The sequence below is a fragment of the Mixophyes fleayi genome, chromosome 9 (genome assembly GCF_038048845.1).
Source record: "Mixophyes fleayi isolate aMixFle1 chromosome 9, aMixFle1.hap1, whole genome shotgun sequence".
NCBI lineage: Eukaryota > Metazoa > Chordata > Amphibia > Anura > Limnodynastidae > Mixophyes > Mixophyes fleayi.
This window is the reverse complement of record NC_134410.1, coordinates 1,647,045-1,719,133: the sequence shown is the minus strand read 5'-3', so window position 1 is coordinate 1,719,133 and position 72,089 is coordinate 1,647,045. Positions and strand designations below refer to the sequence as shown.

Sequence of the window (72,089 nt, the reverse complement as noted above, 5' to 3'; positions counted from 1 at the left end):
GCCGAGGAAAAGGTTACATATAAAATTAAGACATTTTTATTAAATTATTTTTTTCAATTTCTTTAACAAAAATCCCAGATGTATAGATGGCGGGTGCTGATTGGCTCTTTGCCTGTCTCCTAATCCAGCCAGATTAAAATAAAAGCAACGAGGGGATTACTTGCAAAACCACCAATTCCAGTGTCCCTGATCATGTGGACTTGTGATCTGATAGATACATTAGAAGATCACAGAGACCACTCGGAACTACGGTGGTAAATCAGATGGATAACATAAAAATGAACAAACTCTCACAGAACTTGGACAAACACTTGAAGAACCACCATGACCACAGACCACTGTCCAGGCTGGAGAACAAGTAGATCTACGGATTGAAGACGCTAAACCACAAGACTGAACAACTCCATGGGCTAGATTTACTACGCTGCGGGTTTGAAAAAGTGGGGATGTTGCCTATAGCAACCAATCAGATTCTAGCTTTCATTTATTTAGTACCTTCTACAAAATGACAGCTAGAATCTGATTGGTTGCTATAGGCAACATCCCCACTTTTTCAAACCCGCAGTTTAGTAAATCTACCCCCATGACTTCAACTCTACCAGACCCGGTGTCCGACAGTCACATATTCTACCCTATAGAGCTTTATTAATCACATTCCGAAGGGCGCATGGTAAATATTTATACATCATTTAGTTCATTTTGTTGCAACAGGAAGTAACGTTAGTTTTGTCATTCAGTCCACAGGTAAAAGTAAACTACTACCCATCATATTAATACAACGCACATTTCTCTGCTTACCAGAGTCTTAAAAATATGAGAGTTAATATCAAAATAATTATGTTATATCGTTTTATTTACTAACCCTTGTGTCTTCACAACATCCCCGTGATCATAAAAGTAATTTGCATATAAACTAATAGTACAGATTGCAAATAATAATAATTGTAATCATGTCTCCTAGATATATGACCTGAGCTTCATTAAACCTCATTAAGAATGAATTCATTTCGAAATAATTAAAGGAAAAAAAATTAATATTTTTCCACAAACAACACTTTATTTATAACATTTCCGTCTTCATAACATTTGCATGATCATAAAAGCAATTTGCATATAGAGTAATATTGTTACGAATGACAATGTGCCATTTTTTTCAATTAGTTAAAATCTCGCAGAACGAGTTCCTAATATGTTTTCTCTTGAGGTCACCGCAGATAAAAGTATGGTTTATAGTCCTAGTGTATAACATTATACTACAATATATAACGTTTCCTTTATAACATGGCCCCAATAACGTGTAACAATTGGTTTAATCGGTTCAGTGCAGATTATGTAAATGGATCTCTGGTTACTATTGGTTTAAGTGCAATCTAACCTCTGTAATTGTCTTTGTTTAATTATGTTTAGTACCGGGGAATACACAGCGGAGTAAAAAGAAAGTTTTGTGTTCCTGCTCCGCTAAGCCTCATTCCCACTGAGAAGGGAACGACCAAGAAACAGAAATGTAATAAGAGTTACGTATAATACAGAGCGCGCAAGAGACATAATACTATGCAATAAAGCCATAAAATAAATAGTTCTACTTTAATCTTCTGATGATCCCCGAGGGAATGTTAATCCACACGCCAGTACTAAGGCCCCAAATCTCTGCATGAGCCCAAAATTACCAGCAATGACGATTCACACCTGTCTGTAAGCGTCGCAGGATCCGGTCTAACCGCTGGTTGGTGCCGTAGGCCCTTCCAATTATTTGGGCTCCATAGGATCCAGTCATTCGCACCGACCACCGACTGACTGCCCAGTTTGGTTGCACACAATCAGATTGGACACAGATCTGGTTGTGTGAAGTCTACTGTACCACAAAGCTATCCGTGTTTTAGTGACAATAATAAAAGTCCTTTAAGCCCGACTGAGGGAAAGGAGAAGACTGATAACAGAAAAAGGAAATCAATAAAAACTTGTTTTATTCATTCTTTCAATTGCGAACACTTCATAAATGTTTTTAATACTTTTCCAGCATGTGGAACTGAAACCTGAGCTTACAGCTCCACGTGTGTGGTCCAACTGGCTGGGTCACGTTCCGCATATTCTTCCAGAGAGGATAAAACTTACCCATACTTGGCTACTCTCCTGGAATTCCCAGGAGGCTCACGGAAGAGTAGGCAAACCTCCTGGATTCGCCAAAATTCAAGGCATTGAATGGCGGAGGCGGGGCTTAATCGCATCATTAAGCCTCACCCCCGCTATTCAATACCGTGAATTTCGGCATTCTATAGTGGGGGCGGGGATATAATGATGGAACAACGTCGCCACGCCCCCTCCTTCCCTCCTGTCACATGACTTCTCCCACGGTATGACCTTACCCCTCCGGGACAGTATCTCCCAGCGGCCGGGGCAAGAGCTGATTCTCTATTTCCTCTATAACCAGAGAGCATTGCATATTAATAGACCCCTCAGAGGTAGATAGTGGACGCAGCGGAGAGCAGTGTTCATACTGGGAGAACTGTGGTATCAAATTTACCTCTATATGAAACAAGGTTTATACTGACGTGACCTACGGCGCAGTACAGTGTCATGTGATATGCAGGGCGGGGTCATGTTGGGAGTGTAGTTCATCATGGCTCATCTCTGCCATGGAAGACTATCTCAGAGGGCTCTTGGTGGCTTCTCACACAGAGTTCATCATCATCGTGATCCTCAGCAGCTATTTATATAGTGCCACTAGAGTTATGGAGGATAACACGTTCTAGACAGATATAAAGTTACGATATATTCTCTCTATTTCCTTATGAATGACTTCAGTGCTCCAGGGGTTTATAAAAGTGTCAGAAACATTCTTATAGCCTTCCCCAGATTTTCACGTTTTCTCAGAATTATCTTTGAATGTTGTTTGATCTTCATGATGAAGCTGTAATTTGGAAATACACTGACCAACTGTGGGACCTCTTACAAGCAGAAACATTTATTTTTTTCAATTGAAACATTGACATTTTACCCAAGTGGTCTTCAATTAATTAATGCTGTTTGAAACTTCACGATGAAGCACTTTATAGCTAAATTTCTTTTTACATCAATTGAAACCCTTTAAATGTACCCAGGTAGACATCAATCAATTAATTACGGGACCTCTGAAGACAACTGATTGCAGTAAGGTTTATCTTAGCACAGGGAGTGAATACTTTATAGAGCTGAAGAGGATGTTGGACCATGATGCATATAATAGAACAATATGGTGTATATTGGACATACAGGTGAGATAAAGCTTCACTATGGCTACACAACGCCTCACACTATGACCTGCAATCTGCATTTGTGTTCAAACTCTACTTCTTCAGCACGTTACATATTTTATAAGTGTTGCACTGAAACCGTAAGAATCTCTCATCCGAACAATGAGACCAAAATTGCAGGAGAGCGTTAAAGTACTTGTGGTCCATTGTATGAACCTGAAGACTTATTAACAATGATTTTAAACGACCCAGAGACATAATTAGTGCGCTGGTTCCTCAACCTTTAAGACGGATTCCACCTGACAGGATGTGTTGACCTGAGGGTCAGCGCTTTGTGCCGACTGACGTTTAGAATGTTGGTGTTTGTGCAGCAATCAGCTGGCATTGTGTGCCACATCCATCGCTGGGCTCTCCAGCTATTTGCCAATCAGTGCTCTGCCACTTACTTCAAGTGTTAATCAGAGGAAGAAGAGATATTTTCTCCTGTATTTGTCTTAAAAAGAAATTTGTACTTTCTTAAATGTCATTTTTTTGTTAGAGGCCCATCCTAAGAATCAAGTATCGGCAATTTTCTAATCATCTCGGGAGCAGCAAGAAGACTGCGGGAATTTAACCACAGCGATATATTTTAGAGCGTGTTACATTGATTTGTTTATTAAGGAATATATCAACTTTTAAAGCCATAAATATTATTCAATATAAATGTGAGCTGTGTTATGTTCTCTCCTGGCTGCGCTGGATCAGGGCTTTGCTCCATAGCGGAGGAAATATCATTGTTTCCAGGAGTATTTGGTGATATTCTAACGTGTTATCTGTCCCTTCCTTGTGGATAGAAATAAATATACAACTGGAATATAGAGACAAGAGATGTATGTAAGTAACATGTGAGGATATATGTATGACTGCTTCATGGTATTACTGGAGAACATAGGAGACAACTTTTTTAAATGACCCCCCCCCAACCCCCCCCCCCCCTTCCATTTCTATGCAAAATGCCATTTATAGTCAGGGATAGTGACAACAGCAGCACAAATATATCGTGTGCGCTCACTCATTGCGTCACTGCATTGTGGGGGCCAAAATGACTCCATTCGCTATGTCATGACCCCTCCATTCTTGTACTTTTCCCCTCCAGAATTTTCTGGGTTTTTTCTTAATTTAAATGAGAGAAAATATTTTTTTCAAATTTTTTTTCTATTTTTTCTTTATGTTTTAATATTCATCGAAAGTGTATCTGGAAACGTCCGGGCGTCCAGTTCCACAGCTCAAGCCTAGATAAGCAGAGATCAATTTTCATAAATAGATTGTGGGGCAGCACGGTGACTCAGTGGTTAGCACTTCTGTCTCACAGCACTGGGGTCATGAGTTTGATTCCCGACCATGGTCTTACCTGTGTGGCGTTTGTATGTTCTCCCCGTGTAGTGTATAATGCATGAAATCGCTCTGTGCATCCAGAAAGTGGGTGCACACGTATGCTCCTATGCAGATTAGCGTGACTCTGCCACTTATGGTAACATTTGCTGAGCATAGTAAAGACGTGTTCACACATATGTGGCTCATACAGACCTGCAGAAACACCCGTGTAAGCCTGTTATGATGATGTATGTGTTTTGCATCTGCTATAAGGCGGGTACAAGAACACACAGATGATGACTTATCGTAAACAGGCGCATTTGCTGCCGCTGTGGGCGTGCTATGAGATGCATACAGCGCTGCATGCGGGCGGATATACTTTTTTTTCTAGGCTTTATTTAAGAGCCATTTTCTCCCAGTTTGCAACCAACTCTACATCAGCCCTAATATGTCTTCATTTTAGTATCAAATTTATTTCTTTGTATAATTTGTAACACAAGACTTTTTAGTTGTATATATGTCAGCTTGACCAGCAGCCGTGCTGGCTGAACGGACAGAATCATTTTCAACTAAACTCTGGAATCTGGCTCACTGTAGATCGGTCTATTGCGATGCACAGATACAAGTTCTACAGGTTTGCAGTCTCACACCCAGTATTATCTATTAGAACGTTATATGAACAAGAGAGAGTTATGTTTAGCCTGAATTTGTCATGTTTTGTAAGAAGTTATGTGTCACGTACACTGTGGGTCTGCAATTCATGTCTAGACACAAATGACGGCTGCCTGCGACGGAACGGGGGAGGAGCGGACGCACGTAGACAATGTACAGGACGTGCTCGCAGAGCTCTACCACACACACATTCACCCGATCCAAACTCTGGACATCTCCCAGGTAGGTGATTTATAACTGTATCACTTGCACCAGCTACAGGTCAGCTGTAAGTGCCGACTGATAGTGATGACGGACACATATACATGCCACAACATGTGTTTGAGTGTAAGAGAAGCCATAAAAATTCATGGTATGTACAGTATGCATTAGGGACATCCTGATTTATGTCTTTCATGTAAAAAAAATATTTTTTTATAACATGTTTTTATTAATGATTATAGTACTTATAGTTGTTAATTAACTGTATATAATGTTTCTTCCATGCGTTCTGATAGGACTATATATTGCACATATACATTGTGTGTATCCTGAGCTGTGTTCTGTCTGCCTACATTCAGCACGTAACTTATCCCCTGATTCTAATGGATACGTTGACATCCGCGTGTCTTTGAATACGGGACGGACGTGTGCAAGTTATGTCTGACTTTTCTAAACGCAAGTTACGTTGCAAGATGATTCTGACCCTGTATGTTACCCCATGAGGTGGCTGAATTACCGGATGTGTAAAGTTCAGCAATATTGAAACTGTACAAATACAATGGTGCATGGTCTACATCACAAAACTTACCCGGAAAGACTCAAAGATCTTAATATGTATAGATTGTAGCAGAGAAGGGAAAGGGGGGACATGATAGAAACTTTCATATATATCCAGGGTTATAACAAGGTGCAGGAGGGAAACATTCTACAAAGGAAGAGAAGTATTAGAACACGAGGACATGTACTGACACTGGAGGGGAAGAGAAGTATTAGAACACGAGGACATGTACTGACACTGGGGGAAGAGAAGTATTAGAACACGAGGACATGTACTGACACTGGGGGGAAGAGAAGTATTAGAACATGAGGACATGTACTGACACTGGGGGGAAGAGAAGTATTAGAACACGAGGACATGTACTGACACTGGGGGGAAGAGAAGTATTAGAACACGAGGACATGTACTGACACTGGGGGGAAGAGAAGTATTAGAACACGAGGACATGTACTGACACTGGAGGGAAGAGAAGTATTAGAACATGAGGACATGTACTGACACTGGGGGGAAGAGAAGTATTAGAACACGAGGACATGTACTGACACTGGGGGGAAGAGAAGTATTATAACACGAGGACATGTACTGACACTGGGGGGAAGAGAAGTATTATAACACGAGGACATGTACTGACACTGGGGGGAAGAGAAGTATTAGAACACGAGGACATGTACTGACACTGGAGGGAAGAGAAGTATTAGAACATGAGGACATGTACTGACACTGGGGGGAAGAGAAGTATTAGAACACGAGGACATGTACTGACACTGGGGGGAAGAGAAGTATTATAACACGAGGACATGTACTGACACTGGGGGGAAGAGAAGTATTATAACACGAGGACATGTACTGACACTGGGGGGAAGAGAAGTATTAGAACATGAGGACATGTACTGACACTGGGGGGAAGAGAAGTATTAGAACACGAGGACATGTACTGACACTGGAGGGAAGAGAAGTATTAGAACATGAGGACATGTACTGACACTGGGGGGAAGAGAAGTATTAGAACACGAGGACATGTACTGACACTGGGGGGAAGAGAAGTATTATAACACGAGGACATGTACTGACACTGGGGGGAAGAGAAGTATTAGAACACGAGGACATGCACTGACACTGGGGGGAAGAGAAGTATTAGGACACGAGGACATGCACTGACACTGGGGGGAAGAGAAGTATTAGAACACGAGGACATGTACTGACACTGGGGGGAAGAGAAGTATTAGAACATGAGGACATGTACTGACACTGGAGGGAAGAGAAGTATTAGAACACGAGGACATGTACTGACACTGGGGGGAAGAGAAGTATTAGAACACGAGGACATGTACTGACACTGGGGGGGACGTAGGTTCAGAGGAAGTGTGAGGATAAACTACTTCACAGAAAGGGTAGTGGATACGTGGAATAGCCTCCATCAGAGGTGGTAGACGTTGATAGAGTAGAGCAGTGTAAACATGCTTGGGATAGACATAAGGATATCCTTACAAAGAAATAAGGATCAAATAGGGTTTGAGGTTACCATGGGTTTAATAATGAGCAGACTAGATGGGCCAAGTGGTTCTTATCTACCGTCAAATTCTGTTTCTATGTTTTGTTTTTTGCAGAAAAAGATTTAATTATCAAAGTTTTCCGCCTAAAATGAACTCACATGATGCTTATATAACAGAAAAACATACAGTTTACCAACAAGCAATATATTTATTTTTAAAAGCTGACTTTCCTAAGCATTTTCCAGTATAATAATGCAATTTCTTTAGGTATAAATAGGAGTTTAGAGGACTGTTTCAGTGAGTTGATCTCTGTAATTTCATGCTGCACGATGTGTTAATTATCCTCAGTGTGAGGTTGTCTATCACCCAGTAATCATGTCACAAAGCTACTAACGACGTGATAAGATAACGGCAGAACGCATCGTGGCGCAGGACAGGAGAACACTAGACTCAGGGCCGGGGAGCAGGCGATAATGACTCTCGCTGCCATAACTTTCTTTGCTACCTTAGGTTTCAGCATGGGGCTAATTATGATTAATTATACCGAGTTCCTGACTTAATACAGTGACCATCACGCAGAATGTTCTTTACAAAAGCCTGAACTATCACCTGCTCCTGATACGGTGTAAAACGATGACTCAACTAGGAGAAGACCTCCGCGTCTGGCTTGTAAATGACTCGTCCTTTGTTCTCAACGTGCACAATCCAACATAAGAGATAAATGAATATGTTACATGTAGAGAGGAGCGAAGTTTGAGTTTTTTTCTTCACAATTCTCAGAATGTCGCCGTCCTGTAAGTTCCGCATCTCGCGGGATGACGATGGGCGAATCATTCTGCTCTGCGCTGAGGTTGGTGTTGGAAAAGTAATTTCTGGTGGAACTAAAATGATCCAGAGAATTCCACCTGGAACACTTAAGGCCAAATACTTTTTTTTATATGTGAACTAAATTTGAAATATATTTCGTTTTAGGAACCCATCGACGTACCTACGGAATGCTTATGGGACCACTTTTAAATGAGTTTCAGCGCACAATTTTAAAAGTTTGTCCACTATTGTTGTCCCCTCTCCCCTGTATTTTCATAGTGCTACGGTTTACAGATTAGAGGTCTTGGTCACAGGACAAGGTGCAGTAATGTTACTAATTCCATCCTAGCAATACAGCCTGGGACTGTGGGCAGATGTAGTCCAGTGACATCATCTGCAGCTTCATAAACTGCCTAATACCAATGTACCCATAGAGGTCTATGGGGATCATGGTAAGTACTGGTGAATAGGGTATGACCGGAGAAATCTCTGGTGTTAAATAGGCTTATATTTGGTCTCTTCACAGCTAGTTAAACAGACCCGATAAATGAGGTTGTTCCTCTCTAGACTCAGTTTAGTGAGACAAAAACTATTTCCAGACGATGATAAAACACTTGATCCAAGTAGATATTTTACTGTAATTAAAGTGACGGATACTGAAGATATCAGTGGTTGCAGATTATTAAATGTATTTCTGAGTCAACCTGTGGATTGCCACAATGTGTCCGAGTAAGTAAATGCTGTAATTCACACTCTATAATTTGTCTAGGAAACGCGTTTCACCTCCATCTAAGGTCTTAATCTAAGGACAGTAATGAAGGATGAAGGATAAATAAACGGACCACGGTCACCACGGTTCCAGCCCGTGAACCAGAGCAGTTGTGAATAGGTGATGGGGTCATAGGGCAAACAAACATTGGGAAATCGGTAACAATTAGCGGACCAATCAGGTAACTGCATGAGAATGTTGGGGATGCGCCAATGGCCTTCAGCAAATATACCAATAGTATCAGTGTTGTTTGGGCCCCCCCAGGGCAACAGAGCCAGCTCCATTTTGCTCCCTTAGAAGCATTGGATAATTGGTAGCTTTACAACCCTGGGAAACTCACATCGTTTCATATGTACTTTTATTTATTTTTAATATCTGTAATTAATTTAATTAACCTATAAAACAGGTTTAGATCAAAATGCTGATGTGCATGGTAAATATTCTCTGTACAATGCTGCGTTATATGGTGGTGCTATATAACTAAACAGCAATAATAACCTGTAGCCCGTCAGAGCATTATAACATTCACAGAACTAGAACCTGATATTTGAAAGTTTCTATCATGTCCCCCCTTTCCCTTCTCTGCTACAAACTATACATAGTAAGATCTTTTAGTCTTTCCGGGTAAGTTTTGTGCTGTAGACCATGCACCATTTTAGTTGTCCTTCTTTGTACAGTCTGTAATGTATTTATATCCTTCTGGAGATACGGCCTCCAGAACTGAACACAGTATTCTAGATGAGTCTGTACCAATGACCTATACAGTGGTATTATTACTACTTTCTTTCTGCTAATGATTCCTCTCCCTATACAACCAAGCATGTGACTTACCTTCCTCATTGCTGTGTTACATTACTTACCTGCCTGTAAGTCCCCTCAAATAGTGACTCCTAGATCCCTTTCCTCCTCAGTAGTTCCCATTATAGTACCATTAATACTGTATTTAGTCTTTGGGTTTTTGAAACCCAACTGTATGATTTTGCATTAAACTGTAGTTACCACTCTCTTGACCATTCCTCTAGTCCACCTAGATCATCAATCATTTGTTTTACCCCTCCTGGTGCATCTACCCTGCTGCATATCTTTGTATCATCTGCAGTAAGACATACTTTCCCTTTAATACCATTTACAGTGTCTCCAATAAAGATATTAAAAAGCACCAAGTACGGATCCCTGGGGTTCTCCACTTCCGTCCCCCTCTCACCTCTTGAGGCTAATAAGTCATAAGTGGCAAAAAGTCGCAGGTCTGTAAAGCCGCAGTTGTGTATGTTCACTTTCTGAGCATAAGAAATCTCCTAGACACACAACACACACACACACACACACGCACACACACACACACACACACACACACACACACACACACACACACACACGTGTCTGTCTCACTCTGAATCAGGTCTAATATGTAAAACAGAAAATGTATCCTAATGTGATATGACAGAGAAAGTTACTGTTAGCGCCCACTCGTTACTTTGCTTTCTTAGCAATCTGTTCATACAAACGACTGGTCCTCAGTATAATCCTCCATTCCTCGGGCACAGAACTGTCTGTGGGTGAATAATGGCTGCACGTTGTGTGGAATCATCGTCTCCTCTAGATTGTCTGAGGGTAAAGAAAGAGAAACATTGTATCTCCAGACTGTCAGATCAGAGTCCTAGTTACTGTTTGTTTTACTTTCGCTTCCTCCAGGTTTATACCGCGCTGCGCAGGGAGGAAGCGCCAGCGAGCATCAGGCCCATTAGTTAAGAGACCGACTCTTTTACTTTGACAGTTCACGATAATAGAATTTAATTGTGAAAAAAAGAGCTGAGAACAATTCCGGCTGAATGTCACTCGGTTCGTTCACACTGGGAATCGGGGACATTTCTAACAAAGGTTTTCAAACTTCTTTTGAAATCCGGAGGCTGCTGCCGGCAGATAAGGGGGAAGGTTTGAGGATTCGCTATCAGAAATTTCAAGGTTTTTTTCTTCCCCTCCATCTGCTTTTTCACATTAACTGGTAATTATCCAGAAAGGGATATAATAGTGCAGAAATGACAGAAGTTGACAAAGGTTTGCCTGAGATATGTAAATTGTCAGTGATAGGCCAGGTGCGCGCAGCCCTTCTACACAACTAGTATTTATGCCACTTTCATCGGGCTTCTAGGTGGCTGTGGTCGCGTTCTTCACACGCCGCTGCCGCTTATCATATACGCTGCACATTAGCTCCACGATCACCGGCTCAGCCAGGCTGGAAGATTCTGTCGTTATAGCATCGATTCCGAGGTTCTTTCCTTCTCATTTTATTACTGATTTTCTTTTCTTTGATAAAATACAAGGAAATAGTGTACTGGCAAGTTCTGTACGGTATATAGAGGATCCGTAGATACAAGAATGTCCAATCCGCAGCCTACCGGTCCTGTAAGAATGATCATCATCATCTATTTATATAGCGCCACTGATTCCGCAGCGCTGTACAGAGAACTCACTCACATCAGTCCCTGCCCCATTGGAGCTTACAGTCTAAATTCCCTAATATACACACACACACAGACAGACTAGGGTCAATTTGATAGCAGCCAATTAACCTACTAGTAAGTTTTTGGAATGTGGGAGGAAACCGGAGCACCCAGAGGAAACCCACGCAAACAATGGGAGAATATACAAACTCCACACACATAAGGCCATGGTCAGGTTTTGAACTCATGACCCCAGCACTGTGAGGCAGAAGTGCTAACCACTGAGCCACCTGATAGCAGAACTATCATCATCATCACCATTTATTATATAGCGCCACTAATTCCGCAGCGTTGTACAGAGAACTCATTCACATCAGTCCCTGCCCCGTTGGAGCTTACAGTCTAAATTCCCTAACGTACTCACACACACACACAGACAGAGAGAGACACACAGCCTAGGGTCAATTTGATAGCAGCCAATTCACCTACTAGTATGTTTTTGGAGTATGGGAGGAAACTGGAGCACCCGGAGGAAACCCACAGAACTATATAGCTATATTGTGATCTCTCCTGAGCTGTATGTAACACAGGTCTATATGTGACAGGACAGCATAGAGGAGCCCAGCACTATCACATATAGCACATTACTTTGTATTAGAGGGAGGAGAACACGGGTCTATAATACTAAATACTACTATACTTTTATTAGTTTTTCATCTCCATCCAAAGCAAACTTTGTAGTTTTGGGTGGAGTTATACATTAAAGTCAAGAGACATTTTAGGCTTATATTGGGCACTATCAGATGGACACATATGTCATATGTCATAGAGAACAGGGCTACAGATGAGGTCACCTATGACTGTATTACATTGATTGATGTTTCTATGTTTCATGACATTATGTTTAGGATACTTTGTGGTTCTCGCCATCTGTTGTCACATAAATGTATTATAACCTCTGGTTTACGAATGATTTTACGTTCTGCCTAAATTTCAGTAAAAGTCTTGTGTTTTCTCCGCAGGAAATGATTTGTTTCCTCCCAGTACATTGTGTCAGTTCTGGCTGCTGTAACATTACATATAGTTTTATATTCCTCATCAGATCATATATGATGTATTTGTATCAAGTTTCATCAGTCATAATATTTTACTGCAGAATTATTTGATTCACTAAGTGGTGACACGGATCCATAAAAGATGTATGTGACTTGATAGGGGAAATAACAGGTTTAATTAGCAGTTATTAGGTGATATATTACATCTAGAATGTGACACATCAGGTAGAGTTTCGCTCTGTGTTACACAGTGACAGATGCACAGTTTGCACAGTATACAATTTCCGCTGGTAATAAGATTGCAGAAGGCGGAGAATTATTGCTGGAAATAAGTAGAAATAGTTCTATATGTTTAACCCAATAGTTTCCTCTGTGTGACTATGGACATAAGAAATATTTATGGAGGTCTTACAGATAAAGGATCCAACTAGGCATCACCTGTTACTAGGTTATAGCCGTCTTTTGGGACGGTTGGTAACTCTACTGTATTCTCTAGAGCCTAGGGCAGTGTTGGCTAACCTGTGACACTCCAGGTGTTGTGAAACTACAAGTCCCAGCATACCCTTCCAGCAATAAGCTGCTATATATTGGCAAAGCATGCTGGGACTTGTAGTTTCACAACACCTGGAGTGTCACAGGTTAGCCAACACTGTACTAGGTTATCCCCCATGTGGTAAGATTACCCCAAGATAGAGGCAGAACTACCGTTATTATAGGGGGTGCAGCCTCTCCAAGGTGAGGGGGGCTGGGAATAAGGGATCCACCTCTCCAGGCACCTGTCCTGCTCCTTTGTGCCAGTACGCACACCTATCGGGGGGAGACTGGACCGACTGTGCCGGACCCTCCACCAGATGTGGCTAAGGCATACTTACCAACTCTCCCGGAATGCCCGTGAGACTCCCGAAATTCGGGTCGGTCTCACAGACAAACCTCCCGCATCCCGCTAATGGCACCCCAAAATGACGCGAAACGAGGTGAAACACATCATTTTGCCCCCCGCGACAAACTGGCATTTCCGTCGCGGGGGCGGGGCCAAATGCAGCATTGGCCGCACTACGACCCCTCCCACCCTCCAGTCAAGCCCCTCTCCCGGAAAGAGCTATGAGAAAGTAGGCAAGTATGGGCTAAGGGGTACTGTGGTACCATGTTCTGCACTTGCCCCCTGGGTAACTATTCGAAATAATACAATATATACAAAACTAATCAGCAGGTTTATTGTATGTAGAGTGCAAAAATAGTCCAAATGCGCTCAATACTGTATAGACAGTACTGCACTCTACGTATTGAGGGGATTGGTTTACCCCGTCCATATTGCAGCTCATACTTATTACACTGTCAGGTGCATCCTCCCACCACCACTGTATCAGGTTTATTGTATGGGTTGGTTTGAATAAAATCTTTGCGTTTCCTTATAACAATTCCTAAACATATTAATTCTGCAGAGAGTAACTGTCTTATAAAATCTAAATCTTCATGGTCACTATAAAACTAATTAGTTGGTGGGATGTGATGGGCCTATTTTGTGACTGGGACCTGGTGTATAAGATCACCCTTCACAGCCCGCCCCTGGTAACCGCTGTGCGTCTACAAGGAATGGCCGTTACTGCAGGACATGGGAGTGACACTCACGGCGCTGGAGTCCTGAAGCTTCTGGGACGTCGCCCAACACTCACCAGTCAGTTGTTTTATTATTTAACATTTTATTATAATAGCGGAGCAGGTCTGACAGCCAAGAATATATCACAGAACCTGCTCTGCCGTGGAAAACATTAGAGATCTGCAGCTCGGAATCTGGTGTTATTTATCCCTCCGATTCGACGCTCTATCCTACCGGGAGTTACTTTATGTTGTCTCCCTCTAACTCTTAATCAGCTTCTCACAGTTGGCTGCTTATGAATATAGACATAAAAATGTTCTTTTTCTGTGAATTACTTTGTGCCCGCGTCTACAACAAGGAATCTTCCATCGTGAAGTTATTTATTTCCCTTCTACATGAATGCTCCGGCTGATACAGAGGAACAGCAGGCCGGAGAGCAGCACCAAGGGGGTCCCGGCCGCGGCGAACAGGAAGGACCATCCGTAATACACGTGCAGGTGGGCGTCCGGCAGGCACTTCTGGCTTCTTTCCAGCAAGATGTATTTCTCAAGGTCAGCGGCAAACTCCTTCCAGAGGGCGAAGAGGGCGATGAGAAGGGCGAGCAAGACTCCTGAAACCAGATGAGGATTACGTCACTGAGTGCGCTACACAATCATTCACACTAGCGGCGGAGCCGCAATGTCTAAACCTGACCCTGGGCCCCTAACCTCGGGCCCCTGACCCCAGGCCCCTTACCTGCTTCCACACATATGTCTCAATGTAACGCCCTAAACTCGACACCTAATATAATGCATAACTGTCCGCCCTTACACCTCGGACCGCTACAGCCATCACAAAAATAGATAAAAAATTGTTTAAAAATAGTTTAAAAACATTGCACCCAGAAATAGTGTTAATTAAAAGAATAAAGCAATTTTTTAAATAATTTTCACCTGTTATGGCGATCCGGGTACGACAGTAACGGAGCAGGTATTGTGCTGATGGACGTTACATAGGATTCCCCACACAGCGCTATCGCTGACGGGAACCCTTATAATGAGCGAACAGAATCCTGGTCACCAGCAGTAGGACGTGTCACAGTGTGATATAAATCCTGCAGTATACAGTGTATTTGCTGTGTCCCTCTGTGGGGGCATTATCTATGGGAAATGTTCAATTCCCGAGTCCAACTACACTATATGCCGTACTCTCATCAGGACCAGCTCCGGTAAAGCTGAAAATAAGTTGTGTATATATAAGATGTATATACGGGATGTATATAGAAGATGTATATAAGAGATGTGTATATAAGATGTATATATAAGTCGGATATAACAAACATATTTTAAAGTGGTTTTAAAAAACATTTTTTCCACAGCAAACACTAGCCTGACAGGGTGTGTCTGCAATCAAACAGAGCACCTGCAAAGAACTCCCTTTTAAAGGCAAGGTGGGGGTGTCATCTGTCTGTCAAGTTAGGACTGTGGGAGGAGTGTAAACTCTTTAAACCTGTCAGTTTCATTGCTCAGTGGAGACTGATGCCAGATAGTGGCCGGTGTCTAGGGAGTTGGTCTCTGCCTATCTAGCGGTAAGGTCAGAAGGGAGAGTGTGGAACTCTATGCTGTCTATTTACTTTATCATCTTGACAATAAAAGCAAAGTAAAAAAGCAAGAAGGTGTTCGTGTCTTCATCACCTGACGTGTGCCCGTGTCACAATGTATTCTAAGATGTATATATAATATGTGTATATAAGATGTATATATAATATGTATATATATAAGATGTATATAACAAGTATATATAACATGAATATAAGCATGTAAGCTGCCACCAGATACAATGTAGCACAATTGTTCCACTTGACAGCTGAGTTGAGCAGTTGGCATCTAGAGAGTGGTACATTCCCGTCTGTCTCCCGGGCACAGAGGCACAGGTCATCATCAACATTTATTTATATAGCACCAGCATATTCCATAGCGCTTTACAATTGGGGACAAACACAGTAATAAACAATAGTGGGTTGATGAAGAGTATATAAATAATCTATTTTATCTTTCATTTAATTATATATGAGCAGATGTTGGTCTGAACAAAACTTTCCTCCCCTCACTAGAAACAGAAGGTTTGTGTTGTCTGTTGAGTAGTTGGTCAGAATTAACATATAACAGGCTGTGATCTGTCTCCTGTGGAAAGGTAACTCCACCTATCTCATGTAACAAGAGGAAGTGAAGCTCTTTGTTGGCTGATTGAACCTGGATCGGACATGTAGAGATGGCTCCCGGCTGTTGGGAACTAAGTTTAATGGAACGGTGGTCTGTGTATGGGGCCCGGGAAGGACCTGGCTAGCAGGAAAAATGTTATAATGGAGTTTTGAATGGAAGGTGGTCGAATCTGGACGCATATGTGGTAGAGTAAGTGAGAATTATAGAATATAGCTGAGATATGGAACATGCTATACAGATGGTAAATGTGAATGGAATTGTCTGTCTTCAGATAAAATGATGTTAGTACAAGAGTAATTTGGGGCTTGTGTTGGTTTCAAAAGTTAGGCTTTGGTGTGGTCTAATAAGAACTGGGCCCTGTTGCTATGAATTTTGCATTGGCCGTAAATTAGTCCATTACAATCACATGTGATTAAGATGGCTGACAATGTGCTGACTTTTGTGTAAAATAGATATTTGTGGTGGATTTATAAGTATATTATTAGAGGTTTAAGAACTGGGTCCTGCTCATTGATAGTGTTGTTCAGGAAGTGGTCAGATTGTTAAATGGTAGTTTGTAATGGAAAACTTTGAAATAATGCGATTTATTGCTGAAGAAATTGAAATAGTAAATATGGTGATATGGAGGAGATCTAGAAGCTACAATATGAAGGGAATATGGATAGTGAATAATGGCTGTTGGATTTAAATAAGTGAAATAAAATAATAGGATAATAAATGGTAACTGTATATATGGGAGATGAATGGAGTTTATAGTGTGAGAAGATTTAGTTGCGGAATGTTTGATAAGTAGGTTTTAGAAGGGAGTCCAGGTCGTGGATCTCCCCCCCCCCCACCCCCCTTCCTTTACTTCCCCCTACACAAAAATACACACACATACACGCACAATGCATTCACACACCTGGAACAATAGGTAAAGCTTGACTCACACACACGCACTTACACAGACACAATGACTTATATATTTATACAACAGGCAATTGACTGCAGTGTATCGTACGAAACAAAGTCTGTTGAGTTTGTATAAATTCACTGTTTACTGTTTTATAATATATGCATACATTTTATAATTAGAATGTTAATTAAAAAATACAACTCATTTTAAATGAAGCTATATCTTGTCCGTAGTTTTTCTTGAAGATATGAGCATAAGTTATTATATGAATATTGGTCCTGAGGATTTAAGGGAAAATAAGAATTATATTTATTGGGTTAAACCAGAATTACTTTTGCGAGGAGTTGGTTGACGGTAATAGTCATAAGGAACGTTATTAAATGGTCATCCATACATTTGTCAGACTAAGGAGAGTAGAACCCCATACACCCCATAACCCTTTTACATGGGTAATACAGACAAAGAGTAAAGACCCAGAACCACCCCTAACATTGCTGGGGCAGCCAGGATCACTGGACTGATATAAGTTATAATGAGTAATGTGACTGTTGGGCTCTAGGCTGAGGATCTTGACTCTTGCGGCCAATATTGTGGGCACACGGGAGATGAACCCGGCGTTACCACATAACCGCGAGTTTCATCTTCAACCTAAATCGTAAGAAACGTATTTATTAAAATGTCTTTAATGTTTGTCTACATACTTTTATTTATTTTTTTAATTTTAGTGTATACATTTTATTCACGTTATACAAATGCTACTCGTCTATTATCTACCATAGCGTGAAGTCTGCCAGGAAGTGAGCTGGATGCTGCAGATTCTGTTAAAGTATCGGAACGACCATCAATTATCAGGATTCATTAACGCCTTCACCGCTGAGCATAATGCAGCAACTAAGGGGTCACAGACCTGCGATTGGCATCACTTTGGCCCCGCCCTCCAAAATTCACCAAGAATTGCGCTATGAAAGCCCCTGTCCCTCCCTCATCACTAGATAGTGGGCGGGATGCGGGAGGATGAGCTACTCTCCGGGAGTGTGGGAGACCTCACCTACCCTAAATGCAGGAGACTACCAGATATTCTAGGACAGCCCTGATAATATCCTGGACTCTCTACATATATATTTATCAAGGCGGATGTTTTATATAAACCAATACAAACCTTAAACCTCTAAGAGATTTGCAGCAACAACAACAAATAGATAAAGAATATATAATGTCTTGCTGTTTATAAAGTATATAAATATTATAATATAAAGTTTACTACATCTCATGACCTCTCCTGACTCAGTCAGCCCTTGTACTCACACTGAAACGAGCCGTCTAACGGCTGAATATCCCTCGTCCTTTTATTGTAAACAAACGTATTGTCTGCTGAGCGGAAAATTAGCAAAGTGATCTCCTCTGGCGTCAGTCCAGCAGGACGCTGCCAAATAAAATAATCCCCTTCTGCGTTAAGGTGCCTTTAATTCATTAGGACACTGAGCACTTGACGGTTCTCCAATATCAGGAAAAGGTTCTTCGCGGACAAGGACACCTGGGAAGATTGTATATTGTCCCCTCCGATATCTGTGTCCAATCCATTAAAGGCACAAACTCATGATATGTATTCTGTGTATAGAGCCCTGTACAGCAGTCACTGTCACCTGGTGATATCTCTTCCTCTATACACTGAGTTATCCTGGATCACACTACCTACACTATATACATTACTATCAGATAATTAGTATAATACAACCACCTATTGTGTCTCTACAAGAGCCCTGTACAGCAGTCACTGTCACCCAGTGATATCTCTTCCTCTATACACTGAGTTATCCTGGATCACACTACCTACACTATATACATTACTATCAGATAATTAGTATAATACAACCACCTATTGTGTCTCTACAAGAGCCCTGTACAGCAGTCACTGTCACCCAGTGATATCTCTTCCTCTATACACTCAGTTATCCTGGATCACACTACCTAGACTATAGACATTACTATCAGATAATTAGTATAATATTATACAACCACCTATTGTGTCTCTACAAGAGCCCTGTACAGCAGTCACTGTCACCTGGTGATATCTCTTCCTCTATACACTCAGTTATCCTGGATCACACTACCTACACTATATACATTACTATCAGATAATTAGTATAATACAACCACCTATTGTGTCTCTACAAGAGCCCTGTACAGCAGTCACTGTCACCCAGTGATATCTCTTCCTCTATACACTCAGTTATCCTGGATCACACTACCTAGACTATAGACATTACTATCAGATAATTAGTATAATACAGCCACCTCAGCTATACTCAACACTATAAGTTAATTAATTATTATAAATCTATAGTTTTAAATCACCCAAATCCCTAGTATACAATTATGTACGACATTTAATAATTAACATGTGCTAATTCACATTACTTTGTGCACCGTTAGACACACTCCTAATAGTACACAAACTCCCCCCTTATCGGGGGAGGTGTAGCCTTGATCTGATTCAGGAATTGTACATTTTGGGAGGTATGTTGTTGGACTATTCTGGCTATATCACCTTAGTGTTCTGTGTACAATTTGCCCACACACATAGCAGCCACCTTGGACACGACGCGGACATTCTCTGCATCGCCTGATCTCCTTTAAGATAGAGGGTCACCCTTATGATTCCCTGTGTGCACAACCCTCAAATTGGACAGATTATATCTCCCCCATGAGGCTTAATAGATGTGGGTCCTCGGGAAGTTATCAGATAGATTGGGGGGAGCAGGGAGCCTGATCAGTGCATTGGGAGGGGGGGGGGGGCAGGTTGTGGTTGTTGTTGATTTTGTCCTGATTTGTAGCTGGAATGTTGGGAGTTATGATTGTGTAGAACGGGGCAGATGATCTGATTCTCTCCACGAGGAGCGGGATAGAAGAGAAGGGGGTCTGGGACGGAGAGAGGAGAAAGCTCACAGATACTTAGTGTCTATTTTATGCCACCAGACATTATGACTTTCCTGATATATTTCCGCGTTGGATGCTGAGGAGCGTCCTGATAACGTCCCCTTATAAGTGCAACAGAAAAAATACAGAAAAATAAATATCAGAACAGCCACATAAATAAAACAGCAATTTCTGGAAGTGAAGCTATAAATCAGGTTTGTTCTTGCAATGATCTTTCCCTTCAGACACAAGAGTTGGCATCATGGCATCAGTGTATCTAATTACTGAGCCTGGCATCTTACCAGCAGTGATGAGGAATCCGCCTCCTACTCTATATAGCTGGGCGGCTGCAAAGGGGACAGCACAGACCACCAGGAGCCCCCCCACGAGACTGGAAGCCACAGCCAGGATGATGAACGCCGTCCAGAAGCCTCTGTACACTGTACAAATAAAACAAATAGTGTTATGTTGTTTAATGACTGTAATCCCTGGATTGTGCTGAGCCCCAGTGTGTGTCTAATGTATTGGGAGACTTGTCCAGCATCCAGGAGGGAGCAGCTGCGATATTGTACATTCTGCTGCAGAGAAATGTTCACTACAACTATCACTGCAGCTATCACTGCAACTATCACTGCAGCCCTCACTGTAGATCTCACTGCAGCTATCTCTGTAACTCACACTGCAGTTCTCATTGCAATGCAAAATATTCTTATTATACAGAGATATTTGTATTTTATAGAGATGTTGTTACAGGGTTATCACAATAGACCTTATTAACACATATTCAGGGAAAGAGATACACAGTATATGTTTCTGTATATTTCTGACTGTTTCTTCAATAAGATTATTAATAATAATAATGATAATTTTGTTCTGCAATAACATGAACAATGTATCTCAGAAGAATGATGATTAGTTCCTTCTATAAAACACATATTTAGTAAGTGATTTAGGGAATGTCCAGTTTACTGCTGATATCTCTGTCCTGCAGCTAAATAATCCCTTCCTGAATATCACCTGTGTGTAGTTGTCAATCTACTTCCTCCTATTGTGATTGGCTGTCCCAGCACACGGAGCAGTGGGGGAGGGGCATGCTAAGAATCGAACTAAGGAGTTGGTTGTCCAAGGACAGCTTAGCGTAAAGGCAGAAAAATAAATAATAGTGGTAATGTCCTTGTAACACAGGATATTGTGATTTTACTCATCAAGGGTATCACATTATTATTATTATTATTATTATTATTATTATTATTATTATTATTATTACTGTTGTCAAATACAGAAAAAAATAAAACCATCATATATCAGACACATCTTTTGAAACTTAAAACTAAATCTTTATTTTCACTGTATTTTCTTCACATGTTTATGAAGCGAATGGGATCTGCGACTTCTGCTGGACCAACACTGTAACAATTGCGTGGGAATGACCCAGCGCATGGGTTGGTATGATACCATCTCCTGATTGGACAAAGACTATAGCCAATCAGAATCACTTGGTATTTCTATTTTGGTAAATTCTTTGACTCTCCAAATGCAATACAGCATTTGGCCAGCAGAGGTCGCCAGACACACAAGAATACGGCTACACTGTATTATGCAAATGGTGAGATTCCCGGGAATCCAGTGATTTAGTAGTGTGGGGTGATCCTTTAATGTTCACTGTACTATTAATTAATTTCTTAATTATCCTATCATAAGAACCCTGCTTTTCTGCAGTCATTCACAAACAAACTACAACAGTTTACAGTGGATCTTTCATCCAGAACACTCCGTACTCTACTAAAACACATTTTCCAACTGCCCATTATATTCCCCTCCACTTTATAGAAGTGCTCCTCACAGTGACTGCAGTAAGATGCACTCAGCCATTAGGTCTTTGTGTTTCACAAAACAGCAGCAATAATTAACATTTTTAAAGTTCTGGTTCCGGAACACTCCGGATAAAAGATTCCACAACTGAATTTATATATCCTCCTGTTTATAAGATGATCGCTGTGTTCGATTTATATTCAGCTCAGCACAAACTGCATTAGTGACTTAAATACAGTACATTCAATGTATGCAAAAACAAGCTCAAAATGTTTACGGACTTTGTTCTACACCTATTGCATCCCAAAATAGCCGAATAGTCACCTCCAGGTCCTGCAGAATAATATATTTAATAGGCTCATTAGGAAATGATGCTGATGCAAATCTAGTTATTATCAATAAGTGATTGAAAGGGTCGGACAGTGTCACCAACGCGGTTAATACCAGGTCAGCGGGGAGCAGGTGGCAGGAATGTGCAGCGTTCTCTAACACTCAAAGTGTCGGGATAGAATACTAAGTATCAGGGTAAATATAAAACATTAAATGTAGGGTGATAAAGAGTTACAATGTGTCTTCAGAAGGGCGTACACTTATCATTAATGTATTAATTAGGTCCTCCCACCGTGCAGGTCCCAGGAATCTCACCACTACCTCTACCAGGGGCAGGCTGGGGGTCAGGGGGGCATCTGCTCCCCGTGTCTGTCCCATAATGAGCTACATTGGGCTGGTCACTGGGCTACCAGCATTTATTTCCCTTTAAAATGTTCCTAATAGACAACTGAGTCGAGCCTTGTCCCCCGGGCTAAAATGTGCCAGCCCTCCCCTGACCTCTACGGTGAAGGAGTCACCATCATTATTTACAGCAACATCCAACCAACGGCAGCCAATAGCTGTACAGCGCTCTTGTGAGTGCTGGGTCCAGGTACTGAGGGCGTTGGACCCAGACTCGCTCAGTGACAATTCCATCTTTCTTGTCAGATTTAAAACTTTGTTGCTGATTGTCCTCAATCTGGTGGTTCTCAGTTATCCTCAGTTATCCTCAGTTATCCTCAGTTATCCTCAGTTACTCTCAGTTACTCTCAGTTATCCTGAGTGATCCTGCGTTATCCTCAGTTATCCTCATCCACAGTGAGATCTATTCTGACATTTTAGTTGTTTCCAACCAAACTGAGCCGACATCGCACCATGTGGGGACCCGGAAATAAATCTTCTCCCAGGACAAACCCTAATCAGGATCAGTCAGATATCTGTCAGTCTGGCTGAAAGATCTGGACGACCAATGACGGAATTATGTGTGTATACAAGTGTCCCTTGTACTCAGGTCCATGTGTCTGTACCATGGAAATAGATCCAGTCATTTGGCAATAAGGCTGACGATCGGATTGCACCATGTGTGACCCCTTTAACTTGCACAATTTGCATGTTTTACATCTATGCCCACCCACCTCAAACGTGAGAATCACCTACCTGCTGTGGGGTCATAAGCCGGATGTGGGACTGGCCATGGGGCAATCGGCATGGGGAACAGATACCCCTGGAGGCAGTGTTTGGGGTGCCCCTGGCTCACTGAAAAGAGAAGTATCATAAAGCAGATGATTAGCTGAGACCGTTGCTGGATACAGAGGTAACTCGCTGTATTTACACATATAATAAGTTCTAGAACTGGAACATGAAGCTGAAACATCCCAGGGCCGGATCTCCCAGCTCCTCCCTGTAACGGGTGTGGTCATGTGACTGTGATACACAACTTATATAGAGAATACGTTTATACACTGATACACTGTGACATCAGCAGCTTCTCTTAGAAGGGAGTAAAGCAGGACCCACGGTACGGTCATTGGAGAGGAGCAAAGCTTTCAAAATTGTTCCAGAAAATATTCCCCTCACTCCTCATCTCCCAGAATACTTTGCCTGTTTCCATGATATGATTTGGCCTCAGTATCTCTACAGCAGGATGAGCGGATCATTGTCACAGATTAGGAATTCTGTAAAATGTGAATTTACAAATACAGGGCCTGATTCATTAAGGATCTTAACTTAAGAAACTTCTTATTTCAGTCTCCCTGACAAAACCATGTTACAATGCAAGGGGTGCAAATTAATATTCTGTTTTGCACATCAGTTAAATACTGACTGTTTTTTCATGTAATACACAAATACTTGATAACTTATTTGTACACTGATATTTAAAGTTGATATTTGTGTGCTACATGAAAAAACAGTCAGTATTTAACTTATGTGCAAAACAGAAAACTAATTTGCACCCCTTCATTGTACCATGGTTTTGTCCAGGAGACTGAAATAAGAAGTTTCTTAAGTTAAGATCCTTAATGAATCAGGCCCACAGAGAGGATCGGGGAAGAAAAGGTGAAACGTGAAGATCACAGGAGCTCTGACAATCTTCCAACCTCATCCCTGCGCCTCACTACAAAGCAATGTGTAGAAATAATAATATATTCATATATTTGTACTTACTGAACCAGAAGTTCCAGATTGTCTCCTGGAATTCCTCCCCGTTGAACCAACATCTCCAGAAAAATCCCTCATGGTGGAAGTAGAGAGGAGCTGCCCCAGAATCTGTTCCGTTCTCCAGGAAGAAGATGGATGTTTATGGTCAGTGACTACTCAGATAATGTAAAGGTCTCTACGGGGATTGTGGGAAGTCGCAGGAAAGTGTCTTATGGTACAATCATTGTTTGTGTACATTGTGAATGTTGTGTCCGACTTGTCCTATATTGAGCCGTTTAATCGCATTTTCATCGTCGCTAGAAAATGAAAGTGATTACATCCTCTAGGAGACTATCACCGGGCGTTTCCTTGAGCTCCTTCCTTACAGTGTGATTTATATACTGTGCAGGAATCATCTATAATGTCTGTTATATATAGTGCAGATTGTACAAGCATTGTCCTATAGATTGTAAGCTTGTGAGCAGCGCCCTCCTACCACTTTGTCTGTCTGCAGTACCCAGTCTCGCTGTAGTACTGTGTTTCTTCCCAATTGTAAAGCACAATGTTGATAAAATGTATAATAGTTATAGACTATACATGTATACCTCAAATATAATTTTTGGGGTGAGAGGCGAAGTTAGAAGCCCCCCAGTCAAACCCTCGCTCTTGCCCCTGATAAGTATAGACCTAGTATAGCGTCAGGAGGCTTCTAAGCTGAAAAGTGACAAATCTATAGAATCTATTCAACATTTCTATAAATAAAAGAGAAAAACTTTTCAAATAGAAATATATTTGTCCCTATTCCTGCCCTGAAGCCAGAACCACCAATCAGCAACCAGTTTGTATCTCTCAGGTGCAGGTGAGACAATGAGAGATTATGTCTGATTGGCCACTATGGTTATTTATTAGTTTAGGTCGTGGGATTCCACCAATGAGCCCTGCCGTGGTGATTATCAGCGGCAGGGCATATGCACGACACGTACTGTCGCCCACTATCCACCAATGTTACATAGAGCTCTAAATCTGAGATAAAATGCTGATGGGGGGGATGATATTTTCCTACACGCAGCCAACTTCCTCTTGAATAACACAACAGTCCCTTTTGCCCAAACTTTATCCAGAAGCTGCCTGATAACAGAATACACTAGCTTGTGTGAGAGAAAAGAGATGATTGTTACATAGTTATCAGGTTATTTCACTTTTAGGGGTAAATGTATCAAATCTTGTGAAAAGGACAAATGAAGGCGTTTCCCACAGCGACCAATCAGATCCTATCTATCATTTATCTTGTACATTCTAGGGACTGATAGCTGGTATCTGTTTGGTTGCCATGGGAAACGGCTCCACCTAGATAAATCTACTCCTTAATGTGTTAGTTACATTACTGTTCCGGCCCTACCAGTATAACAGACAACGTTCTGTTTATTTATTGGAATATCTGCATTGTATTTCTCCCGTGTTTACACTGATGCTGGACGATAGCGCCCCCTACACTGATCGTTCTCAGTCACCCATTGTACAGACATGTTCTGTGTACGTTTGGAAGGACACTTTGTGTCACATAAACAATTGCAAACTATCTCGTCCTCAGGTAAAATATCCCCCATTAAACCCAATGAGTACAAGCTCCCGTGTTGTTTGTTGTTGATCCAAAAAGAAAACAAAACTTCAGTTAAGGTTTTTCCAGTTTTCTCCAAATGAGGAAAAATGTCTTTTGTGAAGACAAAAACAGAATCAAACTCCAAACGTCAAAATGTTTTAATTGAAGAGCGGGGAGCGAAGTTCCCCTACACCACATGCACTGACTCTACAACTACCTGGGGCTAGCTGGGGGGCAGGCGGCATCTGCTCCCCAGAGCTGGTCCCATAGAGGACTACCTGGGGCTGGGCCACCTGCATTTCTTTTCCTTTAAAATGTTCCCCATAGGCTGCTGAGCCGAGTCCCCCCCCTTTCACCCCCCCCCCCCCTCATCCCCGGTATAACATTTTCCAGCCCTCCCCTATATTGGATTATTATTTCACGTTTACACTGAGGTTGTGTCCTATCCTACAAGAAGGTGCCCAGTCTGGGTCATGTCGTTACCTCAGGAGGGGACGAGAGTCCACCGACACCCCCACAGTTCTCGGTCGCCAGCAGCCAGTAGTCCGTACCAAAGGCAACGAGGAACAAAAGCACCCCGACTCCTCCAATCAGACCAGCAATCAGAGCAGCGATTCCAACTTTCATGGTGACGGATTCTACAGCTACTGAGAGACGAGACTCCGATGCCCAGAACTCAGGGCGAGGGCGGTGGGAGAACACGCTGCTATTTTAGGATGAGCTCTTTCTGTTAATGAGTGGTGTGGGTTTCGCAGAGGAGGGGTAGAAGAACTATTATAAGCAGATGACCTTATTCCTCTGAACAGTTGTGGTGTAGAACCAGCTCGCAGCCGCTGCAGGAATGTCAGGGAACACATGACAACTATTTTGGCTTTGAGAGAGGATTGTTGGGTTCGGTTTTTGTTATTGTGTTCACGGAACAGAGAAATTAAAGATTCTGCGTATTTGTGACACATTTATATTTCTTTGTCGTCTTGAAATAATTGTTACAAAACCTTTGAAATTTTAGGACTTGTATCAGAGATGAGCTGAGGGCTCGTGTCAAACTCTCTACAGTCTGTGCCTGTCCAGGGAGTGCGCAGATACGGACTACGCAGATTTGTGTTATTCCAGTACTTGTACCCCCTACACCTGGAGAGGCCGGGGGGGGGGGGGGGGGGAGGGTAGGGGGGGGGGAGGGCGCTATAACGTAGGTAGAGTACAGTAATGACCTTTACAAGTAGACTTGAAGAAACACAGATATATACGCTGCAGATTGATAAATATTCCTGTGTGTTACAAAACATTGTTGTCAGAGATGAAGAATTAAGGAACATGTTATCAAACGTGACATAGGAAGGAGATTGTGGTGTCTGACTTACACACCGAGGGTCTGATTCATTAACAAACCCAAAACCAATATAATGTGTGTTTTTAAAAAAACTCACATACAACGGGAACACGCACATCCGTATTCAACAAGGAGCGGATGTGAGGATACGTCAGGTGATGAATACAGGTCTAGATCCGCTCTGATCTAACATACAATACACTGCAGGATACGTCCACTACATATGTGGGATATAAAGTCACGAAAGAACGCACAGGAAAAAAAAAAATTAATGTCACCTGTTAAATAATATAGTCAACCAAACATTTAAAAACTATAAAAAGGTTTTTTATATTTATTTTTTTCACATAAAATACATTTATTAGGATGTAATTAATGTCTACTGTACATAAAATACATTTTACAGTTGCTCCTGATACAAACACATGTTCTAGCTGTATACACAGCCGTCATCACTAGTAATCAGCACTTACACCTGACCTGTAGCTGGTACAAGTGATACGACACAATAACATGTACCTGAGAGATGCCCAAAGCTTGAATCGGACGCTCCTGCATGTGCTCCAGCTGAGCACATCCTTACTGTACACTGACTACAGGCATACGCCCTCACTGTACACTGACTACAGGCATACGCCCTCACTGTACACTGACTACATGCATACGCCCTCACTGTACACTGACTACGGGCATACGCCCTCACTGTACACTGACTACGGGCATACGCCCTCACTGTACACTGACTACAGGCATACGCCCTCACTGTACACTGACTACAGGCATACGCCCTCACTGTACACTGACTACAGGCATACGCCCTCACTGTACACTGACTACAGGCATACGCCCTCACTGTACACTGACTACAGGCATACGCCCTCACTGTACACTGACTACAGGCATACGCCCTCACTGTACACTGACTACAGGTATACGCCCTCACTGTACACTGACTACAGGCATACGTCCTTACTGTACAGTGACTACAGGTATACGCCCTCACTGTACACTGACTACAGGCATACGCCCTCACTGTACACTGACTACAGGCATACGCCCTCACTGTACACTGACTACAGGCATACGCCCTCACTGTACACTGACTACAGGCATACGTCCTCACTGTACACTGACTACAGGCATACGCCCTCACTGTACACTGACTACAGGTATACGCCCTCACTGTACACTGACTACATGTATACGCCCTCACTGTACACTGACTACAGGTATACGTCCTCACTGTACACTGACTACATGTATACGCCCTCACTGTACACTGACTACAGGCATACGTCCTCACTGTACACTGACTACAGGCATACGCCCTCACTGTACACTGACTACAGGCATACGCCCTCACTGTACACTGACTACAGGCATACGCCCTCACTGTACACTGACTACAGGCATACGCCCTCACTGTACACTGACTACATGTATACGCCCTCACTGTACACTGACTACAGGCATACGCCCTCACTGTACACTGACTACAGGCATACGCCCTCACTGTACACTGACTACAGGCATACGCCCTTACTGTACACTGACTACAGGTATACGCCCTCACTGTACACTGACTACAGGCATACGCCCTCACTGTACACTGACTACAGGCATACGCCCTCACTGTACACTGACTACAGGCATACGCCCTTACTGCACACTGACTACGGGCATACGCCCTCACTGTACACTGACTACAGGTATACGCCCTCACTGTACACTGACTACAGGCATACGCCCTCACTGTACACTGACTACAGGCATACGTCCTCACTGTACACTGACTACAGGCATACGCCCTCACTGTACAGTGACTACAGGCATACGCCCTCACTGTACACTGACTACAGGTATACGTCCCCACTGTACACTGACTACGGGCATACACCCTCACTGTACACTGACTACAGGCATACGCCCTCACTGTACACTGACTACGGGCATACGCCCTCACTGTACACTGACTACAGGCATACGCCCTCACTGTACACTGACTACAGGCATACGTCCTCACTGTACACTGACTACAGGCATACGCCCTCACTGTACACTGACTACAGGCATACGCCCTCACTGTACACTGACTACAGGCATACGCCCTCACTGTACACTGACTACAGGCATACGCCCTCACTGTACTCTGACTACAGGCATACGCCCTCACTGTACACTGACTACAGGTATACGCCCTCACTGTACACTGACTACAGGCATACGTCCTCACTGTACACTGACTACAGGCATACGCCCTCACTGTACTCTGACTACAGGCATACGTCCTCACTGTACACTGACTACAGGCATACGCCCTCACTGTACACTGACTACGGGCATACGCCCTCACTGTACACTGACTACAGGCATACGTCCTCACTGTACACTGACTACGGGCATACACCCTCACTGTACACTGACTACAGGCATACGCCCTCACTGTACACTGACTACGGGCATACGTCCTCACTGTACACTGACTACGGGCATACGCCCTCACTGTACACTGACTACAGGCATACGCCCTCACTGTACACTGACTACAGGCATATGTCCCCACTGTACACTGACTACAGGCATACGCCCTCACTGTACACTGACTACAGGCATACGTCCCCACTGTACAGTGACTACAGGCATACGCCCCGTCCCCTCCCAGTTCCGCCCGTGAAATCATAGGCTGTAGTAGGGTCCTCTGCGGTCATAGTTAAATTGGACGTTGCTGCGCTCTCTGGCGTATAGTTCGGTTCTGGGCATTACAGAGTATTTGTGGTCACAATAAGCAACGTGTCACCATTTATGAATCAGACCCTGAGATGTTACAGCCATCGCTGCTGCGGATGGAAAACAGGGATTTCTAACTTCCCTTCTTCATCTGCGAGGATGAATATTTATATATATAATATATACTGTGCAACTCCATAACTCATCCCTCTCTCTGGGCAGTCTTCCCTGTTTGTAGCCCTCGTCTGGCCCCGTTTTATTGCCCCATCCATTCTTATTTTTATCGCTTTCAATTTTTTATATATATTTTTGTGAGCGTGATGCCGGTGCCCCGAGGTCTCGGGTGGAAGGCGGCAGTAAAAATACAGCAAATAAATAACCTTGCGGAGGACCGGTAGGGGCCGTTGTATTAAACAAAGGAGCGTAACTAGTCGTTAATTGGGCCCCCGGTGGATTGTGTTCGGAGTCCTCTCACTGTGAGTAATATCCTCGTAAAATCCTAGCTCGGATGTTGGTTTAAGTCGCCGTCATTCTCTGGCGCTGACTCAACGTAGAACAGAAATATTTGTCCCGGATAAGTGAAACCTCGGTGTATTTACTGCAGAAGGGTTATACGGTTACACCCGGCCATCCGGACGCAGAATGAGCGCACTGTGGGTGTAACTATAGGAACGTTATACAAAATATAAAAATATTTTTATTTATTTTTGTCCATGACTAGAGAATGGAGATCAGGGGCGCAACTCAAATTGTGCAAATATTGTAATGGGGTCGTCTATGCTCCATCCAAACATCTGATCCACCGCAACGGCCCAACCGCAGACAGTATCCAACAGGGCAGAGGACTAACTGCATCAGTAACAGTCCGGTACCGCTGTCATCTATGTGTATAAAGCCACCAGATTCTGCAGCGTTTACTACATAATATTATTGGACAGATCAGAGTGGTTCATGCTGAACGAAGAGTAAAGTAACTGATGGCGACACCCAGAGATGCCGTATGATTATGTGCGGTGGTTCCCGGTGCGGCAGAGAACGACTGACACATGGAAATGTATAAATGTCAGAGATATAAAGACTGTAACGTCCCTCGTGGATTCATTAAGACATAAATTCAGGGGCTCAGGGTACGGTGAATGCAAATAATGTTGTTGGTGTAAAATTTGCTTTTCTACAACTGATCATACGCACAAAGCGCTTGCTTCGGGATTAGCACTTTGTGAGCTTACGCAGAAGTAATAAAACATATTATAAACCAACAGCGGAATTAGAGCCCCTCAGTGAGCAGTATTTCAGCAGCAAAATGTTGTGCACAGAATCTGTGCGGACAAACATCAAACAGCAGGACGGGGTGTGGACGGGGTGTGGACGGGGTGTGGACGGGGTGTGGACGGGGTGTGGACGGGGGACTCAAACTGTAATAATATATAATAATAAATAGTTCTGTGTCAAAAACTAAATAACAGCACATACAATAGTTAAAAACAATATACAACGATCAGCCACAAGATTACAACCAGTGACAGGGAAGTGAATAACACTGATTATATAGTTACAATGGGACCTGTCATTGGTGGGATATATTAGGCAGCAACTGAACAGTCAGTTCTTGAAGTTGATGTGTTGGAAGAGGGAAAAATGGGCAACGTAAGGATCTGAGCGACTTTGACAAGGGCCAAATTGTGATGGTTAGATGACTGGGTCAGAGCATGTCCATAACGGCATTTTCTTTTACATCATGTGGACGGTCGGGTGCGTGTGCGTCATTTACCTGGGGAAGAGATGGCACCAGGATGCCCTATGGGAAGAAGGCAGCCGGCGGAGGCAGTGTGATGCTCTGGGCAATGTTCTGCTGGGAGACCTTGGGTCCTGGCATTCATGTGGATGTTACTATGACACGTACCACCTACCTGTACATTGCTGCAGACCAGGTACATCCCTTCATGGCAGCGGTATTCCCTGATGGCAGAGGCCTCTTTCAGCAGGATAATGCCCCTGTCACACTGCAGGAATTGTTCAGGAATGGTTTGAGGAACACGACATAAAGTTCAAGGTGTTAACATAGGCTCCAAATTCCCCAGATCTCAATCTGATGGAGCATCTGTGGGATCTGCTGGAGACACAAGTCCGAGCCATGGAGGCCCCACCTCACACCTTACAGGACTTAAAGGATCTGCTGCTAACGTCTTGGTGTCAGATACCACAGGACACCTCCAGGGGTCTTGTGGAGTCCAGAGCTCGATGGGTCAGAGCTGTTTTGGTGGCACGAGAGGGAGCTACACCATATTAGACAGGTGGTTTTCATGTTGTGGCCGATCAGTATATATCTGTCAGTCACAGCCGCACAGGTATCTATTTGAATGGTTTCGTGATTATCCCTCCCCCTCCCCCCCAACTGCTATAGACTTTTAAGTTAAAGTTTTTCTAAGTTTCTTTTATCAGTACTGATGTCACAATGTTGTACTTGACAATCTAGGGAGGTAAAGGATTTGTTTGGACAATGGGTGTTAGTTTTTAATATTGGCTGTTTTGTATTTATTAGAGAATTACGGCTGCTCCATCGTACTTATTTTTTATCAATAAGTATTGACAGTGGCCTATAGGACGCTACATCTGGCGCCTGTCCCTCAGGAGCCACGCCCACTGCGCAGGACGCATCTACAATCACCAGCGCTCACACAACTTTTTTGTAATAATACAATTATGTTTCCAAACAATGAACTATTTTCATGTTTGTAGTAATTACTGATAATGAAAAGTGAGTTTTTATTAATACATTCAGACACTGAGAGAGCTGCCTGTTGGAGGTTTCATGTCCATTATAACAAATATTACCTGTTATTAATCTATTGCAGAAGAATCTAAGTTATCAGATCACAGGAAGTTCATGTAATGACGATTCAGCAAAAGTCCAAATTTCTCATAGAAAATGTTTAGCAGAATATCTACAAAAATGCAACATACAAGTACACTGAGAAACCACCGCGGCTTCATCCGAAGCTGTAATTATCTGTACAGGGAACCCAGACGAGTGGATGGCAGCACATTAAACAGTCTGCAGAGGGGCACAGGCGAGGGGGGGCACAGGCGAGGGGGGGCACAGGCGAGGGGGGGCACAGACGAGGGGGGGAGCACATATACTGGGACACTGACTGTCGTTCCAAAGTTGTCAGAGAGTCACCTTCTAAACACTGCAGGGAAAAATCACTTGTTTTATTCAGATCTTATTACTCTTCATTTTCCTATGAAGGATCAATGTACCTTGTATATTCCATATTCTATATATTAATACTGGGATTAGGGCTTGTACTTATATTGTGTGATCACATAACGCTCAGGGCAAGTTCACATGAAGTATTTGGCTGCTGCTTGGATAACGGCCAGCGCATGAACAGCGAAACCCATGTTGTAGCATGGGCCGACCTCCTTGCATCATCATCATCATCATCATCACCATTTATTTATATAGCATCACAGATTCCACAGCGCTCTACAGAGAACTCACTCACATCAGTCCCTGCACCATTGGAGCTTACAGTCTAAATTCCCTAACATACACACACACACACACACACACACACACAGACAGGGAGGGAGAGACTAGGATCAATTTTGATAGCAACCAATTAACCTACTAGTATGTTTTTTGGAGTGTGGGAGGAAACCGGAGCACCCAGAGGAAACCCACGCAAACACGGGGAGAACATACAAACTCCACACAGAAAAGGCCATGGTCGGGAATTGAACTCTTGACCCCAGCGCTGTGAGGTAGAAGAGCTAACCACCGAGCCACCATAGCCCAGAAGTGTAGATGGATCATCCCTTGGGGAACCTAGGCCCCCATCCAGGGCCCAGTGGGCTGTGATGGGTCCGAATTACCCTAAACCCTTTTTATGTTTTGGGCTTTTTTTCACAGACGTGGCGGGAAGGAGGTCCGAGTATGCTGCCCATGGCCCCATGAGGTCTTAATCCAGTTCTGCTCAGAAGAACATATTTAGGACCTTGGGTGGGGGGTGGCCAGATATCAACACTCGTCCCCCAAATATTGCAATAGGGCACAGCAATGAAGTGTTCCACCCCTGGATCTTACCTGAGGCTGCCGATGGGGTTCTAGGACGTGCACTCAAAACTCCCCTCTTCCTCAAAGCCTACCAACCATCTACTTAACCCCCATCTCCTCCCTTTGCTCATCCTCCCTTCTCTCCTCTTGCCTCAACTGGCTCCTCTTGTGCCTGGTCTGTTTACCCTCCCTTAGGATGTAAGCTCGTATGAGCAGGGCCCCCTCCCCTCCTGTCTCCATAGCTGTTCTTCCGCTCCGTCTTTACTGCATATGACTGGCCGGAGTTTCTGAAGTATTGGTACTTTTTGTTCATTGTTCTGTATGGTTTCACCCTGTATAGTCTACTGTTAGTACTGTGTGCGTCGCTGCGGATACCTTGTGGCGCCTAACAAATAAATGATAATAATAATAATAGGACCCAACTGATATAAAGGTTGTATGGAATTTGCTGGTGCTACATTAATAAATGTTGATGATGATGATGATGATGATGATGATGAACGTTTTGGCCACTTCTCTGATCTCTGCCGCACAGATGTATTTCATCAACGGTGGGAAAAAAATTAAAAACTCCCCAATGAAAAATAGAATTTTACACTTCGGGTTTTGCCATTTAAAGTTCTGAAACAAAACGTCCCCCACTTCCCCGTCTGATTAGCTTCCTCGCTTCCCCTGTCTCTGCCAACAAAATGTAGGAGGTGCACGTGGGGACACATCCTGATCCAATTCTAACATCATTGGAGACAGGAGAAACTCACATTCTTCAAATACTTCTCCTACAAGTACAAACCTATTTCACTCATTTATTCCCGCTGAATCCGCTCGGCCATCGACGCCAAAGATGTCAGGAAGGCTCAGTAAAACGATTGCTGGCAAGAAAGTTATAATGAAATTAGAAAAATATAACGAATAAATGGCTCAAACATTTCAACCGAATGGAAAATCCAGATGAAAGGATCGAGCAATGTTTTTCTGGTTAATGTCTGGTCCGTGGACGGTGGACTTGTCAGCGCGGCGTTGTCATGCAGAAGTCATTAATGCCGGTATTTATATATTTATTTACTAGGCATTGTTGTTAGACTTGAAAGGAAGAACAAAATATGGATAACATCAACGTAGAAATCTACCAGTCTTGTAGTCTTGTTTATATATAGAACAATGCTGATTACAAAGGAAGTATCTCTTACAATGTGGAACAATGTCCATCCCTGAATAGAGTAAAACGTGTCGGACAGTGTTTGGAGACGACTCCAATGTGTCGCATAGTTGCAGTTTAGTTGCAGGTAGTGGATCTCTGAGTGGCTCTTTCCATCTCCTTCCCGCAACCTCCTGGATTAGTTGGAGATCTGGTGACTGAAGAGGACACTGCTTTAGGATGAATTCCCGACTATGTTTCTGGAACAGATCCAGAATGTTTTATTTTGCAGGTAAATCCCCCAGATACGTTGTAGCCTTGGAGTCCTGACTAACAATTGTGTTCAGATACCCTGTGATGTAGCAATTGACACAATATTTTGTTTCCCTGAAATATATCTAGATCACACATCCCGTTGTTATGTATAACACAATATTTTACTACCGTAGCTCCGGATACAGAAGCAAGTAACACATAGATGAGGTGATACACGTAACACAGATGGGTGTGAGTAATGCTACAGGGACTCACACACTGCAGCAAAAGGCGTGACAGGACAGATGAGGGAGTCAGACAGAGGACAGACGTGGGACAATAGGTAGAGAGGACCCTGCCCCCAAGAGCTTACATTCTAGAGGGAGGGGTGGTGAGAGACAGTAGGACCAACTGGGAGAAGATGCAGATGGCAGGGGAGGAAGAGGAGGGGATGGATAAGATGGTCAGGAGGTGGTAGGATAGACGAGCTTGTAAAGGTGAGTTTTGAGTGAGCATTTGAAGGACTGAAGGTTGAGGGAGAGTGGAGTCAGACACGGTAGGGAGTTCTAAAGAATGGGGTCAGCACGGCAGAAGTCTTGGAGGTGAACATGGGAGGAGGTAATGAGAGGTGAGTTGAGGTGAAGGTCAAAGTTATAATAATATATAAAATAATAAAGTACATATTACAAAGTATTCCCAGGTACTTACTGCCTTATATACCAGTATCGTAAGACAACATAATATTGTGTAATGCTGAATTAAACATACTGGAAATGATAAATTATCTCAAAAAACAAAACGTAACGGATGAGAGAGAAAAAAAAACATCACTATTGTGTAAATATTCTACAAAACACAGTATTGGCCCAAAACTGATTCAGTATCAAAACCGTCATTGGCCCTGCTGGTGGTAAGTTATTACGCTGATTTATCCAGAACGATTCTCTTTTAGACAACAGTAATTCCCTGTTTCCTCCTCTATCATCTAAAGGGACGTGGTCAATACTTACATTTATAAGTATCCAGATTAGTGTTATGTTTATGGGTGAAATGTCTTAGAACACTGAGCAGTAAATACATTTTTGATGTGTTCCTAGATTTCTCTTAATTGTACCTACAGATGTCAGATATCACCCACAATGATTTTTCTATCTATAAATTGACACATTGTTATGTATATTACAGTGGGAGGAGGGGAGGGATCCTTTTTCGGACACTTGTCGTAGACAATTAGTTGTGGCGTTAGTCTCTGGGGACTAATAAAGATTGAAGATCGGCAGCTTGTTGGGTCTTTTTGTACCATCCCCCAGTGACGTCGCAGAATTGATTATATCTTATTCCGATAACAAAAAATTCTGGAAATAAAGGAACGTGCATGATTTACGTAAATTATTACTATATTCGTTGTAAACTGAAACATAATCTTTGCTATATAGTAAATGTTCTCATCTATTTATATTGTTGGCTTTCGTTTCTACAGGATGAATTCGTTTTGTAGAATAACCTCTAACGATAAATTATTTTACCAGATATTTTGCTGTTCATAAATTTATCTGGTTGCATCTCAAACTCACAAACTGTGAACATGTCACATTATCCTTCTAGTTTTGGATATAATATAAAACTATTTGTGTCAACTGTCTTAATAAAATGTAATTATCATACTTCTCTAATAGTAAATCTAACAAAAAATAATAAAAAAAAATTTGAAATGTAAATATAAATTTCCTATTGTGATCAATACATTATCTGTAAAATGTAATATTATCTAAAAAATTGACCTCTTGTAAATAAATTCAGATTCCCAGCACCCCATAAACGAGTTTGCAAAGCTAGGAGCAAACATTGTGCCCATAGCTGTGCCTCTGGTCTTTATAAAGTACTGAATATCAAAAAGAAAATAAAAATGTGCAAGTATTAAAGTTATAGAAATTTTAATGAATTCCTGTATAGTTGTAGTGATATAAACATCATCTGTTAGATGTGAATCAATAGCAGAAACTCCATTATCACATGGTATAGATGTATATAATCCCAGCTCAGGTCACCAAATGAATTTAAAATGATTGTGGATTCTTTCATATTAGATTCAAGTTTGGTTTCAAAAAAATTGTAATTGAATGTTTATAATAATGTGATAAATTGGTCGTGAGGGAGTTGATGCCTGAAATAATGAGCCTTGTGGGAGATCTATGGATTTTGGGTATATGATAAAAATTGTATTAAATAAGTACTCAAATTCATCTTCAGAGATGATGGTAAATATACTGGCGTTATTTACATTACACACGATTCTTGATCAAAGGGATGGGGTTTGTGTATATAAACATGTATTGTGCATACACGCATGGTGACCAGTGCCAGATAGTGGCCGGTGTCTAGGCAGGAAGACTATGTCTAGTCAGTGTTAGGTCTCCTGGTGTCATCCTGACGGAAGTTTATGCTGATTTATTGTGATGGAACAATGAAAAATACCGTTTATACAGCAAGACGTTGCCCGTGTATACATCACCAAAACAGTGCCCGTGTCACAATAATATTTTGCACAGTGTTGTTTAAAGAAAATAAAATAGAATACAGCATCAAATTAAAAAAATAACTTCATCTGGCCACTTACATCCAGATCTATGACAAGTCTGAATTCTGAAACAGTCATTTCGGAGATTTCTGGTCATTGTGGGACAAATCACTAGGAACCAGTGACATCACAGAGGGAGGAAACGTATGGGCACTGATTGAAACCTCAGCTACCCCTGTGGGCCTGTGATGAAGACGTCAAAAAGTATTTAGAAAGTTATGATGCAGTGTAACGTCATGATGGGGACATCCTCACAAAAAGTTTGTAAATAAATAAATAAAGATAACACAGGCGTGTGGATGACTCGGAAGTCTAACATATGAACTCCATTCATTTTCCAGAATTCATTTCATAGTATTATTCATCCTTCCACACATGTACGGTGTCAGGCAGCCCCTTCACGTCTCCATAAAAGGTATATTTGGTAAATTTGCTCAATGTAAATTTTGGGCATTTGTTATGATGGAGAAATATTCCAACACCTGGGGGTATATTTACTAAACTGCGGGTTTGAAAAAGTGGAGATGTTGCCGATAGCAACCAATCATCATCATCATTATCATCATTTATTTATATAGCGCCAGCAAATTCCGTAGCGCTTTACAATTTGGAACAAACATTAATAAGACAATACTGGGTAATACATACAGACAGAGAGGTAAGAGAACCCTGCTCACAAGCTTACAATCTATAGGACAATGGGAGTTAGAAACACAAGGGCATGTGCTACATCATATTGCACACTGGACCAGCTAGAACGCAAAGGTAAAAGTACTGACTGGGCTGTGTGTGTGGCAATGTTGGTCAGAGGTTTGTTGCCAGGCGCCGTCCCCGCACCTTCACTCGGTGCCGTGGACAGGCGTCTGATTCCGACTCTTCGCGTCCTGGGCAACGGGATGAATGACGCACTTCCGCCCGGCCGCCGGGCACATGCCTAGCAACGGGACGCTATTCTGTTCACCTGACCCACGATCTCCAATCCGGGTCCAGCGCTCCCTTTCAGGAAGTCTCTGGCACCATTAGGGTGCCAAAGTATCGTGTATGGTTCCCCTGCTCCAGCGTCTCACAGGTCCCAGCTGTTTACTGATTGACTCTTTGGCTCCCAACCCGGCTTGTCTGACACTCCCTGCGGATCTCCCTTGGGCATTATCCTCTCCTTTGGCTTTGACTCCGGACCCTCTGACCACACTTTTGTTCACCTCCTCTGTACTGCGCTGCCAGCCCGGCTTGACCTCGGATCGCCTAACTACGCCTCTGCCTGACCCTAAAACCTTCCAACCTCTGGTCTGTACAGAGTCTCCTACCAGCACCACCTCACTGGTGGCTAGCCCGGAGGGCCGCGACCTGCGTACTCCTGCAGCAAATTCCAAACTTCCTTGCGGGGGTCCCTGGTGAAAACCAGGAGTACGTTTAGACTCTGCGCCTCCAGGTTAGCAGTGTCAATACCAGTAAGTGGCCTCTGCGTTTGACAGTTGTTGTTTTGTGTTTGCTGTGTAGAGGGTGGTAATAGGGTAACCTAGGGAGATTAAGATGGTGGTTGAGGAATATTATAAGCTTCTCTGAAGAGGTGGGTTTTCAGAGAACACTTGAAGGTTTGAAGACCAGAGGAAAGTCTTACTGTGCGTGGGAGGGAATTCCACAAAGTGGGTGCAGCCCGAAAAAAAGTCCTGTAACCGGGATTGGGAGGATGTGATGAGAGTGGAAGAGAGACGTAGATCTTGTGCAGAACGGAGGTGTCGAGTTGGGAGATATTTTGAGACAAGTGAGGACATGTATGTAGGTGCAATTTTGTTGACGGCCTTGTATGTTAGTAGAAGAATTTTATATTGGATTCGTTGAAATACAGGCAACCAATGTAGAGACTGACAGAGTGGCTCCAATCAGATTCTAGTTATTTATTTAGTACATTCTACAAAATGACAGCTAGAATCTGATTGGTTGCTATAGGCAACATCACCACTTTTTCAAACCTGCAGTTTAGTTAATATATCCTTGTGAGCATCTCTCAATAAATGACAATGTAAAATGAGGGTTTATCAGACGCGTCCTCGTCCAAGTAGAATTTGGGCACCTAACATTCTGGATTTAAAAAATGCGCATATAGGTTTACATATGCAAATCAACAATCACCTGAACCTATTATATAGGGATTAGGCTAAATCCATATTTTTCTTGGACGTCTGAATGAGCCCAGAGTAACCGCAATGCGTTATAATAATATAAACTACATCGTACACACAATGCGCTGAATCAGCATCTTTTTACGGATCACCTGACGCATCGTATCTGGGGAATTAAGAGCATGTTTTGTGGGTAATTTCAGGTTATAAATCTTTTCCTGGGATCTTTCATCTCCGACAGCACCTCAGTAGTTACGTACCCTGGTTCTCGTTCGGCTCCCATCTTAGTGCTGTATTTTTAGAATCGTATTGTATATTATTTGGAAAATGTTCTATTCATGGGGAAACAAAACTACATGCGCAGTACATAATGTAAGACCATTGTAGGACTGTTAGACTTTAGTTGTACTATTAATATAAATATATAATCAGCTGCAATATGATTGTTTTGGTTGAACATTTTTTACAAATTCCAATCAGATTATCATCCAATTTTACCACCTACATTCAATTATATGGGATCTATTTTCATCCACACACATTGATTCTTTAGCAATTCAGTAAGAAACAATGAGATTGAATGATTGGATTGTAATATAATACAGAATGCAGATGATTTCTCTCTTCTATATTTAGAGGTTTTGGTAAGAATCAGCTTCTTATTATTTTATTAGGAAATGTTTATCTGTGTTCAGCCCCTGTGCACAGTACTGTGGGACATGCGATGTCCTGTTAGAGAAGTGATTATGATCATCATCATCATTTATTTATATAACGCCACTAATTCCGCAGCGCTGTACAGAGAACACATTCACATCAGTCCCTGCCCCATTGGAGCTTACAGTCTAAATTCCCTAACACACACACACACACACAGACAGACAGAGAGGGAGAGACTAGGGTCAATTTTGATAGCAGCCAATTAACCTACCAGTATGTTTTTGGAGTGTGGGAGGAAACTGGAGCACCCGGAGGAAACCCACGCAAACACAGGGAGAACATACAAACTCCACACAGATAAGGACATGGTTGGGAATCGAACTCATGACCCCAGTGCTGTGAGGCAGAAATGCTACCACTAGGCCACTGTGCTGCCCAATGGTGGTGGGTGTTGTGTGTATCACATACTTGACAACGGCGTCCGGGAGCTGCGTGGGGAGGTGGGCGTTTCGGGGCGGGGCTATGCAGATCACGCTATTTTGGCCCTGCCCCCGTGAGGTAATGACACAAGTAGCTAGTGAGTAGACAGATGCGGGAGGCTGCCATACTTTCCTGGGAGTCCGGGAGACCTACCCGGAATCTGGGAGTCTCCCGGACATTCCGGGAGATCAATCTTAGACCAGTATGTTATGTGGTGGGGAAAATGAGTTAGTGATGACATTTCAGATGTATAAACAAAGATAAAAGCACATGAAATATAGCAACTAATAAACCACAGTGACAGATCCATCAATATTTCTCGCCCGTTACTAATCCTGCCCAAAAATCTGCAATCTCTAGTTGGCAATTGCATGATATGCACCTATGTCACCTGTAATCCGGTGTATTTATGCACTTAGGTCCATAGAACTCTGCTAGATAATCTTATTCCCTGTGGTTGTCTATAATGCATGTGATATACATGGCAGCTAACATGACAGGATAATGTAAGATTAACACTCTCTTTCTCTCCCAGTAACAGCTCAGATTAGTGCATAGAACACATGTATGTGCGTCTGTACCAAACACACTTTACACAATACTGTAGAGTTAGTTTGTGTGTGAGTTTAAACAAGAACAACTATTGTCACATTTTGCAGAATGTGCTGTTGTAGCACCATCTAGTGGCCAGGAAACATTATGATCCTCAAAAAACAAATCTGAACCCACCCTGTGTGAGATGGATATAGATAGTGCACTTTATCTACCATTAAAATAACAAATGTCCTAGTTTTACAATAGTAATATTGTCCACATGAATTAACCTCTTTACTACATAAATTACTAGCACGCACTATGTACTAGGGCCCGATTCATCGTTTATAGCAACTTACATTAAAATAAAAAACAGGCGCAACTCCCGTATTCATATACTAGCGCATCTGAAGATACGTTTCCATTTGCATCTGGGTATAAGTATATAGCTGTATGTTAGGTGCCGTATGCAGATCAGACTGCAGGATACACACAATCCATCTGTGCAATATGAAGTATCTGAACGCATGCACAAAAATAGATTTTATAAAATTAATTTTCAACTATTACTACTATAATCAGTAATAAAAATGTTAATTTTTCTTTTACATGAAATACATAAATCAGGATTTGCGCTCAGACATGAATGTAACTGCGTTCACTGGCGTAAATCCCTCTACATTCGAGGTGAATCAGCCCCAGAATGAGCAGATTGTTTTGCTCTGTAAATCACGTAAGTTCTTTGTGACTCTGATATTGTTTATTTGTATCTTCTTCCAATTTATCTCAACAAACAAGTAGCAATATATTATACACTGTTTAGGGTCCGCTCCTCGCCCCAACCCCCCCCCCCCCTCCAAGTCACTGACTTGGATCAGTCAAAACACTTAGCAGCAGCATATGCTGGAGACGGCTCCTATAGAATTCACAGTCTCATTCACATTATCAGTACGGGGGAATGGGGGAGGGAAAGAACAGGAAACGCGTATGGCGAGCACAGTAACGACGTGTTTACATACATGAGAGTGAGGTGGACCTGCCCTGCACGCTGACACATACACGATTGCCGTATCTTTGCGGGTGCTGAAGGTCTGATGCTACGAGACATACTTTTGTATTTTAATCTTTAATAAATAGTATTTGTATAAATGGTGAGTAGTTATATTATTATTAGAGGACAATAATGGGACCATTTAAGTATGGACTAGGAATAATAATGTATTATTGGAATATAATAACCAAGCTGACATCACATGATCTCTGGATCGGTGCTATATCTTCAAGGATCTTCAAGCTGCAGATGTGCAGTGGAGTAAAAAGAAAAAAATCATTAAAATGTGGAAATATCTGAGCCCTCCACGGATTTTAATGATAAATAGACCCCTACAGGGGCAAACGCAAGATTTGTAGAGGGGGGTTTCCACACCACGCCACCAGTGGGCGTGACCAGCATACATGGGGGCGTGGCTATATTATTAGACAGTGCTTGGCTGCTCTCCAACTCTTCCTATCCCCATAATATACATGGGCAATGCTGCGTGCACTACTGTTAGGTGCACAAAGCTCTCTTTTTTCAATTAGAGCTGTGCGAAGCGGGGGCAGGGTCCAATACAGTGCCCTAGGCTTGGAGGGAAGTTTCTAGGCACTAGAAACCCCCCCCTCGGTTTGCCTATGCCCTAAGAGGCAGATTCAGTTCTCTGCAAAACGCTGGACTACCCCACGGTGTCTGACCATGCGCACTCCCGGTTAAAGCGGTACTAGAATCTTTGCTTAATTTTGCTTTTGCGAAGATTTCAAGCCAGACATCGGCGCAGACTCTCTATCAGACCATTCCACCACCTGCCCCTATGCACTTATTAACCCACTAATAGATCTGCAGAATATTGTGTTTTATGTTCCCCATGCAAGGAATAGATCTTTTCTGCAGTGCTTATAAACATGATATATTCTACAGAATGATTAGGAACTAGAAATCTTTGAATATCTGCAGCTCAGTGAATATTCTTCCTGACAATATCTCCTTAATCTTCCAAGAACTGAATATCCTCCGTCACTTCTACCTCTGGAGTTACTGCGCTATATAAACGCTCTGAGAGTCTCCCTTATTACAATGAGCATATATATCACTGTGATTAAAATCTGTCTGCCGCTAATTCACTGTTGTACGTCATAAACGTTCTGCTTTAATGAATCATTATGACCTATTTATATTAATATATTTTCATCATTACAGGATACCTGAAACTGCGATACTCTGGTTAATAATAGAATTAATCATTTCTATTTCTTATATTAATGAGTCCAATGTGTTTTACTTCATCAAAGTCAGGATATTCGGATGAAGAGATTTATGTAAACATTATTACTCTGCGTCTGTAGGGGTCGTGTACGATGCCGGACGCGGAGACAGATTAAGACCGATTGTGGGTCTTGTATTGCGTTTTATGTACTGAAAGTGTTGGGCGCAAAGTGGTCGGAGGGCGGACTTTTCACATTTATACTTTTGCGCAGATCGGCTCTTGCGACTTGTCAGCCTCTCCGCATCAGGGCGTTCCTCTAAGGTGTGGAGGCATCGCCCTGAGCGCGGAGCAGGCGTGCGCCAAGACACGTCTAAGCTGTATAAACCATCGACAATAATAATATAATAAATGCTGATCGTAATCCATCCTAATATTACTCACAACTGATGAATCCGTGTCTCTGTTTGGTCCTTGGCACAAAAAATCTAGTTAGATAAATGTTTGTATCGGGAATATTTACACATATTAATTAGGTCACAAATAGTTTTCTAACCTCTCTTAATAATGTAACGATTCTATTCCCATTATTAATGAAGTTTCCGACCTCTGATCCATCTTGAGTTCCCCTATATTCTTATAGTCAGGTGCCCAAAACTGTCCCCATATTCAGTGTGTGGTGTAACTAGAGCTTTATATAACGGTGATATTATGTTTCCATTCCATGCATTTATCCCTCTTTTTACATATCCCTGTATTGTATTCCCCCTTTGCAGCTGCTGACTGACACTGTGCAGCCACTCAGCTCAGAGTATAACGTGGACAATTACATTTGTGTTTTGTTTGCAATATGTTACAATAATAATGCATAAAATGCCCTATTTCACCAACAATTTTGTGCTACAAGTAACTCCAAATACTGTGATTAAAGCCCAAATCCTCTCGTACAAAATCCTATTTCCATGAATATTTTTCCTTTCATGGTTAATGAAACAGATCTCTGTACAGAAAACTCCGCAGGTTTCAGAAGTGTCTGTAAGTTTAGTGTATTGTGGTGTTTGTGGACGAGCTTTGTAGATTGTATCTTATTATTATATAAGGTCAATGTAATTATAATGTACAGTTTTCAGAGAGTGATATTTATTATAAGGGATCTAATTAAGCAGACACAGAGCGTATCTGTATCATACATAATGTAACATGTATGTAACTAATTGTTCCTAAATATATCTAAATACTGATGTCATTTCATAAAGACATTAAAATGCAAATAAATATATATATATATACATACATATACGTGTAACTGTTACTGAGTGATTGTTTTAACCTTTTCTATATTACGAACGTGACAAACTGATTGATCCACTTAATGTCAGAGATAATAAATAAAGTTCCAATTACATTTAAGTTGTGGGTCAGCGATTTAATAGCGGAGATTTCATTGCACAAAGGAAATGAGTCGGATTTAATTCAGTCGCATGGAGAGAGACGGATGATTTCTGCTCCGTGATGTGAGGGATCCGGCTCCCTCCAGGATACAGGATGATATTCCCAGGTCACCCGGGAGGGGAATCTGTCTCACGCCCCAAACGGAGATATCGGGACAGGATTCTGGAAATAATCCTGATCAGTCTCAGATGTGGTTGGATTGGGCAACAAATGGTCCGATCAAGTTGTATTAATTGCGAATTATTAGATGGGAAACTGATGTATTTTCACCCCCTCTCCCTGTTCAGCTGGATGTTCCTCCTCTTTATAATGTGATATTATTATCATTATGGTTTATAACGCCATCATATAATGCACCGGACAGTCCCGGCCCCTTTGGTGCTTACAGTATATATTTGGATTTACCCCGGAACAAAACGCTAGTAGAAAATAATTCCCATTTAATAAAACCAGCTGTTGTCTCTGTTATCTGTTCTCGCCCCACCAACCAATCACAATACAGCAGAGAAGTGGGTTTGGTGGCAGACGGTTCCCTCTATATACAGAAATGTCTTTATAGGAAGAGACAATGTTTTCACCTGTGCATTCCTGCACTTTACACAGATAGAGAGAAGCTTTATGTCACAAAACATGTTTGATACATAGAAAGCACACATATGTACCATGTAATACACACATATATAGTATATAAGTATTGCCACACACATTAATCAGGGGCACCTTCCAGGGGGTGGGTTTCTAGTGCCTGGAAACCCCCCTCCCAGACTGGGGCACTGTATGCTAGCGGTGGCTGGGCCCCACCTCTGGGTAGGAGAGTGCAGGACAGTCTGACAACTGTCCTGATTCTGGTGGGTCTGTGAGTTTGGGGACTGACCCACTCAGTCAGGACTTTGTCTGGACTATAGAGACAGCTGGGAGGTATGTCCCCGCTTCACACGGCTATGCTTGAATAGTGCATGCAGCATTGCCCATGTATATTATGGGGATAGGAAATACTATTGGTATATTTCTCTACTTATAAATGTTGTCCAATAACTTTAGATGTGAGACTGACCTTTATATAAATATGGTAGCAAGCAGTAACCTACTCCTGTATGATGTTTCAAGAGCTAAAGAAAAGACTAACAAATATATAACTTCTCTAACACCCATCAAAGCATCTTGGGGGTTTATCTTCTCTGCAATGCTTTTGCAGGAGGCAAAATGTCCCTGGGCCTGATTCATTAAGGAAAGTAAGGCAAAAAAAAGGAGTAAATGTTCTCTGGGACAAAACATGTTACAATGTCAGGGGTGCAAATTAGTTTATTATTTTGCACATAAGGTAAATACCGGCTGTTTTTTCATGTAGGACACAAATATTTGATAGCTCTATCTGTACACTGAAATTTAAAGTTGATATAGAACATGCCCTACCCCAGCTATAAATCTGCCATCACATTTTAAATTTACCTCCCCCTCCAGTGCAACATGGATTTGCCCAGGTGCAGAGTTACTGCTTTTATTTGCTTTACTTTCCTTAATAAATCAGGCTCCCTATATCCACGCTTAAATAGATGGACATTGCACAGAAACATACAGCTTCATATATCTGAGTCATTGATTTGCAGTGTTCTCCTCCGTAATGATTGGTGGCTTCAAACACATTGGTGTGATCTCTGATGTCAGTGTTTGTTATCTTTGCTGTTTCAGCTTTTTGCTTATTTACTGAAGGAGTAATAATACCAGGACTATTTAATAACACTTCTGTACTCCAAAGTCTGGATATCGCAGAGAGTTACATCTTTATTATCTACGCCATAGATTAAGAAAAAACACTTCAGCTCCTCTGCAATTAGTAGATTAATAATATTACAGCAAAACTTGAGAACTTGTGAATATTATTCCCAATTCTTCTGTTTCTCCCTCGAGAAGTAAATAAAACGTTCTGTGCACATAAAACAGATATAAAAAGAAGTCTAGAGAATGAAATAACAACTGGTCTCTGTAATCTTCAGCCTCAAACCAGGAGCTGCTGGGGAATAAGTTTCTAAAGGGCGACTACATTCCGTCTCTACATTATACAGTTCCCACAACCACATCGGGCTCCACAGCGGCTTTTACTGAACGCTTCTTATTTAACAGATGTATATGGGAGAGGCGCCCGCAGCAACGTTCCTTTATCTACAGAGATGACATCAGCAGCTGCACAAAGGGCCTGACACAGCCTGGTAAATGCCCTTTATGAAGCTGGCGCAGGAGGCGGGCACTCAGGCCCAGCATCTTTTGTGGTCACATTCACACCTGTCACTGGATTATTCCTCACCCCAATTCCCCTTATTTCCCAGAAGTTTCCCCAATGCAGAGATCACTGTCCAGCAGCGGATTATTACACCAGGAAGAAAAGGATTCATTATTTATTGTGTCCTCTGATATCTTTCTTACTGCCGATTATTCTATCCACTATTTTATTCATTTTGCTTATAGTGCATAATAAGCTTGTTCTCATCTCACAAACATTACATTTATATTACATTATTATTATCTACATATAACTCACCAAGTAGTAATACGATAAGGCTGAAGGCCGTGCATAGTGTTATATACTGCTGGACATACTGTGCTGGACATAGTGTTATATACTGCTGGACATAGTGTTATATACTGCTGGACATACTGTGATGGACAAAGTGTTACATACTGCTGGACATACTGTGCTGGACATAGTGTTATATACTGCTGGACATACTGTGCTGGACATAGTGTTATATACTGCTGGACATACTGTGCTGGACATAGTGTTATATACTGCTGGACATACTGTGCTGGACATAGTGTTATATACTGCTGGACATACTGTGCTGGACATACTGTGCTGGGCATAGTGTTATATACTGCTGGACATAGTGTTATATACTGCTGGACATACTGTGCTGGACATAGTGTTATATACTGCTGGACATACTGTGCTGGACAAAGTGTTATATACTGCTGGACATACTGTGCTGGACATAGTGTTATATACTGCTGGACATTTGTGCTGGACATAGTGTTATATAGTGCTGGACATACTGTGCTGGACATAGTGTTATATACTGCTGGACATACTGTGCTGGACATAGTGTTATATACTGCTGGACATAATGTACTGGACATACTGTGCTGGACATAGTGTTATATACTGCTGGACATACTGTGCTGGACATAGTGTTATATACTGCTGGACATACTGTACTGAACATACTGTGCTGGACATAGTGTTATATACTGCTGGACATACTGTGCTGGACATAGTGTTATATACTGCTGGACATACTGTGCTGGACATAGTGTTATATACTGCTGGACATACTGTACTGAACATACTGTGCTGGACATAGTGTTATATACTACTGGACATACTGTACTGAACATACTGTGCTGGACATAATGTTATATACTGCTGGACATAATGTACTGGACATAGTGTTATATACTGCTGGACATACTGTACTGGGCATAGTGTTATATACTGCTGGACATACTGTGCTGGACATAGTGTTATATACTGCTGGACATACTGTGCTGGACATAGTGTTATATACTGCTGGAGATACTGTGCTGGACATAGTGTTATATACTGCTGGACATACTGTGCTGGATATAGTGCTATATACTGCTGGACATACTGTGCTGGACATAGTGTTATATACTGCTGGACATACTGTGCTGGATATAGTGCTATATACTGCTGGACATACTGTGCTGGACATAGTGTTATATACTGCTGGACATAGTGTTATATACTGCTGGACATACTGTGCTGGATATAATGTACTGGACAGTGCTGGCCATACATTAGGCTCCTGTATGAACCAGAAACGTGCTCACTGTCTATTTATTTGCTCAAGTGATGACATTTGTTTGCCAAGTACATATCAAGGCTCCGTGCCCACTTCCCTGTCCTTGGCGCTGCCCCCTACAAGCGGAGATGCCCCTAGTTTAGCAGTTTTCAGATCCACCTGCAAAAGCGCCCAATTGAAAGAGTAAAAGTTCAACCCATTGTCCCTCTAGTGTGAACCTCTTAAATGTACATGTGGTGCGTTCTGGGTTCCATTTAAGGCAGAGAATGAGGCCCTTCTACATGTCGGAGGCTGGCGCTCCACGTAGGGACCCTGCAGGGGTATTAATAACACTTTATGAGTAGTATTATGTCACTCGTCCATTGTTGTAGACACCCCCTAACCATTGGCCCCTAACCATTGGCCCCCAGCCAACAGCCTAGACTCACCGTATGGTATCACCAGCTCCGGACAGTCCCAACAACACAGACACCCGACCCCCGGAGCTTTGTGGAGATAAATGTGGTGATATCGCACTTTCCTGTCTCTTTAAGAAAGTTTTGATAACATATAATCTAATGCGTCTCCTACATTCATTATCTGACAATATTTGAATTTGTGAATATTTATAAGTTCACATTTGACTAGAGCCCCGTACCCCCCCCCCCCCCCCCCCCAGTCTGATCTACAATTGTCAGCAGTGGGCGTCAGTTTTTTTAAGTTACAATAAGACCCTAGAACATCTCTACTTTAAATTGCAGACTGGTGGATTTTTCATATTTATATGTCATTCAAAACATATTATTAGAGCCCTCAAATTGATATCAGCTCATTACTTCAGCACTTATAAATTGTAAATGAAACATAATATGGTAATTTATTCATAAAACATGATACTTCCCTGGAACTGTGGCCCTGGGGAGCCCGTTTTCTGCAATCAAACGATTTTCCAAAAGACAAATCAAACTATTAAATAATGCGCTTGATGTGTTTTATTATACGTTGTCTCATTCAAATACAATTTATTAATCAAATTGTATTTTTCTTGCCATGCTCCCCGCAAGCATCGTTATATGATCCAGACTAACAAACACAATTTGTGACCCAGCGGCGTGAAACTGATTGAAATCTAGATTTATATTGAGTTAAGAAGTCACACAAAAAGTTTTGCCATCCGGTGATGAGTTTGGTGCTTATAACTTTGTAAATGTCCGGTAACACATTGGGGGTGTTGTAGAAGGAGGAGGAATGATAAAGGAGAATTTTGATTATTTACACATTATTTCAAACAGTAAATCTGGGGAGGGTCCAATTCATCTTCAAACGCAAAGGACCCTTACTACAGCCTATCAGAGGGGGAACAGGGCGGGGAGTGGGCGTAGTCAGTGTACAGTGAGGGCGAATGCCTGTAGTCAGTGTACAGTGAGGGCGTATGCACGTAGTCAGTGTACAGTGAGGGCGTATGCACGTAGTCAGTGTACAGTGAGGGCGTATGCCTGTAGTCAGTGTACAGTGAGGGCGTATGCACGTAGTCAGTGTACAGTGAGGGCGTATGCCTGTACTCAGTGTACAGTGAGGGCGTATGCCTGTAGTCAGTGTACAGTGAGGGCGTATGCCTGTAGTCAGTGTACAGTGAGGGCGTATACCCGTAGTCAGTGTACAGTGAGGGCGTATGCCTGTAGTCAGTGTACAGTGAGGGCGTATGCACGTAGTCAGTGTACAGTGAGGGCGTATGCACGTAGTCAGTGTACAGTGAGGGCGTATGCCTGTAGTCAGTGTACAGTGAGGGCGTATGCACGTAGTCAGTGTACAGTGGGGACGTATGCCTGTAGTCAGTGTACAGTGAGGGCGTATGCCTGTAGTCAGTGTACAGTGAGGGCGTATGCCTGTAGTCAGTGTACAGTGAGGGCGTATACCCGTAGTCAGTGTACAGTGAGGGCGTATGCCTGTAGTCAGTGTACAGTGAGGGCGTATGCACGTAGTCAGTGTACAGTGAGGGCGTATGCACGTAGTCAGTGTACAGTGAGGGCGTATGCCTGTAGTCAGTGTACAGTGAGGGCGTATGCACGTAGTCAGTGTACAGTGGGGACGTATGCCTGTACTCAGTGTACAGTGAGGGCGTATGCCTGTAGTCAGTGTACAGTGAGGGCGTATGCCTGTAGTCAGTGTACAGTGAGGGCGTATACCCGTAGTCAGTGTACAGTGAGGGCGTATACCCGTAGTCAGTGTACAGTGAGGGCGTATGCCTGTAGTCAGTGTACAGTGAGGGCGTATGCACGTAGTCAGTGTACAGTGAGGGCGTATGCACGTAGTCAGTGTACAGTGAGGGCGTATGCACGTAGTCAGTGTACAGTGAGGGCGTATGCCTGTAGTCAGTGTACAGTGAGGGCGTATGCCTGTAGTCAGTGTACAGTGAGGGCGTATGCCTGTAGTCAGTGTACAGTGAGGGCGTATGCCTGTAGTCAGTGTACAGTGAGGGCGTATGCACGTAGTCAGTGTACAGTGAGGGCGTATGCACGTAGTCAGTGTACAGTGAGGGCGTATGCACGTAGTCAGTGTACAGTGAGGGCGTATGCCTGTAGTCAGTGTACAGTGAGGGCGTATGCCTGTAGTCAGTGTACAGTGAGGGCGTATGCCTGTAGTCAGTGTACAGTGAGGGCGTATGCCTGTAGTCAGTGTACAGTGAGGGCGTATGCCTGTAGTCAGTGTACAGTGAGGGCGTATGCACGTAGTCAGTGTACAGTGAGGGCGTATGCCTGTAGTCAGTGTACAGTGAGGGCGTATACCCGTAGTCAGTGTACAGTGAGGGCGTATGCCTGTAGTCAGTGTACAGTGAGGGCGTATGCCTGTAGTCAGTGTACAGTGAGGGCGTATGCCTGTAGTCAGTGTACAGTGAGGGCGTATGCACGTAGTCAGTGTACAGTGAGGGCGTATGCACGTAGTCAGTGTACAGTGAGGGCGTATGCCTGTAGTCAGTGTACAGTGAGGGCGTATGCCTGTAGTCAGTGTACAGTGAGGGCGTATGCACGTAGTCAGTGTACAGTGAGGGCGTATGCACGTAGTCAGTGTACAGTGAGGGCGTATGCCTGTAGTCAGTGTACAGTGAGGGCGTATACCCGTAGTCAGTGTACAGTGAGGGCGTATGCCTGTAGTCAGTGTACAGTGAGGGCGTATGCCTGTAGTCAGTGTACAGTGAGGGCGTATGCCTGTAGTCAGTGTACAGTGAGGGCGTATGCACGTAGTCAGTGTACAGTGAGGGCGTATGCACGTAGTCAGTGTACAGTGAGGGCGTATGCACGTAGTCAGTGTACAGTGAGGGCGTATGCCTGTAGTCAGTGTACAGTGAGGGCGTATGCCTGTAGTCAGTGTACAGTGAGGGCGTATGCCTGTAGTCAGTGTACAGTGAGGGCGTATGCCTGTAGTCAGTGTACAGTGAGGGCGTATGCACGTAGTCAGTGTACAGTGAGGGCGTATGCACGTAGTCAGTGTACAGTGAGGGCGTATGCCTGTAGTCAGTGTACAGTATGGGCGTATACCCGTAGTCAGTGTACAGTGAGGGCGTATGCCTGTAGTCAGTGTACAGTGAGGGCGTATGCCTGTAGTCAGTGTACAGTGAGGGCGTATGCACGTAGTCAGTGTACAGTGAGGGCGTATGCACGTAGTCAGTGTACAGTGAGGGCGTATGCACGTAGTCAGTGTACAGTGAGGGCGTATGCACGTAGTCAGTGTACAGTGAGGGCGTATGCACGTAGTCAGTGTACAGTGAGGGCGTATGCCTGTAGTCAGTGTACAGTGAGGGCGTATACCCGTAGTCAGTGTACAGTGAGGGCGTATGCCTGTAGTCAGTGTACAGTGAGGGCGTATGCCTGTAGTCAGTGTACAGTGAGGGCGTATGCACGTAGTCAGTGTACAGTGAGGGCGTATGCACGTAGTCAGTGTACAGTGAGGGCGTATGCACGTAGTCAGTGTACAGTGAGGGCGTATGCCTGTAGTCAGTGTACAGTGAGGGCGTATGCCTGTAGTCAGTGTACAGTGAGGGCGTATGCCTGTAGTCAGTGTACAGTGAGGGTGTATGCCTGTAGTCAGTGTACAGTGAGGGCGTATGCACGTAGTCAGTGTACAGTGAGGGCGTATGCACGTAGTCAGTGTACAGTGAGGGCGTATGCCTGTAGTCAGTGTACAGTGAGGGCGTATACCCGTAGTCAGTGTACAGTGAGGGCGTATGCCTGTAGTCAGTGTACAGTGAGGGCGTATGCCTGTAGTCAGTGTACAGTGAGGGCGTATGCCTGTAGTCAGTGTACAGTGAGGGCGTATGCACGTAGTCAGTGTACAGTGAGGGCGTATGCACGTAGTCAGTGTACAGTGAGGGCGTATGCACGTAGTCAGTGTACAGTGAGGGCGTATGCCTGTAGTCAGTGTACAGTGAGGGCGTATGCCTGTAGTCAGTGTACAGTGAGGGCGTATGCCTGTAGTCAGTGTACAGTGAGGGCGTATGCCTGTAGTCAGTGTACAGTGAGGGCGTATGCACGTAGTCAGTGTACAGTGAGGGCGTATGCACGTAGTCAGTGTACAGTGAGGGCGTATGCCTGTAGTCAGTGTACAGTGAGGGCGTATACCCGTAGTCAGTGTACAGTGAGGGCGTATGCCTGTAGTCAGTGTACAGTGAGGGCGTATGCACGTAGTCAGTGTACAGTGAGGGCGTATGCACGTAGTCAGTGTACAGTGAGGGCGTATGCACGTAGTCAGTGTACAGTCAGGGCGTATGCACGTAGTCAGTGTACAGTGAGGGCGTATGCACGTAGTCAGTGTACAGTGAGGGCGTATGCCTGTAGTCAGTGTACAGTGAGGGCGTATGCACGTAGTCAGTGTACAGTGAGGGCGTATGCACGTAGTCAGTGTACAGTCAGGGCGTATGCCTGTAGTCAGTGTACAGTCAGGGCGTATGCACGTAGTCAGTGTACAGTGAGGGCGTATGCCTGTAGTCAGTGTACAGTGAGGGCGTATGCACGTAGTCAGTGTACAGTGAGGGCGTATGCCTGTAGTCAGTGTACAGTCAGGGCGTATGCACGTAGTCAGTGTACAGTGAGGGCGTATGCACGTAGTCAGTGTACAGTGAGGGCGTATGCCCGTAGTCAGTGTACAGTAAGGACGTATGCCTGTAGTCAGTGTACAGTGAGGACGTATGCCTGTAGTCAGTGTACAGTGAGGGCGTATGCCCGTAGTCAGTGTACAGTGAGGGCGTATGCCTGTAGTCAGTGTACAGTGGGGACGTATGCCTGTAGTCAGTGTACAGTGAGGGCGTATGCCCGTAGTCAGTGTACAGTGAGGGCGTATGCCTGTAGTCAGTGTACAGTGAGGGCGTATGCCTGTAGTCAGTGTACAGTGAGGGCGTATGCCCGTAGTCAGTGTAGAGTTGGGGCGTATGCCTGTAGTCAGTGTACAGTGAGGGCGTATGCCCGTAGTCAGTGTACAGTGAGGGCGTATGCCTGTAGTCACTGTACAGTGAGGACGTATGCCTGTAGTCAGTGTACAGTGAGGGCGTATGCCTGTAGTCAGTGTACAGTGAGGGCGTATGCCTGTAGTCAGTGTACAGTGAGGGCGTATGCCTGTAGTCAGTGTACAGTGAGGGCGTATGCCTGTAGTCAGTGTACAGTGAGGGCGTATGCCCGTAGTCAGTGTACAGTGAGGGCGTATGCCTGTAGTCAGTGTACAGTAAGGACGTATGCCTGTAGTCAGTGTACAGTGAGGGCGTATGCCTGTAGTCAGTGTACAGTGAGGGCGTATGCCTGTAGTCAGTGTACAGTGAGGGCGTATGCCTGTAGTCAGTGTACAGTGAGGGCGTATGCCTGTAGTCAGTGTACAGTGAGGGCGTATGCCTGTAGTCAGTGTACAGTGAGGGCGTATGCCTGTAGTCAGTGTACAGTGGGGACGTATGCCTGTAGTCAGTGTACAGTGAGGGCGTATGCCTGTAGTCAGTGTACAGTGAGGATGTATGCCTGTAGTCAGTGTACAGTGAGGGCGTATGCCTGTAGTCAGTGTACAGTGAGGGCGTATGCCTGTAGTCAGTGTACAGTGAGGGCGTATGCCTGTAGTCAGTGTACAGTGAGGGCGTATGCCCGTAGTCAGTGTACAGTGAGGGCGTATACACGTAGTCAGTGTACAGTGAGGGCGTATACACGTAGTCAGTGTACAGTGAGGGCGTATGCCTGTAGTCAGTGTACAGTGAGGATGTATGCCTGTAGTCAGTGTACAGTGAGGGCGTATGCCTGTAGTCAGTGTACAGTGAGGGCGTATGCCTGTAGTCAGTGTACAGTGAGGGCGTATACCCGTAGTCAGTGTACAGTGAGGACGTATACCTGTAGTCAGTGTACAGTGAGGGCGTATGCCTGTAGTCAGTGTACAGTGAGGGCGTATGCCTGTAGTCAGTGTACAGTGAGGGCGTATGCCTGTAGTCAGTGTACAGTGAGGGCGTATGCCCGTAGTCAGTGTACAGTGAGGGCGTATACACGTAGTCAGTGTACAGTGAGGGCGTATACACGTAGTCAGTGTACAGTGAGGGCGTATGCCTGTAGTCAGTGTACAGTGAGGGCGTATGCCTGTAGTCAGTGTACAGTAAGGGCGTATGCCTGTAGTCAGTGTACAGTAAGGACGTATGCCTGTAGTCAGTGTACAGTGAGGGCGTATGCCTGTAGTCAGTGTACAGTGAGGGCGTATGCCTGTAGTCAGTGTACAGTGAGGGCGTATGCCTGTAGTCAGTGTACAGTGAGGGCGTATACCCGTAGTCAGTGTACAGTGAGGACGTATACCTGTAGTCAGTGTACAGTGAGGGCGTATGCCTGTAGTCAGTGTACAGTAAGGGCGTATGCCTGTAGTCAGTGTACAGTAAGGACGTATGCCTGTAGTCAGTGTACAGTGAGGGCGTATGCCTGTAGTCAGTGTACAGTGAGGGCGTATGCCTGTAGTCAGTGTACAGTGAGGGCGTATGCCTGTAGTCAGTGTACAGTGAGGGCGTATACCCGTAGTCAGTGTACAGTGAGGACGTATACCTGTAGTCAGTGTACAGTGAGGGCGTATGCCTGTAGTCAGTGTACAGTGAGGGCGTATACCCGTAGTCAGTGTACAGTGAGGACGTATACCTGTAGTCAGTGTACAGTGAGGGCGTATGCCTGTAGTCAGTGTACAGTGAGGGCGTATACCCGTAGTCAGTGTACAGTGAGGACGTATACCTGTAGTCAGTGTACAGTGAGGGCGTATGCCTGTAGTCAGTGTACAGTGAGGGCGTATACCCGTAGTCAGTGTACAGTGAGGACGTATACCTGTAGTCAGTGTACAGTGAGGGCGTATGCCTGTAGTCAGTGTACAGTGAGGGCGTATACCCGTAGTCAGTGTACAGTGAGGACGTATACCTGTAGTCAGTGTACAGTGAGGGCGTATACCTGTAGTCAGTGTACAGTGAGGACGTATACCTGTAGTCAGTGTGCAGTGAGGACGTATACCTGTAGTCAGTGTACAGTGAGGGCGTATACCTGTAGTCAGTGTACAGTGAGGACGTATGCCTGTAGTCAGTGTACAGTGAGGGCGTATGCCTGTAGTCAGTGTACAGTGAGGGCGTATACCTGTAGTCAGTGTACAGTGAGGGCGTATGCCTGTAGTCAGTGTACAGTGAGGGCGTATGCCTGTAGTCAGTGTACAGTGAGGGCGTATGCCTGTAGTCAGTGTACAGTGAGGACGTATACCTGTAGTCAGTGTACAGTCAGGGCGTATGCCTGTAGTCAGTGTACAGTGAGGACGTATACCTGTAGTCAGTGTACAGTCAGGGCGTATGCCTGTAGTCAGTGTACAGTGAGGACGTATACCTGTAGTCAGTGTGCAGTGAGGACGTATGCCTGTAGTCAGTGTACAGTGAGGGCGTATACCTGTAGTCAGTGTACAGTGAGGACGTATGCCTGTAGTCAGTGTACAGTGAGGGCGTATGCCTGTAGTCAGTGTACAGTGAGGGCGTATGCCTGTAGTCAGTGTACAGTGAGGGCGTATGCCTGTAGTCAGTGTACAGTGAGGGCGTATGCCTGTAGTCAGTGTACAGTCAGGAGGCGCCAGGCTGGAGCACACGCAGCAGCGGCTGATCCAAGCTTTGGGCATCTCTCAGGTACGTGATATTATGTTGTATCACTTGTACCAGCTACAGGTCGGGTGTAAGTGCTGATTATGAGGCAGTATGAGGCGTCAAGGTTTCCCTGGCGTCAAAGTGAGTCCCCTTTCCCCCAGGGTAGGACGAAGCTTACCCCGGGGGAATGATTTTTCCACCCTCCCTCCCACATAAATGTTTATGACTCCCCCGGTTTAGTTCAGAAGGGCAGCATTGTGGCACAGATGTACCTCACTCCAAGGGCACTGCCATCTTTACTTACAACATTTAACATTGTGCTCTCTCATCATCTACTAAATGTCTACTAATATATACTGTATACTAATCCCGCTGTACGTAGTTGTCCACTGTTGTCTTAATGAAGGATTTCGCATATCTGCTACCAGTGCATTTGCTTTCTCCAATTCAATTCTAAAAATAATTAACCGTAGTTTACGGTTCTCTAACCCCATCACATAGTATAAATCACCATCCATCATATCTCCATCTATACATCTGTGCAAGGCCCAAAATCTGTCCTGATAATTTCTCTGAATGTGGACTTTCAATTGCATTGTCCAGACATGTTTTGGGAAACTAACTAAGTCTGTATATACTACTTGTACTATTAGATATAAGCGATGCATTACCAGCAACCAGTAGCCACTAATCTGTGTAAAGTATTAAGATTGAAATTAAAAGCAATTGAACAGCAAACTATTGTAGCTGACTAATCTCTACAGAACTGTTTTATTATAATAACAGGATTCTACTGCTTTCTATGTCCCTGGTTCACCCTGAGCAGAGCACCGCAGCTCCTCCGTACACACTGTCTGTTCTAAACTGGCACTTGGGAGAACGAGGGGGGTCTATATATACAAAAGATGGCACCTAAAACTCGCAAGAGTTTTGCAAAAACATGTCTCGTTTTGAGATCCGAGTTTGGCGGGAGAAACCAAGTCATGACTCGATTTCACTCGGATCCCCAAAGTCGGATTTCGTGGGATTTCACATAATCCAAACCGCTCATCTCTAGTTTATACAGCCCGGAAGATAAAAAGTGTAATATAATGTACAGCAAATATATATATATATATGAAGGACGCCTTGTGGTATTGTATGCTGCATGTTGCTGCTGATTCCTGCCTGGCATTTAGTATTTTGCTTCTTGCTCCTTAATAAATTGTATCACTTTTAATGCACTATGGTGCGCTCCCTTATGTAATGTTTTTCTAGAAATCAATTGAGCACATGTAGGACTCGGATAGACCACTGGGGGTCTTAGTGCATTGAGGGATAATGGGGGGGTCTGAATATGGAACTGAACCTTTTTTTTCCATTACCATTGCTTGGTATTAAGAACACCTGTACACCTGCTCGTTAACGCAAATATCTAATTAGCCAATCATGTGCTCAAAATATGTAGACATGAATAAAAAAATTGGACTGGGTGACACTTCTGGAAGGTAAAACAATGTCCTGAATCTTTATTTTAGTTTAATTATTTTATTCTAATATATTGTTATATGTTTTAAACACTTGAGGAGGCAAACACAATCTTTATGTTGTTATTTTGATGATTATATGGAAAAGATGAAGCAAATTGGAAAACAACAGGTATAACGATGATTTAGATGTGATTTCGGATCTTGTACGACATGCAGAGCAGATATTATTATTAATATTATTATTATTATTATTATTAATTTTTATTTATAGGGCGCCACTAGGTGTCCGTAGTGCCGTACAGGGACAAACGAAATTACAATACGAGGTGAGACAGCACAGGACAGTAAACAATAAGCACAGTAACGCAGTGAGCTCAAAGCACAGCTAGAGAGGTGGGGGAGGGGAGAGGGGAAGGTCCCGCATACGGCGGAGCCCAAGAGGGAGGGCACGGATGATAGGGAGACCCCCAGAGTGGAGAGGAGGGAGCAAGAGGGGACAGGGGAAGAGGGTCCTCGAGGAGGAGGGCTAGGTAGCTGGAGAGTAGAGTTAAAAGTGGTGAAGACAGGAGGAGAGATGACCCTGCTCAAAGGAGCGTACAATCTAAGATATAACACCGTTATACTTATAAACATTGCACAGATATTGCAGATAGATAGTTACACAGCCGTACTGCGTCTCTCTCTCACAGGTTCTATGTACATCATGAGATAAGGGCATCGCCTCAGTGTTTGTCCCTCGCCCCTCTCATCGTCCATCCTGCTGCTCGCTCTCTCTCCTGTTGGGTTAAATAACCGGGTCTATCATCTGTGTCTCACTCGTGTGGGAGATTTCTCAGTGTCTGTACAGTGTAGACAACTGTGTGAAAAACACATTTTCTGTACCCCAAATGCACAAAGTTCCCCAAACATCTGAGATTAAACCACCTTGGATCGGGCGTTCTACACAACATTTGCAGCCCCTTCATTTTATAACGTTTCTCCCAGTGTATAAACTTTACTCCAAGATCCAAATGATGCTAAAAGGTGATCTGTCTTCTCGAGGAACTGACCTGTAACATTACTGGGATGTGAAACTGAAAACAACCAGCTGAGAGCTGATGTATTTACGCCTTGATGTTGTCAGCTGAGTTTAACCCCAATATAGTGATATTGTGCACACAATTCTCCTCTATGTATATGCACTTAGGGGCAGCTTCATCCCCCGCATTGTTCTACAGAACAACGCCCACCGCGCACTATTACCATTACTGCGGTAATTGTAACGCAGATTTCTGCTCACGGCCCTAAAGAACAACGCAGGGGATTGAATTTGCCCCATAGTGTTTCATATGTTGTTTGTTTGTGAGCGCCGGGCAACAACAATCTTTTGTTTGCACGTACACTTTGGTCTCAAATTATATTATTCACTTGTACACATCTCATTAATGTATAGAAGCCTTTTGTCTTTCACTAATAGCTGATGTATCTTGTTTGAGTTCTCCCATTGTGTTTGAATGATAGTTTACAAGGAATAACAATCGCTACAATATAGGAAGTATTCGCGTGACAGTAGAACAGAGTAATATATATAATTATATCTCATACTCCTCTCATCGTCAGGGAGATCACAAGATCACAGAAAATAATCTGACTTTACGTGAATCAGATGATGTGTAACCACAAAACCCAACGCGTTTCCTCATTTCACGAAGTGTCAGAAGCTTCTGAGAAAGCAGTTGCTCTTATTAACAATAGAAGTTACCAGAATTACTGATGTTGTTCTTTGTTACTTTGCTGTAACAGTTGCTGCATAGAAGTTGATCAGTTTATAAGTGAACATAAAAATGAAACATAACGAGTCTGAGTCATTAAGGAAAGTAAGGCAAAAAAAAGGAGTAAATGTTCTCTGGGACAAACCATGTTACAATACAAGGGGTGCAAATTAGTTTATTATTTTGCACATAAGATAAATACTGACTGTTTTTTTCATGTAGCACACAAATACTTGATCGGTTTATTTTACACTGATTGACGCGATTCTCTGTGAATTCCGGGATGCGAGGGGAAATGCCAGCTCTCGCGGGAGCCTGGGAGACTGACCCGAATTCCGGGGGTCTCCCAGACTTTCCGGGAGAGTTGGCAAGTATGACTTTCTTCCAATGATCTTGCTTCACCCTTCTATCCCACAAGTGGATGAAACAATCGTACTTCGGATATATCCACTTTGCTGCCCATGTGAGAAGTTCACCATCTTTAGATCAACAGAAATACCAATAAACTGTAAAAAACTGACTGCCGGTTGGGTGACTGATCACTTATATATACGGAGAGGGAATATTCTAGGATCGTCGCGGAGTGAACACCTAGAACATTCCTGTGTCTCACCTTCTAGAATGTTCTGGTAGATTCCCATGTGCAGGTGTTATGGCTGAGGTCCCTATTAATTGTTGGTATCCATTATCTCCATAACTACACCCAATTTGAAAAAAAATACTTTCATTTTTGAATTCAGCAACCACAAAATACCCTAAATTCACTCAAATATCCTCAGTAGCTAAAAAAAAAGAAAATTTTCTTGGGCTGTGTAATTGATGTAATTTATACAACGTGTTTTATCAGCGATGACAAATCACATTATCCCATAGATTGTAAGCTTGTGAGCAGGGTCCTCTTACCTCTCTGTCTGTATGTATTACCCAGTATTGTTTTATTAATGTTTGTTCCCTATTGTAAAGCGCTACGGAATCTGCTGGCGCTATATAAATAAATGATGATGATAGATGTTAAAAAAGGTCTTTGAATTTTATCTTTTGATGAGTGACGCCATCTGCACAGTGACCAGTAGATGGAGCTGTTTGGGAATTAATGTAATCTTAACGCTGAAATAAATTGCTAAATGGAGTGAAAAGAGCCCGGGGCCCTATGAGGAGAGCCCGGGGCCCTATGACGAGTGCTTGCACAAGCTGTTTCCTCAGTGTAAACTACGGCCAACTGCCCTTTATAACTAAATCCCAATACAAATTATTCTGCAGTGACCATTTCCTGGTTTCTCTGAATCAGGCAGTTTGTCGGCTGCGCTGATCAGCTAACAGCTCTCTTGTGTCTGAGGATATCTGACAGCTCCCTTGTGTCTGCTGATGAGTAGAGAATGACCCCAACACTTTCATATCCTCATAAAGAAGGAGAATCATCATTTGTGTGATAAGACTTGTAGACACATGCGCCCACCTCTAACCTACAAACCAGGGCCTGGATCATCAGCCATGTAACATAGTTGCACACTCAGGGACCACACTTAGGTCCTGACTCATAAAGAAACACATAACTAACGTATTGTGCGGTTTTAAAAAAAAATCTGCAGACATCGGGCACACACACGTCCGTATTCACCAAGGAGCGGATGTGACGATACGTCTGGGAATGAACACGGGTCTAGGTCCGCTCTGCTCTAACATACACTGCAGGATACGTCCAATACATACGTGGAATATAAAGTCACAAAATAACGCACAGGAAAAAAAGTGTTATTTTAAATAAAATACATTTAATAGGAAGTTATTAATGTCTACTGTACATAAAATACATTATTACAGTTGCTCCTGATACAAACACATGTTCTAGCTGTATACACAGCCGTCATCACTAGTACTCAGCACTTACACCTGACCTGTAGCTGGTACAAGTGATACGGCAGAAAATCACGTACCTGAGAGATGCCCAAAGCTTGAATCAGAGCAGATATATTTGCAATGATTGGTGTGTACAGAATGAGGGTGGGGTCTGTGCAGAGTGAATGGAGAAACGACCTCCACGTCATGATACTTGACTTTTGGAGAACTAGTAGGTAAGGGGTGGATTGGGGGCGTTGTTTGGTGAATCATGGACATCGTTGAACTCATCCCAATAAAGGGACTGCTGAGAGCTGTGCCTTATAGTGGGGGGGGGGGTGTCTGGGGAATGATCCTGGCTTTGTCAGTCTGCAAAATGACATTTCTGCAAAGTGGTCCCTGTGGATTAATCATGGGTGTTGCTCCTGCATGTTTGGGGGCTCCGAGGAAATTACAGGTGGGGGTCCTAACACTGCTGCCTAGGACCCATGTTGTCCCAATCTGGTCCTGCAAAGGGGACAAAGTACTAAAACTCGCCTAAAACACTGTCACCAATGGGGTACTCTGATACTGAGTGTTCTACATAGACAGATAATTTGGGAGCTAAGGAAGAAGTAAATACATCAGACAAATCCAGGAATTGTCCATCCAGAAGGATAAGTTATTTAATGTACATTGTACAAATTATACATTAAACATAAATATCATTGCAGTCACTAAATCAGCGTTTCCTAAAACTCTGTACGACGTTCCTATAGTATTATTTTTATCTTACAGTCGCCAATTAGTGTCAAAATCCCGAGTGATCTCCCAGTGACAAAATTATGAGAAAATATTTCTTCCAAACGTCAAACAAGGAGTCACCCCAAATCTAAACGTCGATAAGCAGCCTGGACTGCGGCGTGTCTGCTTCCAGCCTAGGAAACTAAAGTGCTTGCCGTTCGGTTCCTCTCTGTAAGATGCGTGGGGTTTATAGAGCAGCTGATTGGCTGCACGTAGACTAGTTACAGGAGTACGACACCTTCCATTTAGTTTGGGTGGAGGTCAGTAAGTTACGATGAGGTACAGATCCTGTGGGTGTCTCCGAAGCCTCCAGAATTATAGCACTGCTCTCCAGAAATGGGATATTCATGTAGGAGGGGCATCGACAACAGCTCTATGTGTGACACAGACCAGCAGAGAAAAGAGTAGCGCTCAATGTTGGAGCTTTCACCAAATATTTTATCATAACTTATTGAAATTGTAAGATTTAGGTGGAGTTATATTCTTTTAGGGTGGATCCATCGGTGACCCTGTGTTATTAGTGGACCTCAGTGTGATACTGGGACCAGGAAAACATGTGGGGTGACTGCGTATTTCTGTAGATTGGCGCTATATATCATATAGTCTGGAGAACATGGTTTGGGTTTGGAGCAAACATGTTTTATGTTATATTTATTTACATTTTTAGAGAAGCAGAAATACCAGAAGGGGGTTGTTGGATAGAGAGAAGTGACCGTATGAGGAAGTCTCATCGCTAAATACAACGCTTTATATAGAATCTAAAATGTGTGTGTTACATTTAACTGATTATTTCAACTCTAGATTGGACCAGTTCAAAATCAAATACACAAATAGATAGATATGTCTGCGCTACATGTCGGAGCATGACGCGTTTCGTTAATCTCTAAGTTGATTCTTCTGATATAAGTCCTTGATGGTACAACCAGAGATACAATCTAGAGAACTCCAATTAGATTTTACTGTGTACGGTGCAGTTCTTTTTAAGGGCCACATTGTTTGACAAAGTTCCGGACTGCTTCTTGGTTTCCTGCTTTGAGATGAGCAGGATGGGGGTGATGAACTCAGAGCTGGTGGCACTGCACAAACACTGCAGAATAGCTTCTTTGGCCCTCGAGTGGCCAACGTTATGCTCCTGGGATATCTGCATGCTGAGCTGGTGGACATTGTGCTTCAGGATGCTGGACCACAGCAGGTGGTTGGGTGAAGCGTTAGTCACTAGGTTTTCTTCGATGCACTGTTTGTACAGCTCCTGCATCTTCTTTTCTAGGAAGCCGTTGAGGACGGAGTTGGAGAAGGGGGCAGATGGGAACAGGTTGCTCTCCTCACTGTGCAGAACTCCTTCTACCAATGGTCCAGCCAGGCTCTCACCAGGAGGACTACTGCTGTCAATGTCCACCGAGAGTAACACTGGTCCATCTTGGAACTCGCTTTCCAGGTCCAAGACACAACCAGAGTCCTTTTTATTGTTGAGAATGTGATCTCCACCGATGTGCAGATCTGGATAATTCCTATAAATACTGCCGTACGTGCTGGACCAAGACGTATAGAGGTCCAGGCTGTTGTCTTTGTCTCTTTTCGGAATACACATTGCTTGTGAGAAGGGTATTACAGGCTCCCCCAGGACATCTTCTCTGCGGTCGGACGACTCTCTGAAGTTCTCGGACACTTTCTTCTCTAGACTCTTTTCACGGCGATCTTGCCAAGACGGTAGCGCGTTGTCGTTCTCTCTGTCTTGCTGATCCTCTCTGGCCATTGTTTCCCGGTACATCACCGTGCTGAGGAAAGCCTCAGCCAACATGGTGGTGAATGGTAAAGTCTACGGAAAACAGGACATAATAATCGCACTAAGTTCCTCAACATTGTATAAGAAAACAAGAAAAAACAATCAGTTATTTTTTTTTTTAGTTTGTTGTTGCAGATAAACGGATGATGATGAAATCACAGATATGTACAACTACGACAAGGTATCCCCAACTAACTGGATTCAGGACATTATAACGTGAATCTATCTCACTTATTCCTATAGTTTTGGCACTCAAGGACCTGCTCCCATCACCAATGACATCATTCCCACCACTCAGTAATACCACGCACACTCCTCGCCAATTCGCCAAGTCCTCTACAGTTTATGTGAGATGAGATTTACTCTTTGAGAAGGATAATAATAATTAATATAATATAGTGGACTATGTATAATGCAGAAATTACACGATATCCTTGTCTAACAAACATGTCATCCTGAGACTTGTAGTGCATCATCTACCCTGGCAATGTGATATTGGGCTGTCACACAGGAGGGAAATTTCCGGGTGCCCAGTAATGGACAGAATAAGCTACGTCCTGTACACTGATCTACCGGTATATCCCACAATATAAGTATTATTATAATACATAAGATGGAGGATTCTGCATTTATAGAAATTCCAGACTAATAGAACAGATGGGATTCTCCTTATATCCAGGGATTCCCCTATGATTGACGGGTAATTTATACTGATTTATGGCAGTTCTGCGAGTCCTTTCTGGGTGGAGGCTGCCATGTTCAGTTCCTGGTTCTGTGCTGGATATAATGTGAGCAACACATATTTCAGATGTATGGTAGTGTGCAGCGAGAAACTTCTTAATGTTTTTCTGAGTACACAAAGCTGTTACCCCATCCAAGGGAAGCAAAACACTGTGCCATAGGAAAATATTAGTTTCAGGTTTAGTCTCACTTTAATATATTCAGCTAAATAGGTGGATTAAAGATTAATTTCAAATATCACAAATTAACCCCTTCCAGCTTTACTATCCTTTATCTTAACTTGAGGGCCCCTCAACAAGTATGATAAGCGTTTCAGAGTACGCCATAAAAACCGTATGTCAGTCCCACCTCCTCTTGTCTCATTATAATGTCATCATCATCATCATCATCATTTATTTATATAGCGCCAACATATTCCGTAGCACTTATATCATGTCCCCCATAATTAAGGTAAGTTGTAGTAAGAGAGGGGGGTGTAAGATGTCACATCCAATGGTGGAATCATCCACTAACAGATCTTCACATAAAGGAACATGTATGTTGTCATTCTTGTTCCTTAATTACATACAGACAGATGGAACAAGACAGATTTTTTTTTTGCCCATGGAAAGACAACATAATTCTTTTTCCAAGGCCGTTTCCTTTTTCTGATTTCACAAACATAACGTATCCTATTCTCAATCTTACATGTTCTGAGCAATCAGTGATTAACACATTAATGACACAACAACCCCAGCACAGATTATATGGCTGTAACCGTCCTTCCTTATCAGAAATAATTATCTTTATGTCTCAAAGTTCAGCTCTTGGGTTTATAACTCCAGATAATAACCGGTCACAAGATCAACGCTATGAATAGAATAAACAGTATAATTACAGCATATTCACAGCTGCAAGAGCACAATATACCTGTAAGAAATGAGATTTATATAACCCCCCGGAGCTGAACATTGGGGGAGAATATAATGCAAGTTGTCAGGATAACACTGTCCATCCTGCAGACGTATATGGTGATTGCCCAAATATTGTCCTTCCGCAATCATGGGGGTCATGATGAGTTGAACGCAAATGGTTTACTTGGCGTATAATACACTTTTATTCTCGCGCACAGAGCAGTAGTTGTGGAACTAGTGCTTTGTGTGCTTGTGCAAAAGTTATTACACACCAGAAATGCAAAACATTACCCCTCAATGTCCCCAAGATTGATCTGTGCAGTAAAATAATCCACAGCTGTTTATTTATATGATATTTATTGTACTTCTAGTCAAATGCTGCTGACAGTTTCCTAGTTCATATTTATAGTCCGAAGAGGAATATATTGTATCATTTGTACATATATAACATAGAATCATTCTTACCGTCCCCTTATTCTCAGGAGTAACACCTGCGCCGCACCAGTAACAGCATCTTGTGATCGCTCGTCTGGTGTCCAAGTCGCTGTGTGATCTATCTGCTCTTCCAAACTGTAAGTGACGGACTTTGAGCTGTTCCCTTTTCCATTTCCTAAACGTTCTGTTAAAAAGGAGAAGTATTTAAGGCTGAATCTCTTTCACAAGTCACAAAATGATGGTTCTGTCAGTTAATTTAGTTCCATCATCAAACTGACAGTTTGCTAAATATATCTTGTTGTTTCCATGACACACAGTGTGTCACGGGGTGGTTAGTGGGGGTTAGTGGGGGATAGTGGGGGTTAGTGGGGGTTAGTGGGGGTTAGTGTGGGGGTTAGTGGGGGTTAGTGTGGGGGTTAGTGGTGGTTAGTGGGGGTTATAGGTGGTTAGTGGGGGTTAGTGGGGGTTAGTGTGGGGGTTAGAGGTGGTTAGTGGGGGTTAGTGGGGGTAAGTGTGGGGGTTAGAGGTGGTTAGTGGGGGTTAGAGGTGGTTAGTGGGGGTTAGTGGGGGTTAGTGTGGGGGTTAGAGGTGGTTAGTGGGGGTTAGTGGTGGTTAGTGGGGGTTAGTGGGGGTTAGTGGGGGTTAGAGGTGGTTAGTGGGGGTAAGTGTGGGGGTTAGAGGTGGTTAGTGGGGGTTAGAGGTGGTTAGTGGGGGTTAGTGGGGGTTAGTGGGGGTTAGTGTGGGGGTTAGAGGTGGTTAGTGGGGGTTAGTGGGGGTTAGTGGTGGTTAATGGGGGCTAGTGGTGGTTAGTGGGGGATAGTGGGGGTTAGTGGTGGTTAGTGGGGGTTAGTGGTGGTTAGTGGTGGCTAGTGGGGGTTAGAGGTGGTTAGTGGGGGTTAGTGGTGGTTAATGGGGGCTAGTGGTGGTTAGTGGGGGATAGTGGGGGCTAGTGGTGGTTAGTGGGGGTTAGTGGTGGTTAGTGGACATTTTGTATCACTGAGCACCGCAGACATACATAATGTCATGCTGGTGGTATTTATGAAGCCAGGGCCCATTGACGACCCCTGGAAACCCCCCTCCCCCTCTGGCGTTAGTTTTTTAATGCTGGCGGTGATAAGCAAAGCTTGTTAAATTGGGTCGCGTTGCATTAACCCGCTTTTACTTAATAAATTAAAAGAAGAGCTGAGATGGCCGCTGTTTACTCCAGATTTTTGGCTCATTGCAGCTTAATAAATAGACCCCATAATCTTCCTGATGAAACACTGGTGCAAGTGATACGGCTGAAGATCACGTACCTTTGAGCTGCCCAATGCTTGAACCGGACGCTGCTGCGTGCGCCTGAGATTGGCACGTCTGTACTGTACACTGCGACTACGGGTCAACGCCCCATTCCCGCCCTGACATCGTATCCTGCAGTCAGTGTCCTTTGTGCTGGGAGATGAATCCAACGTGGCTGCGTTCTGTGGCGTATGGCCGGCTCTGGGCACGCGCTCAGTGATTTTGCGGATGATACGCACAAAATCACCGGTTACGTCCCTCGATGAATCAGACCAGCGATGTTTCCTTTAAACTATTCCCATTTTGTTGTGATTTGTTGATCATTTGGTTACGTTACTCCCACTGTTTTGTCAGGAACCACAAAGCAGATCAATAACCTTAATAGCCGAAAACCCAAAGGTTTTACTGAACCTAGTTACATATAACAGTTATACCAAATCTGAAACTGCACAAAACAATTTGCTCATCTCCAGCCGTGATGTCACCTTCTGAGCGAGGGGCAATTTAATTACCTTTCCCAGGATATATGCCCTTCTCATTGTCAGTGATCCATACAGGACTTTCCTTCAATGATTTTATGGACGGCCATAAAAGAATCACAATTATTCATGGTCCGGGATGGGTGAGATCAGTCGCGGATTAATAGAGTAAATTCTTATGCATGACGGCATCGCTCGTTACTGCTGTGTACTGGGGGCTGGGGGGTTGTTGGGTATTTTTAAGAAAAAATAATTTTTGGAGAATAGAGTCTTCTCCAACTGTCATTTTTATGTTCACTCTCATAACACCCTAAATTTCATTATTTCATTATTTTATTATAATTTAATTATTATTATTAAATTTCATTATTAATTTCCATTATGTGTAATATTGAGGGGGGCCCAGTTATTATATTACAAGATGTCTATGTCATGATGATTTGTGCAATGATGATGTCAAATATAAACAATATTAAGGAGTGAGGTTCATAATGCTGAGTTCACTCGGTAAAACGTACTAGATTGTTAGATTTGTGGAGATGCAATTGTTTGAGTTGATTGATTTGAATCATCATAATCATCATGTATTTATATAGCATCAGCAAATTCCGTAGCAAATTTTTTCCCTGCAATGAAAGTAATTATTTGCTGATTTATATAATGTATCTGATATATTCTAGAGAACTACAGCTACAGTCTGTCCGGCTGCTTTGGGCATCACCTCGACTTCTCCTTTTTAGAAGGTTTTTCTTCTTTCTCATTATTTGTGAACACTTTCCTACCACATCTTTCCTGTGGTGACGTTTCCCCATCTGTTCTGTCATCTGGGATCCAATTTCCAAAGACACCACAAAACAAACATGTCGGGACGGAGGTACAATGTGTCCGTGTGCTGGAGTCATATAACGAAATCTATGTACGGATTTAGTATGACGACATTTGCGTTGTTTTATTGTCCTTTTTGTCCCTTTATTCTCGTCAATAAAAAGATTTGACCTGAAGACGAGGGAGGACGAGTATTGGTACCAGCAACGGAATCACAATACAAATACTTCTGAAGGTGTTTTGAAACATTTACCACTAGTGCTATTTTAAGATAGATTGTATCATACTTTGTAATACCTGACAATTATCTTTAGACTTTCCTACAAGGTCACATTTTCAGCCTAATAGGACCCCCAAGAGTAATCTCGCAGGTTTGGGGAGTGTCACCATGTGGACCCCTCCAGGCTTTCCGCATAGGTGGGGTGTATTCGTGCAGGACAGTAGAAATCTTTCACCCAACCTTTAATGTGGTTTTCCTGGGCTTGTCTGCTCCAACCCATAATCAGCCCCAAAAGAGAGGCATGTGCGGGGGTACTTTGTATCCTCCCCAACCCCCTATATACGCCCCTAACTAATGGTGGGGTAACCCCAAAAACAAACATAAAGATATTTTTGTGGAATTGGTTTTTCAGAATCTTCCCCAGATGACAACAAGATCTTCCTCTTCTGTATCACAAATCATATACAGAGGTAGAGGTCAATGTTCCTGATGGTTACTGAGGAGCTTCCAGCAGAGATCAGCCACAGATTGTACTGATCAGATCTACGGCCGAACGACTCAGGTGATTTATAATCACACAGAGCCTGATTCAGAGCCGGAACTTAATTTGGAATAATTTTTGTCTCCAAAATTCGCATGAAAAAGAGAGTTTGTAAGCCCATATTCAGAACCTAGTTGTCAGTGAACACTACTAAGTGGCACTAGTACAATACACTCGTTTTTTAGGATGTTAGAAAGAGCATTTTTATCAAGGAAACAGCAACACATTAAACATAAAAGCTACACACGTTTTGTGGGCGTGCGCAGTGTGAGAAACGCATTTTACGCTCCGCAAATTGGCAGATCCGCAGTAATTCATCCTATAACAGAGGCTGCTTGTTCTGTAACTCATAGGACTAATTTAATAACATTGTATTAAGGTACAAGATTTTCACTGAACCACTGCAACCAATCAGCAATTAGATGATATTGGTCCAAGTGAGACAATGAAAGGAGGTGTATGATTGGTTGCTAATATTTCCTATGTGCTACACAGGAGACGTTTAATCGCTTTGTGGTGCGCTGATCTCCTTCAAGCGCGAAAAAACAGCAATCTAATCCGCTTGCAGGAATTTCAGGCGATTATTAATCCATTCTGTAAAGTTTAATGGGAGAAACGATTAATCGCTCAATCATGAGATTTTACAAGGTTTTGCCTCGGAACTGATAACGTACATGAGGGAATACAATAAGATTTTTTTTTTACTTTAGGACAAATAGGGACTGATTCATTAAGGCACCTAAATGCCGATACGTGTCTTATTTTACGTAAAATCGCTCTGCGAATGCCCAGAACCAGACCATACGCCATAAAACGTCCAATTCATCTTGCAGCACAGAGGACCTTACTACAGCTTATGATTTTAGGCAGGGAACGGGGAGAGGACTGGGTGTATACCCGTAGTCAGTGTACAGTGAGGGCGTATACCCATAGTCAGTGTACAGTGAGGGCGTATACCCGTAGTCAGTGTACAGTGAGGGCGTATGCCTGTAGTCAGTGTACAGTGAGGGCGTATGCCTGTAGTCAGTGTACAGTGAGGGCGTATGCCTGTAGTCAGTGTACAGTAAGGGTGTATACCTGTAGTCAGTGTACAGTGAGGGCGTATGCCTGTAGTCAGTGTACAGTGAGGACGTATACCCGTAGTCAGTGTACAGTGAGGGCGTATGCCTGTAGTCAGTGTACAGTGAGGGCGTATGCCTGTAGTCAGTGTACAGTGAGGGCGTATGCCTGTAGTCAGTGTACAGTGAGGGCGTATGCCTGTAGTCAGTGTACAGTGAGGGTGTATGCCTGTAGTCAGTGTACAGTGAGGGCGTATGCCTGTAGTCAGTGTACAGTGAGGGCGTATGCCTGTAGTCAGTGTACAGTGAGGACGTATGCCTGTAGTCAGTGTACAGTGAGGGCGTATGCCTGTAGTCAGTGTACAGTGAGGGCGTATGCCTGTAGTCAGTGTACAGTGAGGGCGTATGCCTGTAGTCAGTGTACAGTGAGGGCGTATGCCTGTAGTCAGTGTACAGTGAGGACGTATGCCTGTAGTCAG

General features: G+C 43.2%; 2 protein-coding genes across 2 annotated transcripts; both read right to left on the bottom strand.

Moving 5' to 3' along the window:
* Window positions 1-14,260: 14,260 nt before the first annotated feature.
* LOC142101786 (transmembrane protein 182-like) lies at window positions 14,261-26,770 on the bottom strand. Its single transcript, XM_075186211.1, has 5 exons — window positions 26,533-26,770; window positions 24,477-24,588; window positions 23,469-23,567; window positions 20,492-20,629; window positions 14,261-14,787 (listed from the first exon to the last, which is right to left on the bottom strand). Exons 1-5 carry the CDS (start codon window positions 26,674-26,676, stop codon window positions 14,558-14,560), a joined length of 723 nt encoding a protein of 240 aa, XP_075042312.1. The 5' UTR covers window positions 26,677-26,770; the 3' UTR covers window positions 14,261-14,557.
* A 36,442-nt stretch (window positions 26,771-63,212) lies between these two features.
* Window positions 63,213-67,246, bottom strand: LOC142101391 (TLR adapter interacting with SLC15A4 on the lysosome-like). The gene is made up of 2 exons (XM_075185856.1): window positions 67,240-67,246; window positions 63,213-65,173 (listed from the first exon to the last, which is right to left on the bottom strand). The coding sequence occupies exon 2, from the start codon at window positions 65,153-65,155 to the stop codon at window positions 64,307-64,309; it is 849 nt and encodes a 282-aa protein (XP_075041957.1). The 5' UTR covers window positions 65,156-65,173; window positions 67,240-67,246; the 3' UTR covers window positions 63,213-64,306.
* Window positions 67,247-72,089: the final 4,843 nt, after the last annotated feature.

Coding starts and splice junctions, on each gene's coding strand:
- LOC142101391 (XM_075185856.1), bottom strand. CDS start 65,155: ATGTTGGCTGAGGCTTTCCTCAGCACGGTGATGTACCGGGAAACAATG.
- LOC142101786 (XM_075186211.1), bottom strand. CDS start 26,676: ATGAAAGTTGGAATCGCTGCTCTGATTGCTGGTCTGATTGGAGGAGTC. Junction 24,589..26,532: donor GACTCTCGTCCCCTCCTGAG/GTAACGACATGA, acceptor TTCTTCCTGGAG/AACGGAACAGATTCTGGGGC. Junction 14,788..20,491: donor CGGATTCCTCATCACTGCTG/GTAAGATGCCAG, acceptor ATCTGGTTTCAG/GAGTCTTGCTCGCCCTTCTC.